Source organism: Radiomyces spectabilis, assembly GCF_025331425.1.
Source record: "Radiomyces spectabilis strain NRRL 2753 chromosome Unknown BYT42scaffold_15, whole genome shotgun sequence".
NCBI classification, from domain to species: Eukaryota; Fungi; Mucoromycota; class Mucoromycetes; order Mucorales; family Radiomycetaceae; genus Radiomyces; species Radiomyces spectabilis.
Window position 1 is genome coordinate 1 of NW_026251940.1, and position 63530 is coordinate 63530.

The 63530-nt window shown below is 42.6% G+C and overlaps 25 protein-coding genes across 25 annotated transcripts in view; 13 read left to right on the plus strand and 12 right to left on the minus strand.

Moving 5' to 3' along the window:
• Window positions 1–7660: 7660 nt before the first annotated feature.
• BYT42DRAFT_617882 (uncharacterized protein) lies at window positions 7661–7963 on the plus strand (the record flags this gene model as incomplete). Its single annotated transcript, XM_051572216.1, has 3 exons — window positions 7661–7703; window positions 7770–7832; window positions 7881–7963. The coding sequence occupies 3 exons, from the start codon at window positions 7661–7663 to the stop codon at window positions 7961–7963; spliced, it is 189 nt and encodes a 62-aa protein (XP_051418966.1).
• An 83-nt stretch (window positions 7964–8046) lies between these two features.
• On the plus strand, window positions 8047–9151 carry BYT42DRAFT_586277 (uncharacterized protein). The gene is made up of 4 exons (XM_051570052.1): window positions 8047–8210; window positions 8387–8689; window positions 8754–8986; window positions 9068–9151. The coding sequence occupies exons 2-4, from the start codon at window positions 8493–8495 to the stop codon at window positions 9094–9096; spliced, it is 459 nt and encodes a 152-aa protein (XP_051418967.1). The 5' UTR covers window positions 8047–8210; window positions 8387–8492; the 3' UTR covers window positions 9097–9151.
• A 1262-nt stretch (window positions 9152–10413) lies between these two features.
• On the plus strand, window positions 10414–11658 carry BYT42DRAFT_586281 (uncharacterized protein). Its single transcript, XM_051570053.1, has 3 exons — window positions 10414–10781; window positions 10836–11039; window positions 11096–11658. Exons 1-3 carry the CDS (start codon window positions 10532–10534, stop codon window positions 11437–11439), a joined length of 798 nt encoding a protein of 265 aa, XP_051418968.1. The 5' UTR covers window positions 10414–10531; the 3' UTR covers window positions 11440–11658.
• Window positions 11478–12635, minus strand: BYT42DRAFT_549505 (uncharacterized protein; the record flags this gene model as incomplete). Its single annotated transcript, XM_051566077.1, has 3 exons — window positions 11478–11573; window positions 11637–12015; window positions 12079–12635. The coding sequence occupies 3 exons, from the start codon at window positions 12633–12635 to the stop codon at window positions 11478–11480; spliced, it is 1032 nt and encodes a 343-aa protein (XP_051418969.1).
• A 312-nt stretch (window positions 12636–12947) lies between these two features.
• On the plus strand, window positions 12948–13612 carry BYT42DRAFT_504186 (uncharacterized protein; the record flags this gene model as incomplete). The annotated part of the gene is made up of 3 exons (XM_051564957.1): window positions 12948–13075; window positions 13159–13258; window positions 13325–13612. The coding sequence occupies 3 exons, from the start codon at window positions 12948–12950 to the stop codon at window positions 13610–13612; spliced, it is 516 nt and encodes a 171-aa protein (XP_051418970.1).
• Window positions 13613–13676: 64 nt separating this feature from the next.
• Window positions 13677–14427, minus strand: BYT42DRAFT_586283 (uncharacterized protein). Its single transcript, XM_051570054.1, has one exon. It carries the CDS (start codon window positions 14129–14131, stop codon window positions 13766–13768), a length of 366 nt encoding a protein of 121 aa, XP_051418971.1. The 5' UTR covers window positions 14132–14427; the 3' UTR covers window positions 13677–13765.
• Window positions 14428–15619: 1192 nt separating this feature from the next.
• On the minus strand, window positions 15620–16522 carry BYT42DRAFT_127059 (uncharacterized protein). Its single transcript, XM_051562173.1, has 2 exons — window positions 15826–16522; window positions 15620–15762 (listed from the first exon to the last, which is right to left on the minus strand). Exon 1 carries the CDS (start codon window positions 16414–16416, stop codon window positions 15958–15960), a length of 459 nt encoding a protein of 152 aa, XP_051418972.1. The 5' UTR covers window positions 16417–16522; the 3' UTR covers window positions 15620–15762; window positions 15826–15957.
• On the plus strand, window positions 16043–18496 carry BYT42DRAFT_126781 (UV excision repair protein Rad23). Its single transcript, XM_051562171.1, has 11 exons — window positions 16043–16436; window positions 16525–16587; window positions 16647–16719; window positions 16788–16867; window positions 16939–17146; window positions 17214–17341; window positions 17422–17530; window positions 17592–17899; window positions 17961–17993; window positions 18063–18129; window positions 18197–18496. Exons 1-11 carry the CDS (start codon window positions 16425–16427, stop codon window positions 18241–18243), a joined length of 1128 nt encoding a protein of 375 aa, XP_051418973.1. The 5' UTR covers window positions 16043–16424; the 3' UTR covers window positions 18244–18496.
• A 341-nt stretch (window positions 18497–18837) lies between these two features.
• Window positions 18838–20637, plus strand: BYT42DRAFT_625258 (uncharacterized protein). The gene is made up of 5 exons (XM_051572404.1): window positions 18838–19701; window positions 19773–19925; window positions 19984–20081; window positions 20145–20222; window positions 20295–20637. Exons 1-5 carry the CDS (start codon window positions 18990–18992, stop codon window positions 20337–20339), a joined length of 1086 nt encoding a protein of 361 aa, XP_051418974.1. The 5' UTR covers window positions 18838–18989; the 3' UTR covers window positions 20340–20637.
• An 833-nt stretch (window positions 20638–21470) lies between these two features.
• On the minus strand, window positions 21471–23250 carry BYT42DRAFT_549509 (uncharacterized protein; the record flags this gene model as incomplete). The annotated part of the gene is made up of 7 exons (XM_051566078.1): window positions 21471–21484; window positions 22015–22188; window positions 22242–22316; window positions 22378–22406; window positions 22546–22666; window positions 22861–22952; window positions 23231–23250. 7 exons carry the CDS (start codon window positions 23248–23250, stop codon window positions 21471–21473), a joined length of 525 nt encoding a protein of 174 aa, XP_051418975.1.
• Window positions 23103–23950, minus strand: BYT42DRAFT_127196 (uncharacterized protein). The gene is made up of 3 exons (XM_051562174.1): window positions 23713–23950; window positions 23374–23655; window positions 23103–23315 (listed from the first exon to the last, which is right to left on the minus strand). The coding sequence occupies exons 1-3, from the start codon at window positions 23858–23860 to the stop codon at window positions 23227–23229; spliced, it is 519 nt and encodes a 172-aa protein (XP_051418976.1). The 5' UTR covers window positions 23861–23950; the 3' UTR covers window positions 23103–23226.
• A 2319-nt stretch (window positions 23951–26269) lies between these two features.
• On the plus strand, window positions 26270–27698 carry BYT42DRAFT_586333 (telomere stability and silencing-domain-containing protein). The gene is made up of 2 exons (XM_051570055.1): window positions 26270–26726; window positions 26804–27698. Exons 1-2 carry the CDS (start codon window positions 26314–26316, stop codon window positions 27567–27569), a joined length of 1179 nt encoding a protein of 392 aa, XP_051418977.1. The 5' UTR covers window positions 26270–26313; the 3' UTR covers window positions 27570–27698.
• A 233-nt stretch (window positions 27699–27931) lies between these two features.
• On the minus strand, window positions 27932–28490 carry BYT42DRAFT_617890 (uncharacterized protein; the record flags this gene model as incomplete). Its single annotated transcript, XM_051572217.1, has 2 exons — window positions 27932–28153; window positions 28215–28490. 2 exons carry the CDS (start codon window positions 28488–28490, stop codon window positions 27932–27934), a joined length of 498 nt encoding a protein of 165 aa, XP_051418978.1.
• Window positions 28491–31150: 2660 nt separating this feature from the next.
• BYT42DRAFT_504329 (uncharacterized protein) lies at window positions 31151–32997 on the minus strand (the record flags this gene model as incomplete). The annotated part of the gene is made up of 4 exons (XM_051564964.1): window positions 31151–32209; window positions 32266–32487; window positions 32545–32623; window positions 32681–32997. The coding sequence occupies 4 exons, from the start codon at window positions 32995–32997 to the stop codon at window positions 31151–31153; spliced, it is 1677 nt and encodes a 558-aa protein (XP_051418979.1).
• Window positions 32998–34269: 1272 nt separating this feature from the next.
• BYT42DRAFT_586337 (uncharacterized protein) lies at window positions 34270–35925 on the plus strand. The gene has a single exon (XM_051570056.1). The coding sequence runs from the start codon at window positions 34477–34479 to the stop codon at window positions 35446–35448; it is 972 nt and encodes a 323-aa protein (XP_051418980.1). The 5' UTR covers window positions 34270–34476; the 3' UTR covers window positions 35449–35925.
• Window positions 35926–35998: 73 nt separating this feature from the next.
• Window positions 35999–39548, plus strand: BYT42DRAFT_586339 (uncharacterized protein). The gene is made up of 15 exons (XM_051570057.1): window positions 35999–36200; window positions 36299–36481; window positions 36536–36683; window positions 36741–36871; window positions 36935–37087; window positions 37142–37291; window positions 37370–37448; window positions 37502–38072; window positions 38139–38211; window positions 38273–38285; window positions 38344–38905; window positions 38970–39064; window positions 39132–39189; window positions 39245–39398; window positions 39457–39548. Exons 1-15 carry the CDS (start codon window positions 36193–36195, stop codon window positions 39491–39493), a joined length of 2415 nt encoding a protein of 804 aa, XP_051418981.1. The 5' UTR covers window positions 35999–36192; the 3' UTR covers window positions 39494–39548.
• Window positions 39549–41920: 2372 nt separating this feature from the next.
• BYT42DRAFT_586344 (uncharacterized protein) lies at window positions 41921–42833 on the plus strand. Its single transcript, XM_051570058.1, has one exon. It carries the CDS (start codon window positions 42178–42180, stop codon window positions 42709–42711), a length of 534 nt encoding a protein of 177 aa, XP_051418982.1. The 5' UTR covers window positions 41921–42177; the 3' UTR covers window positions 42712–42833.
• A 547-nt stretch (window positions 42834–43380) lies between these two features.
• BYT42DRAFT_617893 (uncharacterized protein) lies at window positions 43381–44534 on the plus strand (the record flags this gene model as incomplete). The annotated part of the gene is made up of 4 exons (XM_051572218.1): window positions 43381–43406; window positions 43472–43550; window positions 43621–43899; window positions 43983–44534. 4 exons carry the CDS (start codon window positions 43381–43383, stop codon window positions 44532–44534), a joined length of 936 nt encoding a protein of 311 aa, XP_051418983.1.
• A 532-nt stretch (window positions 44535–45066) lies between these two features.
• Window positions 45067–48642, minus strand: BYT42DRAFT_504356 (formate--tetrahydrofolate ligase-domain-containing protein; the record flags this gene model as incomplete). Its single annotated transcript, XM_051564966.1, has 13 exons — window positions 45067–45592; window positions 45663–46468; window positions 46528–46602; window positions 46658–46707; window positions 46767–47008; window positions 47079–47173; window positions 47237–47535; window positions 47591–47702; window positions 47765–47848; window positions 47909–48062; window positions 48146–48330; window positions 48386–48530; window positions 48605–48642. 13 exons carry the CDS (start codon window positions 48640–48642, stop codon window positions 45067–45069), a joined length of 2811 nt encoding a protein of 936 aa, XP_051418984.1.
• Window positions 48643–48874: 232 nt separating this feature from the next.
• On the minus strand, window positions 48875–49690 carry BYT42DRAFT_127390 (uncharacterized protein). The gene is made up of 2 exons (XM_051562175.1): window positions 49568–49690; window positions 48875–49505 (listed from the first exon to the last, which is right to left on the minus strand). Exons 1-2 carry the CDS (start codon window positions 49625–49627, stop codon window positions 48948–48950), a joined length of 618 nt encoding a protein of 205 aa, XP_051418985.1. The 5' UTR covers window positions 49628–49690; the 3' UTR covers window positions 48875–48947.
• Window positions 49676–51216, minus strand: BYT42DRAFT_127401 (FAD-binding monooxygenase). Its single transcript, XM_051562176.1, has 4 exons — window positions 50862–51216; window positions 50119–50800; window positions 49852–50061; window positions 49676–49785 (listed from the first exon to the last, which is right to left on the minus strand). Exons 1-3 carry the CDS (start codon window positions 51117–51119, stop codon window positions 49997–49999), a joined length of 1005 nt encoding a protein of 334 aa, XP_051418986.1. The 5' UTR covers window positions 51120–51216; the 3' UTR covers window positions 49676–49785; window positions 49852–49996.
• Window positions 51217–57601: 6385 nt separating this feature from the next.
• BYT42DRAFT_586354 (GNS1/SUR4 family-domain-containing protein) lies at window positions 57602–58979 on the plus strand. Its single transcript, XM_051570059.1, has 4 exons — window positions 57602–57805; window positions 57922–58233; window positions 58312–58385; window positions 58457–58979. Exons 1-4 carry the CDS (start codon window positions 57658–57660, stop codon window positions 58835–58837), a joined length of 915 nt encoding a protein of 304 aa, XP_051418987.1. The 5' UTR covers window positions 57602–57657; the 3' UTR covers window positions 58838–58979.
• A 493-nt stretch (window positions 58980–59472) lies between these two features.
• On the minus strand, window positions 59473–60962 carry BYT42DRAFT_127493 (Metallo-dependent phosphatase-like protein). The gene is made up of 5 exons (XM_051562177.1): window positions 60746–60962; window positions 60569–60650; window positions 60198–60421; window positions 59783–60060; window positions 59473–59716 (listed from the first exon to the last, which is right to left on the minus strand). Exons 1-4 carry the CDS (start codon window positions 60873–60875, stop codon window positions 59789–59791), a joined length of 708 nt encoding a protein of 235 aa, XP_051418988.1. The 5' UTR covers window positions 60876–60962; the 3' UTR covers window positions 59473–59716; window positions 59783–59788.
• Window positions 60963–61052: 90 nt separating this feature from the next.
• Window positions 61053–62099, plus strand: BYT42DRAFT_504322 (uncharacterized protein; the record flags this gene model as incomplete). Its single annotated transcript, XM_051564962.1, has 2 exons — window positions 61053–61350; window positions 61462–62099. 2 exons carry the CDS (start codon window positions 61053–61055, stop codon window positions 62097–62099), a joined length of 936 nt encoding a protein of 311 aa, XP_051418989.1.
• Window positions 62100–62257: 158 nt separating this feature from the next.
• The window catches only part of BYT42DRAFT_504155 (kinase-like domain-containing protein), a gene marked incomplete at both ends in the record, with an annotated part of 1303 nt that continues 30 nt past the window's right edge, over window positions 62258–63530 (minus strand). The window contains 3 exons of the mRNA XM_051564955.1: window positions 62258–62700; window positions 62784–62991; window positions 63066–63530. The exon at window positions 63066–63530 is cut by the window's right edge and continues 30 nt beyond it. Coding sequence (XP_051418990.1) covers window positions 62258–62700; window positions 62784–62991; window positions 63066–63530 — 1116 coding nt within the window. The remainder of the gene's footprint in view (window positions 62701–62783; window positions 62992–63065) is intronic.

The window sequence follows — 63530 nt, forward strand, 5'->3', positions numbered from 1 at the left end:
ATTTCGCATGCTTTTCGGCTGCTTTTTTTTCGCATCATTTGAGCACCTTTCTTAATAAAGATCACATGCGGAATTGGCAATGGCATTAGGATGAATTGAAGTAAAATGCTCAGGATTTCAGGACAGAGTAAAGAAAAGAATTCTCTTTTTTTATGAATAAAAAAAAAGGCGCGGTGCTATGAAAAATGTGTTAAAAAAACGATGCAACGTGATGGCAGTCTCCAGACCTGCCCATTATGTATCGGATGCAACATGGAGCAAATGGAGTTAATGCATTTCACGATTTTATGCGGAATGCTTCGTGTATATTTTTTAAAGGACGTTGCTATAAAGATACTTTTATTTCGCCAGCATTTATTATACAGTATCAGCAAGGAAGAAAAACGTGCTTTTTCTTATTTTCAGTTTTATTGGAAAAAATGGTCCAAACTGACCGCTTATCTTGAAATGGTGAATGCAATGGGATGAATTGCAATGCGATCACCGGGATTTCACAACAATGTAGAGAAGAGAATGTACTTTTTATAGAAAAAAAAATTCGGACGGTACATATAGTGAAAGCCGCCGTATGAATAAAAACGTAAAAAAAGGGCATAGGTTTGGACCATTTTTTCCCCCACTGTAGATGAGTAGAGACATTGAGTATGGTGAGACTGTTGTTTATTCTTAAAAGAGATAATCTCTTTAATATTTGGTATTCAAAGATAATAATTGGTATCAGGATTTAAATGTATAAATAGTGTGTAACTACTCTAGTGTCTCTTATTTGCTTAAACTGAGGTAATTCTTATATAGTGGTATATGAACTAGGGTTCCTTAACGGGTCGGCGGGTCAGTGACCCGAACCGAACCGAACTGGTTTTTTTTACGGTTCGGGTTGACCTTTTCTGACCCGCCCACCAGTTCGGGTCAAGGCTTGACCCGACCCGTTGACATTACGGGTCAATGACTGAACCGACCCGTTGACATCACGGTTCAACCGCTGACCCGACCCGTTGACATCACGGGTCAACCGCTGACCCGACCCGGTAACCCGTTAGTGACCCGTAAATCTGATTTAGAATGGTGATGACATGGCACAGATTCCAAATGAGGACGCAATTAAAGAAGCAGAATCAGAATCAGAATTTATTACGAATGAAAAGAAAATCTATGGCAAAGACAAAAAAAGAAAAACAGAGGATAAAAAATAAAGAGAACGGAAGATATAAAAAGGAAGAAAAAAAGGAAATAAAAAGAGAACGTAAGAGAAAAAAAAAGAAAGAGAATGGAAGAGCGGAAAAAAAAAAGAAAAGAGAAGAAAAGTGAACGGAAGAGGAAAAAGGAGAACAAAGGCGAAAAAAAAAAACCGAAGGGAATGGGAGGAGGAGCTTAAAGCCACGAGTTCAGAAGGATACTCTGCTTCAACGGCTCAGGTTGCAACCGATTGCGCACAGCAGGAATGAAATGCTTCGCACGAGAAAAAAACCGCTCGCATGGCGTCGATGTTGCTGGAATGGCAAAATACTTGCGTGCCATCTTCGCCAATTGAGGGTACTGGACTTGCCCCACAGTTCGCCAAAACAAAAGCTCACAGCTGTCTTCATCGTCATTGCTGGGTCCGGCCTCAATCAGCAAAGGTGCCTCCACATATGCTTGCAACGAGTCAAGCACCCGGCGTCTTTTCGGTCGGTACACATCGCGCACGTCGTCACTTCTGTCTTCCTCAACATGATCAGGGCCCTTCCATTCCGCCCAAGCTGACTGAACTTTGCACTTCGCATCGGCAATGAACTCTGGCTCCCAGTTCTGTTCCGTCCAGTACGCGTACTTTAATCGCGGATCCAATGCTGTTGCCGTCGCATACACAGGGCTTTGGTCTGTTTTAGCATAAAATTGCTGCAGCTTTTCCTGTGCTCTTCTTGCTGCTTCGGAGAGTTCAGGCGGATTTCTTTCATCGCGGAAATCCTCGATCTGATCGAGCAATACATTGTATGCAAAGACTACGATGTTGATCGAAGGATACCTATTTTCAAAACCATCAGAAAGTCGTGTAAAGTCAAAATTCAAGCTATATTTCATACCTTGACGAAGAAACCGCCTTTGTCATCCCCGAAAACATCGAAAAAAGGACAACAACTCGTTGCAAATAGGTCACATCCTCATCTGAGAGCGCAAATTCGGAAAGTTCAGAAAAATAACGGCACGTTTCATTGTATGCCTCTCGTACTTCCAGCGCTCGCTCCACCATCACCATGGTGGAATTCCACCGAGTCTTCACATCAAGGTTCAATTGCTTGACCTCATGGTACAAACTCTTGCATGAATCAATATAGAACTTTCGGTACTTCGAGGTCGATCGTCTACAAGTAAAATTAGTTCTCTGATAAAAGCCCATTTTCATTTTTTGTATTACTCCACATACCTAATCATCTTGATCCCGGTTCGCAATTTTGACACCACATTGCTGGATTGGCCATGCTCTTCCTCATTGTCAGCCAACGGTTCTGCATGCAACCCATCTTTCAAGGCACTTTGGACGGCAAGATTCAAAATATGGCCCAAGCAAGGTAAGTGATGGTGATCCTTGTTAAAAAAAAATCTGCCATCCTGCATCGATCGTTCCTCCAGCACCTTTGCCATCTTGGCAATGTTCGAGCCATTGTCGCTGGTTATGGTGAACAAGAGATGCACCACCCCAAAATCTTCGAGAACGCGCAAGAAGATATCAGCCAGATCTTCACCAGTATGACGATCTTCGGGGTGTTCAAACCCAATCAGAAGCTCCCGTTGCTGCCAGTTGTCGTCAATAAAATGGGCCGTGATTGCAAAGAAATCTTGCCCCCATTCTGATGTCCAAAGATCGAGGGTAAATGAGAGACTTACTTGCTGCTGCAAGAGCTCCATTACCTCGATCTTCTTCTCTTCGTAAAGCGCCGCAATGTCTCTCTTGGCGGTGTCGGCGCTGACTGGCTCAGTAATCATACCGTTGCGCACCGAAGAAGCAGTGGCAACCAGTTGACGGAACTCGGGCAATTCGACAAGCGTAAACGGAGACTGGCTCTTCACCAAAAAGCGCGAAACAAGACTGCGCCAGGTATCTCTCGTTATTTCAGTCGCAGGTTGGCCTAAAGATACAACAGGAACGTTTTCAGGTAAGCATACTAAATTGTCAAATGAAAAACACCTGAGAGAAACTTACTTTGAGCAACAAAATTGTCCAAAGGTCCACTGACAGCTGCGCTGGAGTGTCTGTCAGCATTACTTTCCGTGATGCCATGCTGGTTTTTTAAATGTCGGCGGATGTTGCTAGTTGAATAGTCTCTGTTGACGTAAACTTTTCGGCAGCCCCTCACCTTATAAAAAAAAAGGGTGAGCGACAGTTGTTGTCTGTAAGATCAAGTCAATTTACCTGGCAGACAATGTGCGGAATGCCTTCCTGGTTTTCACGGCGAGCAAGATCATTGGTGAAGATCCAACTACGCTTGGTTCGTTGGCTCTCCAAAACATCAACGGTAGTAAACTCTTCTTGAGAGCTGGCGAGCACGGAGACGTCGGTATCGAAAGAACTGGAAAAGCTGGACATGGTGATTGAATGGACAAGCGGTGAGATAGTTGTTATATGTAAAAAATACAGTAATACTTTCCTTTCACCATCGTATTTTCGTCCGTATATATATATCTTTTTTGTCTTTGCAAACGACAAAAAGCAGTTACAGAAATTGGATTAGTGAGAATTTTACCGCGCTACTGAATTTTGGAAAAAAAGTTCGGCCTTCCCTTTCTTGGTTCTAGCCACATTATTTTAGCTTCTTCATTCCCTACCGACCTGACGATGACGGCCATTTCTTGCACCCTTTGCCATTCTAATGCTTAGCTTCTTTTTTTTTGATTAACTACTACTTGCGTCATCACTCCATCTTAGTGCCTTACCTCTAAAAAAATACAGACCAGAGATGACGATCACTTTTTACGCTATTTTCACTATTGAACGCCTTCTTTTTTTTTCGATTAGCTTACTTGTAATATTTCACTCCGTCTTCATGCTTACCACTAAAGAAAAATATGGGCAGATATGACGACTACTTCTTGCGCTAATTCGTTATTGAAGCTTTCCTTTTTTTCAATTAACCACTTGCGTCATTCACTCCGTCTTCAATGCTTACCATAATTTTTTCCCAAGTATGATTCCTGGTGTGCCTAGATTTGCGTTGTAGTTCCACTTCCTAAGATATGCTGTTTACCCTAAGTCAGTATACTCTTCTTTATAGTTTTGCTGGCCCAGGAACTTACAGCGAACTCCGACTATTTCGGTATCGGCGCTACCGCATCTCGCTATAAAAAAAATGTTTTCGGTCAGTTGCCGTATCGCCGGCATCTCATCTCGCTATAATACTTTTCGCCCATTTCGCTACTGCCAATAACTTACTTGTGAATACACTCCGCCTTCGAGCTTGCCATTCAAAAAAAAAAAAATACAGACCAGTGATGACGGTCACTTCTTGCACTAGTTTACTATTGAATGCTTTCCCTTTTTTTGTCATTAGCTTACTTGCGACAATTCCCTCCATCTCCATGCTTACCAAATAAAAAAATTATGGACCAACGATGACGACCACTTCTTCCGCTAGTTCACTATTGAACGCTTTCCCTTTGTTTTTCGATGAACTTACTTGCGACATTCCCTCCATCTCCATGCTTACCAAATAAAAAAATTATGGACCAACGATGACGACCACTTCTTCCGCTAGTCTATTTAACGCGTTCGCTTCTTTTTATTTTCGTCAACTTACTTGCGACATTCAATCCATCTCCACGCTTACCAAATAAAAAAATACGGACCAACGATGACGACCATTTCTTTGCATCATTAAGCCATATAGTCCTTTCTGCAAACAAACTGACTAACAACGTTGGCTTGCGCGGCCGATTTATTTACTTAACTGCAAGGAAGATATTCTCGAAGGGCATGCAGTTAATTATGACATGGAATGGAAGTAATGAAGAGTTGAAAGAGATGTAAATAAACCTCTTGCCTTCCCACCAATTTTTTCCAAGGTCTTTTTTCACTGTCACTGACCCGTATGAACCGAACCGAACCGAACCGTACTTCTTTATAGGTCGGGTCGGTTCACTTCTCTCATTGACCCGTGATCGGGTCGGTTCACTTCTCTCATGACCTGTGATCGGGTCGGTTCACTTCTCTCATTGACCCGTGATCAGGTCGGTTCACTTTTCTCTCGACCTAGGGTCGGGTCGGTTCAGGTCTTGACCCGACCCGACCCGTACAGTTGCGGAACCCTAATATGAACCCTATCTACAGTATATGACAAGTATGCTACTTCTTCGAAGTGAAAACTCTCAGCATACTATATCAGTGTCATATCTTTGAGAAATCATTCTCAACCTTTGCAAGTAATACTGTAAGAATTGATTCGATATAAAGATTGTAAGAGAGAGAGACTACATACAAGACATAATTAAAGATGTCAACAAGGCATTTGAAACTTGCAAATTTCTACAGTACCTACAAGAAAATACATTCTGGACGTGGCTTAGAGGTGCATCATGCTGAAGTTGATGAAGCGACAGAAGACCAGCTGCACTGGCATGGATGGTGAAATAGAGCATGGAGCATTGCTATGGTATCTCACATATCTTCTATATACAGTATAGTAAATCAATCTGTATTATAAATGATTTCTCTGGTGAACCAGGGCATTTCTGACTTAAGTGTGGTTTGATCACCTCATCAGAAATTCTTCAAAAGCAAATTTTCCCACTGTTGTATAGATAGGGTTCATATATCACTACATAAGAATTACCTCAGTTTAAGCAGATAAGAGACACTAGAGTAGTTACATACTATTTGTACATTCAAATCCCGATACCAGTTATTATCTTTGAATACTAGATACTAAAGAGATCATCTCTTGAGAGAATAAACAACAGTCTCACCGTACTCAACGTCTCTATCCATCTATATCACACCCACAAGCTGACAGCTGGCTTGAAAAAATTGAGTGTGAAGATGACTGCTCTCAAATGATCTACATTAAGAATTTTTATGGTTGATCAAAATAATGCAGATACTGTAATTTTTCTCCAAGACTCGGTAATGATGAGATGACTTGAGCCCGACCATCCCATCTTTCAGCACGAAATTATCAGGAGCTCAGGATATCTGGCGTTTGAGCTAATCTCTACCAAGCATACATTATAGAGTGCACAGAGGAAATGCGCTTGTGTGAAGCGATTTCTGATGTGAGCAATAGACTCAATACCTTGCTTATAAAAGTTATCCAGGTGAAAGAAACGAACAAAAAGTTCAAGTAGATACTGTATATGCAAGATCCTTTTTACTGTAGGGGATTAGATTATGCAAGGTCATTTCCAGTTAGTTCCTGGTCCTTTGTTATTGGAGATGGCATTCAGTTTGTCTTCAGAGCAGTCAATGCCAAATGTGTCTTTAGCCACTAACTCTGTTGCTTCTAAGGAACGCCCCTTTATATACAGTATAGTATAAGCCAGTTTGTAATGACTGTAACAGACTTGTGGAGAGAATGATCAGTTGGTCTTGCTCCAGGTCTTCCAGTTATTTAACAAGTTGAGGAAAACTAAGAAGCCTAATAGTATTCAAGTGACAAGGGTATTTATTTAGATGAGGGTAGTACTACAGTATACTGTATACAGTATGCATGCTTAGATAAGTTATTGATATACAGTAGAACACCAGTTTTTCCATACTCACCTCTGGATTATTCATGCAGTCGAAGATGTGACATGTAAAAGAGAGATCAGTGAAGTCGACACTACTGATATCCTGAAAAATCAGCGATCAACAAATACAATAAGTGGTTATTAGATAAGCTGTCTAAAAGCATCAGAGCTCAACTCCATTGAGTATGGTGATTTTCTTCTTTTCAGAGTGCATTATGCTCATAGTTAGCTTAGTTTAGTTATATTACATAAAAGAATAATAAATATTTATCTTGCAGTGCTACACAATTTTTTTTACTTCACTACTGTAAGTGCTATGCCATTCAATACAGTACATCTACTGTATCTAATCCCATTTGATGCACTCAGCACCAACGCTTTATGAAACATTACTTGATAAAAGTTATGCTAGATGCTACAAATTACAGTATACTACATGGAGAATGTGCATGACAATAGTCATGCAGAAGCATTTTAGACATCATTACTGTATCTGTAATTCAGAGTTGATTTTGGTTTTAGGTACAGTAATATTTTCTAAGTAGTCTTTTAAAATTGTTACATTTACCATAGAAAATCCGTAATAATCGATGTGATTCAGAGTGTTGATACAGTTCAATATCTATCGGAAATTGGGAGGGTTGATTTAGAAAGTCCACCCATTCGCTCTCGATCAGATTTTCAGTGAGCTTGTGAAGATCAAAGCTTCTGCTGATGCTGAATCCCCCAAGAAGCATGCCTTTGTGCAGTAAGACTTCAATATAACATATCATACAAGCATATTTTAGTCCAACACAGTATGCAGTCGCTGTTATTTATTACACTAAGGAGATGGCATATCGATATCAATGAAGGATAATATGATAGTATATCTGCTAGAAAGTCTATACGGTAGAATGACTTCTCAGGAATATGATTGCTGGTTCTGTAGATAAGGGCAAATTTAGTTATGCAAGAACCTATGTCTTCCAAAACCGAGAACGTGATTGCCGAAACCAAGCATGGTAAGTTTCAAGAAACTAGCAAATGATACTATCTATCAGAATATTGACGGACTGGTAATACATAAGAAAACAACGAAACTTGCAAACGGTCTACAGAAAACGACGAGTCTATGGACCAGCAAACACTGAGTAATAATGACAAGCTCTCGAAGAATAATCACCTACTTATATTTGCAGAAACGGATGATGAAGAAGACCAGCATGGCGCAGGAAGTCTCGATGTGGGTGACATCTCTGAAGGTAGTGATCCGCTGTATTAATTTCCCTTTACCATAACCTTTCGAAAGCTAATAATAGATGACAAACTTATCACAGAGCCTCTCAATCTGGTTTCTGAAGAGCAATTTTCGCCTTCCTTGTGGCCTGCTCTTGATTTCATCAAGGAGGTTTCGATTCTCTTCAATCCGTGCAAGATAAAAAGAATCTAATTGACGAGATCATAAAGTTGTAAAGGCCAAGCAGGCCAGAAATCTCCAGAATGTTTGTCTCATCCTATCGGCCTCAAGATAAAGGACGGCCTAAAAGGAATACTACCAACATGAACCCCGCCAACGAGAATACGACAGAGATGCACGCATCCAAGGACGTGCCAATGACGGATGCATCGGATGCATCACCGACCAAAAGGCGCCAAATCTTGTACGAGATAATAGCCGAGAAAGAGGCCAAGAAGGCAAAGTTGGAGCAGAAGAGAAAAAAAGGAAAGGAAAAAGAACGGTATGATTACGAGCTAAACATGATATCTACGTTGTTAATAACTTCCGTCATAACCACAGAGATCTGGCAACCATGAAGATTGTCATCAAACCAATCAGTTACTTGAACATTCAAGATCCACAAAAGAAGAAAATGACGCTGATTTTGGATCCTGAAGCTGATGGTAACTGCGGATCCCCTTGCATTGCATCTGCTATCCATGGTGACCAGAATCGTGCACTGGGTGTCAAAGAGGATATGTTGGATTGGTTCAACGAAAACAAAAGACGGTATCTATGAAGGTGTGCGAGACTAGGCCTAAATTCAACTGACATACCAATGGACAAAAACTAGGATCGTGGAAAAGGATGTTGTTGCCAATACACTGAGCAACTTTGATCGGTATCCACCAGATGATTGCTGGTTCGACTCTTTGGATTGTCCAAAATTGTTGCCGACTCTACATCGGGCTGTTGCTGTGTATTCCGAAACAGATAGCAATGTCTTGTATCTCCTTCCCCGCTCTGAACCACCCGAAGCTTTCAAATTAAACATGCTATATATCGAGCAGATAAAAAAAAGCATTGGTATCTTATTGCCTTTGAAAACAAATACCGCAAACTGGATTGGCCATCACTTTCTCCCACCTACAAATCTGCATGCCGCAGATTGGGCACAGAAGACAACAGCGTTCTAGATAATAAAATACGGATAATACAGAAAGTGAAATATAGAAGATTCACACGAAAAGGTTGCAAGATGAAGGACGAAACCGAGTGCCTGAAGAGGTCATTAGTGGAAAACCGAGTGCCTGTAGTGTTGGCCGTATATGCTGATTCACATTGAGCCCAAATTACCATGACGTTACACTAATTGAATTTTCGGATTTTCGGGTGTATTTTCGCGTGCATGTAGTGTTGGCCCTAATATAATCGTCTCGACCAGTTCAGATATACGGGATAATCATAGTCTGGATGATGGATGCGGATGGGAACTTGATGCAATGATAGTGAGAGTTCTCGCAGGCATACAGAAGAGAGGAGAAAGCAAAGCAAAAAGAAACAAAATATGTGATTTCCTATATCCCCACTGATGCAGATGCATTAATGATGGGCTGCACAGATCGAAGCATGTCTGCTCATGTAATTGTTCGATCATTGAAAAATAAAGAGAAAACAATTAAAGCACATAAATAGTATTACTGAGGAATAACCAAATTAAATGATGCTACAAATAGCAAATGGCCGTATTCACCAACCACCTTCCTTCAAAAAGGGCTCTACCCACCTTGTATTCGAACGACGATGATGCCCTGTTAACCACAACTGGCGTAAACGGCACTTTGCTTCTGATTATTTCGCCTATTATTCGTGGAAGTGTTCGTGGAGAGAAATTGGGATAGACTTGTAGAGCGCTGATGATTGTTAGCGTTGCAAGATGGGCACCGAGGCAAGTTGAAAGGTAAACAGGTTCTGATAGCTTAGTGTAGCGCAAAGGATATTAAGATAGCCTAAGTGTAGAATTTACAAATCGCGAATACTGATATAACAAGTAAGACAAGCTTGGCGAAAGGTTATTACCGATTCGACTGCCCCCAATGCAAGTTGACGAATAACGATGCCAACGCACTGGTAAGCAAGAAGGTCCGGGTTACTTCGCCGATGTAATGACTATATCATTGGTGGTTCTGGATTTGGGACCGGGATATTAACGCTACGCATCCTCACGGCATATCAACTCTGGTTACCAGAACGGTTATCGACCTGCTGCTTTGTGTCGTCCATTAGCACTGAAGATGTGCTTGGCGGTCAAAGTGCCGCCAACCAGCTCCAGTGAGTTCAGCTCGCTGTTGAGTCTTCTGGATGCCTTTGGTAAGCTGTGCTTAGAAATTAAATTGTCCAGTGCGATTTTTTTCGCTGATGGCCTGATATGATGCTTAGGCGGGGGTAACACAAGGGCATTCAGAGCTGCAATGATCATAAAAATTCCTCTCCATACAAAAAGAGTCGAGTAAGAAAAATAAAAATCAACGGTGGAATAAGTTTAATCTCGGACAGCCCTTCGATGCAACAGTCACGTCTTTAAAAAAAAATCTTGCGCAGATCCGCGACCGATCCATTTGTGCCAAAAATATGCTGTTACAAAAGTTACCCAAAACTCGGTTGTTCTCGAGCTTTCAGTGGCAGGCTTGTACTTGTGTAATTCGCAATGCGTCACGGTTACAAATCCCACAAACAAGACAAAGGAAACGACGATGGACACCGGAGGAAAGTAATAAACTCATTCAGTTGGTGAATGAGAAAGGAAAGGCCTGGAGTCTGCTCAGTAAAGAATTTCCCGATCGATTACCGTCTTCGCTTTTAACGCATTATAGGCTACTAGGTAATATATAATACACACGAGTTAGTGGACTTCAGTATTAACTGTGCTACCTAGCTGAGCGAGGATTTGATGTCAATAAGAAGCCAGAGAGGAAGTTACCAGTAGGAAATTGGAGTGATGCAGATACGGAGAAGCTCAGACGCCTGATATTACTTCACGGTTGTGATTGGGATATTGTGGAAGAGAATTTTCCAAATCGGACGAGAAAGCAATGCCAAAGACGATGGCAGCAAATGAAATTGGAAGAGGCAGATCTTTGTAAGTATGAAAATTTCAGCTGTCCATATGCATTGTCTCATATCGCGTGAATATAGCGAGTTACACACCGGAAGAAAACCGAAGTATTATCGATGCGGTAGCAAAATATGGTACTCAGGATTTTGGCAAAATTCGTGAAGTCACCAATAATTGGCGAACGGCCTCTCAGCTGGAGCAGCACTATTTTAACGAGCTGGACCCCGCCCTGAATGACTCGCCGTGGACCGATGAGGAGGCTTGGAACGTGTATTATCTTTGCAATGAGCTAGATGGCGAAATGGTTCGGGTACAAAGTCGGCTACGCAAAAGGAGATCGCTAAGGGCCATGTGGGAGCAATTTGCGCGTATACAAGAACTGGTGACTGCAACGAATCAAGCGAAGAAGGAAGACAAGAAATAACGACAGAATATGTGTAAATATTATTCATTATTGTTACTTTATTTGGGTTGGAGTTCAAGGTATTCGGCCACAAAACTGCGGAAAATGATGGCAAGGTTATTGACGGTGGGTGCATCGATGCATTCGGCATTATCCTAGAGAAATACCATAGAATTGAGTTTAGAATTCTCTTAATACCATTATCTGTTGCATCTTACTTCCTGTTTATGCCACACATCAGGAAACGGCGAGGGAATGATGTGGAGGATATTGACACCACGTCTTAGAAAGGGAACGTGATCGTCGGACATGAGTTGCCCTTGATAGGTCATGAATGAGTCCGTAACAAACATAGGTTCCATCGGTTTCCCTTGGTTGGTGGACGTAGCCAATAATGAGGCATCACCTAAGCGTGTTTCCAAGTTGACCAGTTGACGGAATAACCAATCGGTGGATCGATAGTAATTTGGAAACTGCGGATTAGGCGTGCCTAACAGATCGAGAAGCACCAGTACTTCGATTTTATTCAGCGTGGTGTCACCTTTGTTTTGCATTTGTTGTTGCGAGTATTGCGTCTCCCACTCTTGTGCCAAATGACTATGATTTTTGTGTATTAGCAAGCAGAGCTAGCTGAAATTTGTCTCACAGCTGTGTATTTACCGCGCCCCATAAGTAGAGTCGCCGTCGCTCCAACTGACAAAGGCTTCTTCTCCGTCAAAGAATATCAGCTGCAGCGACATGTTACCCTTATGGCTATCTAAAAGCGGATTCATAGTTTCCGCCAAATCCATCAGGATGGCACATGGAACGGCAGAATCGGTGGCACCAATAAATTCGAAATCGGAGTAATATTTGGAATCAAAGTGAGCTGCCAGCACTAGCCTGCTAGCTGCGTCGGGATATTTGGTAGCAATAACATTGGTGAAGTTCTTTGCTCCAAAGGGTGTAGAATCCGTGAACTGATCCAGCTGGACTGACCAACCAAGCTGCTCAAAGTGATTTGCAATGAATTGTTGCACACGGACATTACCGGAAGTCCCCGAAACCCTGGGTACCAATAATGGCGCAAGCAAATCGCCATCGGCGTCCAAGCGATGCGGCACCGAAAGAGCAGACAAAGACTCGAGCTCTGGTCGCGACAGAGCTCTGTATGCCGAAACACAAAGAGACCAGTAGCTCAGAAAGTATATGGCTATCCCACAGAGGACCACAACCATGATGACTGCCGATAAAAACGGATTGGGAATTGCCCAGCAATTTAAGGCATGAGAGTCACACTCTGTCGTTGTTGCTGGATATAAATTGTTGTCCCGCCAATCCCCGACTCTGGGCACAAATTGCTCTTTGACAAGGTTTAGAAAGTCCTATGGCATATATAAAGCTTTCTCCCTGGACGACCTTGCGCTTGTTTTCATTCCTGCATTCTCTTCCTCCTTCATTGCCATCACTTAATTAATACACAGAGAATGATCGTCAATTCTGTTGTGATGTTGAGACCGTTAACCTCGCTTCCTGTTCGATCGCACGCCATGCGTATCGTGCCAGTGCGGTTATCTACTTCTTGTTGCCACAAAAAGAAGGAAGAGCCCAAATTTTTCAGCACTGAATTCTGGTCGGATAAAGTAGCATGGCAACGCACACGTGTCAATACTTTAAGGTAAGAGCCCTGCTCGGTCCCCACCGATCGCTGCCTGGGTTTTATCCTTACGATTCATTTTCTGATCCAAAATTGTGTTCTAGATGCCTGATAGGATGCACAAGTGGCGACTTTTCCACCATGTGGTACTTACAGCTATATCACCCTGATCTCTCTCCCATGACCAGCATGGGATTGGCAATGGTAAATCCTTTTGACGGACGTTGTGGCGTAGGACTTTTGTGAATAACCGAGAGCCTTTCTGAATAGATGGCGGGTCTATCAACATCGCTGATCCTGGAAACTGTGCTATTACGTCGTTCGATGAAGGTACCTTACCCAGCAGCATTCAAAACAGCAATGGGGATGAGTTTTGCTTCAATGATAGCCATGGAATTAGCCGAGAATGTAGTGGACTGGCATTTGACCGGAGGTCAAGTGCTATTCCAGGACCCCAAGTTTTGGATGGCAGCAGCGGCAAGCACTGTGGCAGGATACGTGGTGCCATTACCTTACAACTACTGGCGCTTGAAAGCTCTTGGTAAAGCTTGTCATTAATGCAGAACAATTATGCCAAGAGGAACAGGGTGATTTATTTAGATTGGTTTTACTAAGAAAAGCATAAAATATTGCAAGATGAAACTGACTATTTACAAGGGTGAGAGGCAATGCAGAGTATGATGTGATAGTTTTTCTGTTTCTTCTTTTCACTCAGTGAAGGTATAATTGCTGATGATTTGCCAAATTACCCAGAGAATGAAACCTCCTTTGGCAAGTATCGCAGCGCAGAACAGTGGAACGATACTGTTTTACAGATCGCCATCCAAGACCATGGGGAAGTTCTTCTGCGGCTTGAGAGTATATCGAAGTGGGGTTGGAACTGACAGAGTCGGCGCAAGATGACATGATACTGGTTGTAGATGAGGTGGAGGAAGAGGTGGAAATGGAAGGTCTGTGGATCGTCGCAGTTGTCATGCAGTTTTCTTCGTAATCATTGAGCGGCCACTGTGAGTGCAAGCATGACATTGATAGCATGTATTCAGAGGAAGGATCGATTTGATGATTCATATAATCCATGAATGACGGAGTATGCAACGATGCATATGATGATGTGATTCTATTGTGAAAGAGATGAGGGTACCAAATCACTATCGGAAAGAGAAATATAAAAAAATGTGGTAAAAAATACAAAATAAAAGGTAGGCCGGTCTATTTATGCTATTTTTTGTGTAATTTGACAAAAGCACAAAAACAGTGACTTGTGTGAGAAAAAGGCTAAACGAGAGAACGGCGGATATGCACGAAAACAGAAAAAGAGGTCAAAGATATGTCATTTGAGACATTTTACAGTTCAGGTTATCGCCGACATGAGGAGAATTGTATGGAAGCAAATTGCGTGATTTCGCTCTGTTGCATTTATGTGATTCTCTATCTTCTCTTTTCGTGCCACTCGTGATCCAAGTAAAGTCATCAGTTTATGTTTCACAACATTGACCCGTGTCAATATTATTCTAACGCTGCTTTTTTTCCAAGGAGCTCCAGCAACGGTGTACGCATATTGACTTCCTGAAAAGATTCAAATTGGACGGAGTTGACCCGTTTGATTGAAACGTCATATCCACCCCGCACGAATGATCGGGTATCAGTTTCACATTGACGACCACGATGCAGTGAATAATGAAAGCTCAATGACACCATGAGAAACCGGAATGGAGGCTCTTCAGAATTCGACTCTCCCCACATGACGAAATAAGCAAATGCGAAATCTCGGCAGGAAAAGCAAAACAAAATTTAGGAGCTCCTACCCTGATCATCCCGGTTTCGGATAAAATTTAAGGTTTGTGAGTACTCCATTATTGCATTCGTTGCAGTTTGACTTTTGTCTGGCAGAGATAACTTTTCCCAACTGCAGCTTCTTTTGATATCAAGTGTACGTAAATATTGAATATGTGCATACAACCTATGACTACAGACAATTATCTAAGCAGTCATGGCCAATACCATCACTCTCATCGTTCCATGACAACCCGATTTTTTTAGAGTTTCCCCACATTTCCCCACCCAATACAAATGGCCTGACATGGAGAAAATATGTTGGAGGGCAATTTGAATATCATAGTAACAGTTCTATATGCAACTCTCCTATCCAGAACACATATATTGCTACCAGCACACTCATAGCCAAAGAGATGGATCGCCTTTTCTCCAAACTAGACGGTTGCAAATTTTTTTGAGGTTTCTCAGACAGTGTAAATTGTATACATGCTTTAACGCATGGAAAAAGCAGCATTTATTAAAAGAATGAGCCATGGCATTTGTAAGTAATAAGGACGACTCTTGTCTGTTTGGAAGAGATTTCTTAGCTTCTTCACTCGGTAGGCAATGTGCACCATGTCGTGATAATGGCTGGGCAAAAAGAGGTGAGTTTCGCGGAAAAATGCCAACTCAACGGGGTTCAAAAGTAGTTAGGCTCCCAGCACTGCTGGACGCAAAATTGCGATTCTGGGCCTTTCGTCATGATGATTGTAAATTTAGTGTGGAGAAATTGCAAGACATTCTGCCAAAAAAAAGTTACAGGCGGGCAAGAGACATGGTGCCATCATGAAATATAGCAATGAAGGAACCTCTGCTGGTAAATATGCGAACAGAACTCTCTTGGATTTTCTGTAACCTTGGCAGTTAACGGTGCCGACGGTTTGCGTTGTGCCCTAGTTGGGGGTGCCTTTCAGTTAGAATATTGTCATTCATACTAACATGTAAGTTATACCTGCCATAACGCCATCATCAATAGCATTAGGCGCTACAGAAGGTTGTGATAAAACTCAGTGACGATAAATAAAACCAAAGCCATGATACTTGAGAAATCATGATGACAAAATGCATATACAATAGTTACTGCATATTTAGGACACTAAGCTTGAGTAAAGCGAGTGCAACACGTTTCTCCAATTAAAGGGATATGAGCCATGCTTTGTTGCGCACGGAACCTTCAAACTAAGCCGATTCATGCACGCGTATTTGAATGGAGTAACACATTCTGTAGCACCGTATGTGGCGAAACACATGACCCCAGGATATGTGTTTAGATACGTTGTCCAACACAGACATAAACCACTGAGAGAACTTTGTGCACAAAAATGAATGAAAGTGAGAATTATCTTATCTTTACTCAAGAAACGAAGGGCTGCATTCATAAGGCAACAATGAACAGGCGAAAGGTCTAAGCGGATTGGGAGAAAAAAAATATAGGGAAAAAAAGGCCCAAAAAAATTCCACGTAAGCAGCAAGTTCGCAGTCCCAATATTCACAGTGTCCAGGAAATCGTAATGGGAAAAAACAGTGAAACGTTCAGAGTCTTTCATTATAGATCATGGTCGCTGTGGTAAGAGACTGCCCACTTATAAATGAACACGAATATTTCTGCAAAGCCGAGTTCCTAATCAATCCGTTGTGGTTTCCTCCCGAATTAGCAACTTACTGTTAAAACCCTGCAACAAAAGCAGTTCAAGATTGACGTAGACACTACCGATTCTGTATGCACTGGACGCCAATTTTGTATTTTCGAGTGACAATATTAACATAAAAATGTTAGGTTCTCTCCGTTAAGCAGAAGATCGAACAGTCTGAAGGTCATCCCGTAGCTCAGCAAAAGCTGATCTTCTCTGGTACTTTTACGTTCTTCGCGTTTTCTCCACGCGCGGTGATTCTTATTCTTATCAATGTCAATAATTAGGCAAAATTCTTGCCGATGGTAAAACTGTGCAAGAATACAACATTACCGAGAAGGACTTTTTGGTGCTCATGGTTTCCAAGGTATGAATTATGCTAATTTGCAGCATGTCGAGCTTCAGGTTCCCTTGACTGATTCGTTGTTGTTTTTGTAGCCAAAGGTTACTCCCGCAGCCAGTGCTTCTGCTTCGCCTGCACCTGCAGCTACACCTGCGAAAGAAACCGCCAAAGAACCAGAAACCACCACCAAACCAGATGCTGCAACGCCCTCTGCTGCGCCAGCCACGCCTGCTGAGCCAACTCCGGCCGCTGCGGCTCCCACTCCCACCTCGCAGCCAAGAAGCGGTGAATCAAACAGTTTGGGTAAGAAGACCTTGTGCTGCTCACAGCAGTAAAATAATCATCCTCTGTTGCTAAACGTATGCTGTAGTCACTGGCCCTGAGTATGAAGGCGTTATTCAGAACATGATGGAAATGGGTTTTGAAAGAGAACAAATCATCCGTGCCCTCCGAGCAAGTTATAACAACCCTGATAGAGCTGTGGAGTATCTGTTCAACGTGAGTATAACATTGGTAGCGGCTATCCGTGGTTTTTTTCCTTGAGCTTATTGAGTTTGTCTGTTTCGCAACATTGTTAGGGTATACCCGATAACGTTCTCGACGAGATTCAACCCGCTCAGCAGCAGGAAGAGGACAATACACAGCTTAGAAGTGCTGAGAATGAAAACACGCAGGCAACACCCTCTTGTTAGTACCATGGCCTTCATATGACTTTTCTCAAAGCTTGTGGACTAAATAGTATGTCTAGTTGACACTCAGAATTTGTTTGCAGCGGCTCAAGCGCAACAACAACAACAACAGCAGCAGCAACAACAACAACAAAACACAGCTGGCAGTGTCGATTTCTCCGAACTGCGAAATACTCCTCACTTCCAGCAACTTCGACAACTCGTCCAGACAAATCCTGCCGTACTTCAGCCCTTATTGCAGCAGTTGGCGCAGTCTAACCCTGAGCTTCTTCGACTGGTGAATGCGGATCCTCAAGGTTTCCTCCAAATGCTTCTTGAAGGGGGTGACGAAGAAGGCAATATTCCACAGGGCTCGCAAGTCTTACAGGTAAACATCTGTTGGAAGCGCTCCCACAAAAAGGGTTACTTCTTATTCATCAATATTGTAGGTCACGCAAGAAGAAAAAGAATCTATTGACAGGGTGAGTTCAGCGAAAATGGTGTTTTTTTCGAGCGATTTTAGTGTAACCATGAATCAAATCCTTCTGTAGCTGGAAGCGATGGGTTTTGACCGAGCCTTGGCTATCGAAGCTTTCTTTGCTTGCGACAAGAACGAAGGTAAGTAATTTTTGGCTGGTCTTGGAAAGGTGACACAGATTAATTGTTTATGCTTTTCAACATTTAGAATTGGCAGCAAATTATTTGTTGGAGCACGGTGCCGACTTTGACTGATTGTTTTCTTGGGGGACCTCGTATCCCCAACTGTTGGATCGTCACAATGAATAATACGATTCTTCACCAGATAACTGCTTGAAATAATGAATAGTTTATCGGATTTTATTACCTGATAACGCTTCTAATTTTCAGAAACGGGCTTCTCTTGTGGAGGTCTTGCTTGTTGTATTACTTTTTGTATTTTGCCTTTTTTTGATGCATGTTGTCATTTGCCATACGGAAGTGCGGAAGAGAAAAGTTGGGGAGTTGAAAGTTTTAAAGTCACGGCGATTTTTGTGATGCTGCCTTCCACAAGCGGTGCTCAACTCTTCTTCCCCAAAGCCTCGTTGTCTTTAAGCAGTTACCGAACAGACTATATTTCATATTTCTTTATTCTCACAGGTCTTTTTTTCTTTTGATGGACACAACAACATCAGGTAAATTTTTCGGGCTCCCGAAATACTAGAATGTTCTTTGTGAAAAAGAAAACGGACGAACAAGGCATTTTTGTCCTGTGAGGCGGTGACAAAGAAAAAATTATGCCGTTCCAACCTTGCGCGTTATGAGCTATTGTTGGTTAATGTTGTTCACCGTGATCATGTAGCATCGATGATGAACATCAAAAACAGACAAGAGTCGTTCACCGCTCCGACTCCGCAGAATACGCCTATCGATTCTGCTCCTATTACTTCCAACTACCATCCCACCATTGATAGCATATCTGAAGGCATGGAAAATATGAACATACTAGGTAAGATGTCTATATGGATCCTTCTTTAATGGAGTGGGTAAAAATTATGGTACCTGATATGTATCTATACTTCGCTATCATTAATACAATTGAAGGCAGATTGCGCTCTGAAAATACCCATGCATTACCGCCGTCGGTCCAGCGACGTGTTAAAAGCTTGAAATATTTTCAGTCAAAGCACGCAGAGCTTGAAGCAAAGTTCCAGGAGGAAGTATTGGGGCTGGAGAAGAAATACCTGGATTTGTATCGCCCGCTTTATATTAAGCGACGTGAAGTGATCACCGGGCAATACGAACCCACTGATGAAGAAGTCTCCATTGGTGAGAAAGTGGATGCTGAGGAAGAGATCGCCCATATCAAAGCAGATGAAAAGAAGGATGAAGACGATAACACTAAAAGTATTCGAGGCATTCCCGAATTCTGGTTAACCGCCATGAAAAACAATCCACAGGTTGCTGAAAATGTGACACCAGAGGATGAGAATTTATTGAAGCACCTCGTTGATATTCGCATGTCTTATACGGATAAACCGGGTTTCCGAATCGAGTTTGAATTTGCCGACAACGAATACTTCACAGATAAGGTTTTAACCAAAGCCTACTATTATCAAGATCATGTTTACGGTGGAGAATTTATCTATGACCATGCGGAAGGTTGTGATATCCATTGGAAAGATGGTAAAGATCTCACAGTCACCATGAAAACGAAAAAGCAGCGACATAGAGGTATTGTAGCATCCTGTTTGGTTCATTCATGTGCGAATAGCTTGGTCAAAACGTTGTAATTTGTGGCACAGGTACCAACAAAGTACGCACGGTGAAGCAAACAGTACCCGCAGAGACGTTTTTCACATTCTTCCAACCACCTACTTTACCTGCCGAGGACGTGGAGCTGGACGAAGAGGAAGCCGAACGTTTGGACGCGAAATTAGAAGCGGATTATGAGATGGGTTAGTCTTCCTCAAGGGTCCTTGTTTTACCAATTAGTGACGCTTAGACATCGTATAGGTGAAGAATTCAAGGAAAAGATCATCCCTCGTGCGACCGATTATTTCACTGGCAAAGCCCTCGAATATGAAGATTATGCCGAAGATGAAGAGTTTGAGGTACTTTAAAATACCGGTCTCTTTTACTCCAGCCTTATTGACTTGCTTTACACGATATTTTAGGATGACTTTTACTCAGACGAAGAACAGGAGGAGGAGGACGACGACGACGACGAGGAAGATGAAGCCGACGAAAGTATGGTACGTTTACAGTTATGCCTGACTGACGCTTAGTATCCTTTAATAATGTACCCTTACTTTTCGGTTTTACAGCAACCTTCCAAACGAGAGAATGCACCTGAATGCAAGCAATCGTAATTATTGTTGTTGAGCCACTGATATCACAAAAAAAAGCATATAATATATCTTCTACTGGCTTGACCTCACGCTTTGGATTTCATTTCACTTCATAGCGTTGCCTAAAGCGTCTTTGCTGTGTTGTATTTTTCCCAAAAAAAGAGGTTAAATAAGGAAATTGGTTAGTGCCATGGCTACCCGCAGGATATGCCAGGATCACCGGTCGCATAGTTAAAACTTGTTGACACAAAGACTCAGTAAATGTGTTGAGGTTATCATTTTCTATCCTCAACACTGCCGGGATTCTCCCACGACAACTCTAAATGTTGCTTACCCGTGCCGCGATAATCGACGGAGATCGCGCGGCGGAGCAACAAGGTGGCCGTCTAATAGCAACTTATAAACCGTTAAATTGAAAGTGGAAGTACGGATACAAGCATACAAGCATAAGGATTAGAGACGACATCAGCATGTACATAATCGAAATGATTCAAAGTGAAACTTCCTTGTGTTCAGTAGAAGGAAAATATGGGGGCTTGTCTGACGAACAGTGCACCCGTGCAATCGGGATGTCGAGATTCGACTGACCGAGTGTTCTCGAACGTTGATCGACAGCATGCCTGACAGAAATAAGCCAGTGATAAAAAGCCAACAGTGGTTCAACTCTGTGGTAAATAAAAAGTACAGACATTATGATTGTGGAAACATGTGTATTTTTTTTGTTCTTATTCAAATTTTTAGGGAACGATCTGCTACTGAATATAGACAATACCTTTTTTCGTGTCATTTTGACCTAATGCTTTTCCACTGGTTGTCATTCATGCAGACACCCTATACGTTGCACAAATTGCTGATTTTTGAATTTGATGCATGTAGGATTGATTGTCAAGAAGGTGCTCCAAGGGTTGTAGAAGAAGCACAGAGGAAGTGAGAAAAAATGCTGAAATTGAAACTGTCCTATTGGTGCGGTACAGCACTGCGACAACAAGGATCCGATAACAGTTGACGCAATCTCTATTATGGGCATTTATAGGTTCCTGCTAGGAGACCAAATCATCAAAGCAGGGATAGTCGGGTTGCTCAAGGTTAAGGCGTACTGGCACCAGAAGCCATTACATTTTGTACTTTTGATATTGTTGATGGATGGACACGTTAGGAGAAATTACCTGTAAAAAGATTTGTAGGTCATGATTATGATAAAGCAACGTCGATGTGATCAACAGTGAAACACATTTTGCTTATGGATACTTTTTTCTGCAAAATGACAAGGATATCCACCATTCCGCATGAGATATTTCGATTGTTATGATAAGTCATCTTTAATTCTGACCGCCACTCCTCCCTTCTTTGCTTTTCACGGGAAGAAGAAAAAGTTTATAAAGAAAACAGGCTTGCAAAACAAAAGGACAAGAAACTAAGGAACAACCAAAGTAAGAAAGTAGGTCATTTAAGGGAAAAAAGAGAGAAGGAGATAAAGTCGAGATCGTTATTTTTTTACGAGGCAGACCGGCGTAAAAGTGTTGGGTGCAACCCGATTTTTGGTTGGTGGACACCGAAAAACGGAAGTTCAAAGGAATGTGCCCGCTGAGGTTTGCTGTATTTTGGTTGGTGCGCGCCCTTAATTTTCGAGTCACGTCATCAGAATTAAAAAAAATCTGACTTCTCTCATTCAAAAAAAATGGATTTTACGACTTACGAGCACGCGGACCTAACAAGAGGCTAGTTAGCGGGGCCTTCACCGCCGAGCGCAGTAAATGTGCGCTGAGGTCGTTGCAAGGCGACCGGTCGAGAATCGAGTCGATACCATGACTGGATGTACCGCTGTAAGATGCGTCGATATTGATACCAGCATTGATACCCGATTCCAGATCTGACAAGCAAAAAATATCGATGTTTCAGAAAGACTACAAATAAGTGACTTACCAGCGGATTGGAAATATCGTTTTCTGACACACACTGGGGACGAGCCGGGTAAACGATGCTTTGCCATCCGGCGACCTATACCAAGTTGTATTGATATGGTTTGAATAGTCAAAGAAACTTTGGTTAGTAAGCTTACCTGCAGGTCTTCTTGCTGGACATTCCGAACTGTAGCCGAGTATATTGCCTTCGTCGTCCAAGCGACGTTGTCTCAGCCTTCTGTCTACATCTCTCAATCTCTTCTTCTTCTTCATAATAATATTCTTAGTCAGTTTAAACGTAAGCATGATAAGTGACGTGAACTTACTTGCGATTACAGACGCGAAGCTGTTCATCTCCCACGTCGACTGTCGTGGAATCACATTGACTGCAAACTTTGCTAGTCAGGTATTCATCGACGCAAATCACGAGCGCTTTCTGTCCCAAGACTTGACGGAGCCGTTAAGTCAGTTAGTTTTTTGCTCAAATGATATATGCCGCGAGTTTATCACGACATGTCGGGCTTCCGTGGCAGCAATTGGAAATTCCTCTTTTGTCTGCGGGAAAGGCGCTAATGTCAGAAACAAAATCAATAACAACATCAATATCAATTGTCACAGTTATGTCACTGGTCGAAACCTACCTCGATCCCTACGTTTAATGAAATTAACAGATAACATCACCCCGTCGGTTTCAACGCTGTAGTAAAACTGCGTGTGTTTTTCATCAGAAAAGCTATAGTGATACGATTGATTAAATGTATGCTCGGGTAAAGAACTATGGAATCCTTACGTGTTCCCACGTCTGCCGCCCGCAGCCGGTTTGGACAGAGCTTATCCAGTGAGAAAATTTCTTCCCATAAGGTTTCTTTGAATAGATCATTCTTATTCAACCGCTTAAATTCCGTCAAAGTAATGAATGCTCCGGGAATTCATTCCCATATTGACTTCGTCTCATTCTCTGTGAAAGAAGCGATGTTGTTTAGTACATAACATCTTTTTTTTTTGGCTTACTTTGAGGATGTTCGGTACATTATGTCCGGAAGTCCATGCTTGATGTAGGAAATGTACACGCCAGTTCCATGGATAGGCACATAGCCTAAATATGCTGTGTAAGATGTTGTGTGTACCGTGTTTGTTTAAATGGAGAAGCATACCAATCTGATGAGATGCCAAAGGGAGAAGTGTCCATCTCCTTCCCTCATATAAGATTGCTCTCCGAAGGAGCCAAGCAGAAAAACGAAGAAGGCCTGAAATGTGCGTTGAACCAGTAACTTCTTCAATCGCATCGGCTGTGGTGGTGGTGCCAAACGACTGGTTGAATTCATGGAGCATATACCCATAAAATTGGCGAATCTGTTCAATTTCACCTGGGACACCTTCCCAATTGTCCATATTGAATTCTTTATGCTTAAGCAAATGAAGGACTGCGTCATTTCCTAAATTGTAACTGTAAGATGATATACGATCGAAAAATTGTAGGTTAACTAGCTAACGTTTTGCGCTTCGCGGTTGCTGGACTTCATTGCGCTTGGCGAAAGACCGCAAAAAGGCTTCCCAGACACGAAGCATGTATTTTTGATAATTCCCTCCCAAATGTAAGATGTCGTCTGTGAATCTTATGGTTAGATCGAAATAACCCATTAAAGTTTGTTTATTACTTGTATGAGCTTTGGAGGCGTAATCGTCTGCAAGATCCAAAAGGATTGGTGGCCACTAGGAAGCTGATAGCCTATAAACGAAGTATACGTTAACTTCCCCTGCAATGATGTTTTATGTATCTGGCGGCATAACGAACCTCGATTTACGGGAAGGAAAAAATACTCAAAGGTATGCCATAGGCCCAATTCCTATTGGATGTCTCTGATATTGGGCGCGTTGTTAAAAAAAATTGTCAGCGACTATGGAAACCGGAGGATGACTAATTCACATACCGGCGCCTCATCTTTGACAGCGTGCAGCTGCCAACATAAACATTTTTTATAGAAAAGCTTGTCATGGAGGGGTGGACAAGCAAAATGTAAGGGATTATTGGCCCATTGCAGAGCATGTAGTAGCGCAAATTGTTTGCGTCTCTTCGTAGTAGGGAATATTCCTCGGCTAGCGTCCTTAATAGTTGCTAGATTGAAAGATATTGAGCCTGCATTTTCCAAGTGACGTGTATGTAAAAGTCATCAGAGCTTACCCGCAGTGACTTGTATTCGGGATTCAGGAAAATGTAGACAGCTTTCGTGTATGGACTGTCAAGTACCTGATGTCGCGGATCGACGCTGGTGTATATTGTCTGCTCATGTGATCATAGGATGTATATCAGTATATGTAAAACAAATAGTAGTGTTGTTGTAAAGAAGTTAAGACTATATAAAGCAGTAAAATTAGATCGGTAGTATGGATAAACACAGGTAAGTGCAAAAAGAAAGATAAATGACGAAAAAACGTTAAAAAGAGAGAGGGAAAAAAAAAGAAAGACAATCTTTTTTAGAGGATCGAGCAGCTCTGTCTCGTTCACGTGACCCTTGTTTCTATCTACCGCAACTCTGCTCATGCTCTATCATCGGCTGATGGAAAATTTAAAATACAGAAGATAAAAGAAGCGAGAAGTTAGTGAGCACCAAATATACTTGACAGCTATATGAAATCAATGTGAACTCGGTCGAGAAGAGTGGTAAGAATTGATAAGAACAAAGAAACCCAAAAAGAAGGAATGACAGCAAGGGATACTTCTGTTAGGTGTGCACGGATTGGGTGAGAAATAAACCTCGCAAAAAGACGAGTGTGAGTTTATAACACAGATTTTCTTAGTAGACTGTATCCAGCTAATGATCAAAGAAAATAATCCACACGAAAATCGCAAAGGGCGGGAGATGAACTAATAGACAGGAACAGCGCAAACGGCAAATCAGGACAGAACTGGAGGACCCTAAAAAGAGAATGGAGTATGTTGATATCGGTGTGTTCATTCTCAATCATGACTGCTTGGAGGCCTCATGTATGACATCCATACACACAATAAACAAGTTGGACTTAAGCTGTATTGGTAATTGCCGATTTATTTAATTTGGAATAAACCGAAGACCTTGCCACTATAAATATATAACCCCACCTATTTACTTACCTCCAACTGCCATCGACTCATCAAAGCAGTTATTGACCATCCATCATCAGCGTTGTCAAACTGCATATAATACCCATTTTCGTTAACCTTCTGTCCCCCTCAACGCCAAACATTCATGAATATTTTCATGAAGTTGGAATCTCTTCTTCAAGATTCGTTGGATGACCTTGTACATATGCATGTAACCGATGGAAAAAGCTTTCCGGTTCGAGGGCCTCACCATCCCAGATCTACACGACAGGTTCAACGTATAACACTGAAGCAGAAGAAAAATTATTTACTTTGTCAATGTGTCGCTGTTCATACGAGGCATCCGATTGATCTGCGCCCAGGTAAAATTGCATTAGTACCTGCCCTTCAATCCATCTGAAAAGAGTGGAGTGGAGCGGGCCAGAAGTCCTCCAAGTACCTGGGACGTGACTCATGCTTCCAATGGTAAGTCACCTTGAATGGCCAGCGTCGGCGTCGAACGATGAGGCGGCGATTCTAGCCGTGCATCCACACCGGATGGAGGGACGAGTGCAGCACCTTTTTGCCTGAGGCACATATTTCCTTCCCCGCATGGCATTGGTATACAACGGAAAACTGGACTAGGCTCGAGGGACCCTTTCTGAGGAACTTACAACAATACTTGGCTTCTTGTTTCTCGATTTAATTTGAGCAAGCACATCCTGCGGAAATATCGAGACGGCAGGACATTCAGATGCAAAAGTCTTCAACAGGACGGATAACCGAGTTGGTAGTAGCTTTGATCACGTGATGAAACGGACATGCTATTGATAAGGTAAGACACACGCGCCAGCAATAGTGTTGACCTAGAAAAAATAGACACAACATATACCTTATGAAGAAGAGCGGAAAGAGAGGGAAAATAGACATTCAGCGGTGTTTATTTGTATTTTGTGACGCGCAGAAATGATGACATGCACTCGATGGTTGGTCCTCATAAACAGTCACAGTACAACGAATCACTGTGTGAGTGATGCTTTGCAGAGTGGCCAGCCAACATCTTTCCCTAGTCATGCATCACAATTACCAAGCCATTGTCAACACTTTCGGTGGTTTAGGAACGTTTTGTTTTTCCTTCACCGATGACGATGATCACACGGTCTTGGCTTTGAAAAAGCGTTTAGAAGCCAGTACCAGCATTACTACAGAAGAGCAACGCATTACTAGCTTGGGAGGCCGCCCATTGATTGATAGCGATGATATCTTTTGCGATTCCAGCGAACCTCGTTTTCTCAATCTTTCTTTGAGATTACGAGGAGGCAAAGGCGGTTTTGGATCCATGCTTCGTGCTCAAGGTGGTCGAATGAATGCTCAAAAAACTACCAATTTCGAGGCCTGCAGAGACTTGCAAGGCCGACGCATTCGCACAGTCAATGACGCAAAAAGGTAATATACTCATTAATATGCTCTGCATTCTATATGAGCGGCTGACACTGACATACGCTTTTCTCATTATTATGCAGACTACAAGCAGAATTGGATGCAATTCCTGAACGCGAGAAAGAGAAACGTGAAAAACTCCAGAAAAAAATCGAAAAAGCACTCAAAGAATATGAACCCAGGAAACACCTATTTGACGACAATCAGTTCTTGGAAGACCGTGAACAGATGGTGGAGAACGTTAAAAACGCAGTGGGTGGATTATTGAAGAAACAAAAAGTTGACCACAAGCCTGTCAAAGCTGCAGCCATTATCTTTGACGATGAAATGGATAGCGAAGACGAGGACGATGAAGAGGAAGACGACGACGACGAATTGAAATATGACAACGAGCAAACAGAAGTAACGGAATCAGAATCTTCTGCTAAGAGAACAAAAACTGAACCGAGTAATATCACCACAAGTGACGGGCAATTTAGCACAGGTGGCAGTTCGAAAGATAAAGGAAAAGGCAAAGCATTTGCTTCAAGTAGCAACAGCAACGGAGACGACAACGATGACGATAACGGAGATGATAAAGACTCCAAGAAGGTTTTAAGCGATTTCCTTTCTACCAACTACGACGAGGAATATGATAGCGAAGAAGATGACGATTTTGAAATTAATGAGGATGACGACGATGACGAAGAAGAGGAGGAGGAAGGAGAGGAAGCGCTAAGTGACGAAGATATTTTAGCTGAACAGGTACAAGCAGACGACAAGCAGGACACACAAAATGTTTCCGCTTCATCCTCCAAGGCCAAGGGCGAAGCCATGCAGTCCAGGAAGCGCAAAGATAGAGAAGAATAATGTTCCAACACCCTCACACTGATAGCGTAACGTTACATATCATATGTTGCCCTATTTCCATGCTCATCAATAAATATCCATTCGCAAATCGAGCAATTGCCGTCTCGTAGACCGTGCGTTGATTTGTTGATCAACCGTAGAGGAAGAATAGACTCGATTTTGTTTCCTCTTTTTTTGTTTCTATTATAAAATAGAGTGCTATACTGTTTCGTCATATAACGAAGACGCAAGTGGAGAGAAGCAGAATTATATACAAATTTACAATGAACCGAACATCAGTTATAATCGACACATATTCCATAAAAAGGCCCAAATCTTATGTATACAGTATTCTGAAACTCGTACCGTACTGCGCAAGATTATTATGAGCCGTTGTCGTCGGGTTTCGGCAACGCGTCGTATCGATTTTGAAGCTCAGTCATCTTATGAGCAATCGTAGCTCGCACGCTAGCTTGTAAAGACGGGTCAGTTGTTTCCTGAATAAGTTCCATAAATGCATTGATGCAGTCATCGATGGCTTCGCGCGCGGAGATAAGATCTCCTTGATAGTAAGCTGACCCTCGCGAATCCTCGGCGTAATTAACCTAAACAGCATTGTCAGTGATAATAAACAAATAAAGGCTTCAATTTCATTTTGATTTCTACCTCATCTACAGCCAAAGTGTACAATCTTTTGATTTTTTCAAGGTCTATGGCATGGTTTGATGACGACGACAATGACGATGTGTGGGAACACCTGCGACGAAATATCCCGGGCAGCGTCAAGTGAAGTTTCTCAGTTGTCGTATTGGCAGATTCTGATGTGGCAACGGATATTGCATCACTTGGCTTTGACTTCGATGGGTGGTCATCTTCAACTGCAGCTGATAACGTCGAACATGTGCTGCTCTGTGATGGTTGCCCTGTTTCTGATTCCGACATAGATAGAAACCTATTCATGAAACTCGACCATTTTGATTTCACAGATAAAGCGTGCATATGTGGCAACTGCAAGGTCCAAGAAACGAGTCAATAAAAAGAAAAAGAGTCAAGCTTGTCATGCAATAAAAGGAGGATTTATTTATAAAATGGTAGCAAAATGTGCAGGGGCCAACTTTGGCTAAAGGAGACCCATCATTGGGCAATAAGAGTTGATATTCGCTGACCGCCACCAATCAGTATTCTGCTTATGCGTCGTGAAGGAGAAATGAGGACAAAAGTAAACTACATCTCTACATACGTTTTACAATGAGCTCTACGATATTTGCTGAAATTGAATCTAGCAATAAAATACTGCTAGATAAGAGCAAGGCTTTGGTCATTGTGAGTTTCATATCCAGTATATTACCTATGATCGAGACATTTCTGACAGGTCTGCTTTGTGGATTTTTTGCTGACGAAAGTCTAAGAACATGATGGTGGTATACGTGGGGGAAAGATTCAAGGAGTCTTGGAGAAAGCTCTCTCCTTTCAGTGAATTGTAGGCTATTGGATCATTTAAAGCAAAGGATAGGGTATCCAGAGGAACGAACTGAGGCAAGTTACGCTGTAGTGATCTATCTGAATTACTGCTGCGCAAGTTATATTTGCTTGATATTCAATTTATTGCGATAGGGTGGTGACCAAGCTTTTAGCACAAAGAGTAACTAGGACGATTTTCATTTCTGCTTCTTAAGTTTCAATGTTCCCATGCATTCTTGCCACTGAGATGCAAACACTATTGGTTTTCAGGATCCTTTTCTTTTTGCCTCTGCCATCTGTCGCTGCATAATACAACGTCGCATTGGGGAAAAGAAACTAAGTAAATCTCCTACTTACCTAACCGAAGTTTTTATGCAAGAAGTCTGCCTGTAATCATATGTATCTGTCGCACTATTTGTGTCAAGGCGTGTTGAATCCGTGAGTAATACGATATTGTATGAGCAAAGAGTCCTAACACTTCGATTTCATATAAATGAAAGAAAGCAGGCTATCCAAAACAACATTCTCCAATTGGGTGGCCGCTGTTCGCGATCCATACGAAGTAGATCGATTCTCTTTCCTGCTTTCTTCGAGCATTCAACTCTATCCAATACGTCCTTCTTGTCAGAATTTGATCCAGCTCATTGATGATATTCATACTACTTCTCTGCGAGTCTAAACGCTTCGAATACGTAGATCCCAAAGGCGCTAGAAGATTCACCTTGACCTGTATGCTCCTTTCGAAGAGCCACATCACTCTACATTATTTTCAAAAATATGTGCCCCAGGAGAACCCCATGATTGACCGTGTACAACGAAGGGGATTGCGAGGCAAGAATACTTCCACTTGTTTGAGATGAAAAGGATTTTTCCATTATCAGAAGTCTAGAATCATAGTGATGCACATTGATCGAAAATATTTATTTACTTGAAATATTCCACCAGATCTATGTTCTTTATTTGACTTAAAGATCCAATAAACACAGACCACACGGGTGTCCTGTTTATGCAAGGCGTCCAAACGCCTGAAACGGAAGATCCTTTGACGTCTCACAATCTCCGAGCAAATTTAGTCGATGTCATTATTAGGAGAGCTGCTCTTGGGGTTATTGATATGCTGCAGTCAGATGATGAATCCGACAGTGATACAAGTGCATCCGAAGGCTCTCAGCGACTACGCTGTATGTGGATACAGAAGAGCCACACAGAAGAATGTCACTGATCGAATTCCTTCAGAAAGGCGGTCGACCTTCTGCTTTCATTACTGCGGTTTGATGTCGTTTGGAGGCCTTATTGTAACCAGGATAATTGGTAAAATTGCTGTGTAACCTATATTTATCATGCTGTTCGTATATTTTTGCTGGTATATCAAGTTTAAACTGAGATATTGTATAAGCAGAAAAGGATGGGTACTCAAATACTGTACTACCTAGCGGCAATCAAAGGCTTCGTCCTTGAGCAGTGGAAACAATTGCAACCCAGAAGAAATATCATCCATCCCTCCACATGATCGCCCTGACGATAGAAGAAATACTCTCGTTGTCTTTGGTAACGGATCCTTTTTCCCAACCTATTAAAAAGTAAGCTCCCTGCCCTTACCAGATCTGTCCTAAAACAATCACGACAAAATCATGGGCAGAAAAGTAACCAATAGAGTAATACCTGAAGATTACACTTACATTCAACAGCGACGCGTCCGAGTTGTTATGGTCCAAAACTTTTGACCTCTCAAACGGGACCCAAGTTCCAAAAGGGGCTTGAAGAGACAAGATGGAGCGTTCAGCCAGCAAAGGAGAAGGAGTTAAGTTCCATTCTGTATTTGTGATGCGAAACCGAAACACGGTGTGGAACAGATAATGATATGTCGCCGAAAAGCATCTGATCCAGTCTTTTTTACGTATGGCCAACAGTCAACGACGACCGGTCAGCCCATTCATGCAGAGTGAAGAGTAGTTTTCATGTTAACTTATGAATGCTGTCCAAAGCAGGAGGACGGCACAAAAAAAACGAGTAGTTTGTGCTCATTAGTTTAATGATCATATAGTATGGTAATGACGAATATGTTGTAATGGATTATAATGAGTAAGAAGGGAAGGGAATGAAGTTAAATGTGCATGATGTACTCAGAAATTCAGGCTAGCTTAAAACAGAGGTAGCGTGATCACCAAGAGCAAACCCAGCCAATACCACAGGATTTTCAAAGGACAATAACAATATAAGAGACTATACAATGATGCCGCGTCTGATGATGCGGAAGGCGCCACTTTGTTCAATCCATGATTGCTGTTGCTGTCATCACAGACTGATCGAGGTTTCGGCGATTTTACGTTGCCTTCCGTTGTATAGTTGGTCTTTGTTAAAACCGTAGAATATCCCATTGAGTCAAGGATACGAAGGATTCCAGGACCAACAGCGGATTTGTAGGTATGCTCTGTAATAGAACCGTTGGCAAGTGAGCTGTTATATCGTATGACAGGTATATCACTGTAGGTATCTTCGACAAGGTCTTCAAGCGTCTGCCCAGTAATGTAAGTGGCCGTCATCAGAAAATCAGGTTTCGTAGCATAACTGTCATCGACATGAGAGATGGACATGCCGGGACGGTTACTGGTGCGGTCCAGCTGTTCTAGCTGCGAATTGAGGACATCTTCTCCAGTTAACAGCGTCATGCTGTGGTAGGTTTGGTTCAAATAAGGATTGAGATTATAGGAACTGTTGGCGACAGTCGTTGGCGGGAATTTAAACTTGAGCGTTTCTTTCTGCGTCATTGATATCCAAAGTCGATTAGCGTCTATGGATTGAGGGGATGCGTTGAATTCTTTGACAAAGTTGATAATAAACGCCGCACTATCCTGAACGCAGAAATTTTGCATGTCGAATCCAAGATCTGATAAATTGACCGGTTTGGTGACGTTATCCTCATCTGTTTCCAAGCTAACCAGGTACTTGTCGAATATCATTGTTGGTTGAAAGCCGGTAATAAAAGTTGGGCCTGTGTTATCATTCACAAACCAATACGGTCCAGGCGTCACCAACTGAAGATCACGAGGGTCGATGATGCCATCAACAAGTAAACGGAAGGGTGATGCATCCGTCCAAAAATAAGCTGCCCATGCACTTATAAACCCTAGTCCATGCAACAATTCGTGTAAAACAATATAGCGAAGATCTACTTGATCAGGACCAATCGCCGTATCATTCTATCATATCGTCATTAAACATCTGTCATTGACTTCCATCCTTCTTTCATATATACCTGGAACCAAAATTTGCCTGGACCTGGGACGCCCGTGCCATTCCAACCGTGGCTCCGAGCTTTATCATAGTCAACGGCGTTCAAGTAGATATCATGGTTGATTTCGATATCCACATCATAGTCGGCCCATACCGATGTATTACTGTAGGGAGCCAACTGCTTCGCCAGGGCTTGCGGATAGACGTAGTTAAGATCGGCTCCCTCTTCAAAGGGGAGAGTGAACTATAAGTCAGAAGTTAGCATTCATGCGCTCCGCAACAATGATCTATCAGAATGTACCTGGGAAGTTGGTGCACCCCATGCCAAAGTACTGTTTGTGCAGCGTTTATCACAAAAATTGTAGTAAGTTACTCTAATACTGAGGGACGAGAAGGTTAGGAAATTACAACGCTGACATCCAGGTTGTATAACGTACATGAGGTCATTCTTGATGTCTACAACTCGGGTGAATTCGTCGATTGCAGATCGTACTGCGGTTGATACTTTGTTGCAAAAAGTCGTTGTGAAATTGCATGCAAGCTGGTACCGCACTCGTTTGTCGGATGTATCATAGACGGGTATCGTATTATTGGGACCAGAAGATGGAGAAGAGGGTGTTGCGATAGCTGTGGATATAGTAGAAGCCAATGCGGTGGAGATGGTTGAAGGGGTGGTTTGGGAAGTAAAGACAGTAGTAGAAGGTCGTTCATGATGAGTAGGATCGATCTCGGGAAGGTTGTCTACATAGTTCATCGCAAATGAAACGGATAAATCTTTGACGGAAGCAGCATCGTCTCCATATATTGGCTCTGTAGCTCCATATTTTATGGTAATATGTAGTAGAAAAGCATATAACAGCAGAATTCTGATGCTTATATAGCGTAATGTGAGTCCCATAGCCGGATAAGCCGCTTCTAGGGGAAGATTCCAAACATGCGGCAATGTTCCCCAAATCGTTTGAAACCCTCACATTGAGATTGGATTGGACGTCACACACCCAGCCAGAGAAATTACCATTTGGGGTTTTTTGGTCTCACCTTACAAGCTGAAAAAGAAAAGGTTCAGAGACAAAGTTTGGAACATCTTTTCACGTAGTTTTACCAAGTCAAAACGAAACCTTGATTTTAATAAAGTAAATTAGTAGTGTAGGATTGCCCCGCATTCATCTACAACATATCGAGTCCGCTTTTTTTTGTAGAAAAAAGGTGGTCTGCATAAGAGGAAATGGCAAAACGGCGACAGTCATGCTAAGCATTTCCTGCAATTTGGGGTAAATTTACATTGGAGGCGACATTAGCATCATTGAATAACGACTTTATTTTCTGGTAATGCTGTGTAAGGCTCTCTCATCGACTCGACAAAGGTTGGACTGTTGGTCCCCTACAACAACAACAACAACAACAAAAACAAAAACCAAAAAGACTCCAAAGGTGTTGTTGATTTTATCTGCAGCTTTCAATGTTCTGATTTAGTAATTATTATTAGCCGTTTGAACTATAGTACCAACACAAAACAGCTACACGCATACCATCTGCTTATATCTGCGGTACACAATGTGGACGATAAGAGCATACAGTAAACCTATGCGATTCTAGCAGCAACATCACGCATCCACAAGAATACCATTACTTTGAAGTTCTTGACTCTATCCGAGTATTGTGGGATTCAAACATATCTTATCGTTAGGATATCATGAAGTCTGGTAGACTATTCCAAAGGAAGAAGTGCCGTACACCTCATGTTAAACAAGTTTTTGTAGTATGTGATATATTTGTGAATATTACGGAGATATGTTATTTGGTTAAATGGAAAACAAACATAAACTTTAAGGTAAGCAAAGAAAACTGCATGCGTATGTAAGTTTGCAGGGTCCTTCTGTGATGATGAAAAGCCGCAATCAGCATTTGGCTTTATCTGCTCACCGTGGTTTGACGGCCGACGGTCAATGCTTCAGCAAAGAGTTCGTGGTGATCGACCTCGACAACGTTTAGAGATGCTAAACTTCATCTTACCATGGGAGCTGATCATCGTTTATTGTACATTGTGGAGAAACATCCTCGTGATTACAAAAATCAAATAACTCCTTCTCACCCCTGACCGGGCAAGCTTTCCTTTTTCTCTATCTGTACTTGCAAAATGACGGGTTATCTCCTTAAGCAAAAAAGAAGAAAGCGTTAAATAGCGATCATCCTGTATTTACAACGTTTCGCCTCTTATTATACCGAGGTACGAATGGCATGTATAATAGATAATAGCGTTTCAAGTGATAATTATTCTACATCCGCTGTCATGACAGTCGAACACACATCGAAATATCCGCGGTACGACTTACCCATTCATGCTCTCTTTTCCAAGCTTACACCTGACGAATGGTCCACGATCAAACATCAACTACACCAATACTGGCTTCATGTGTACGCTTCGATCTTTTGGATTCTATCTGTAGCGCTGAGTGTATGGAGAACACATTTTTCGCAAGCACATCAGCAGTCAACTATTGATACGCTGGTCTTCACGGAAAGCGATCTCTTCGAATGTTTTCCTCCATGGTGCACTGTGTTGGACGATGTTGATAATCAAGACAAGGCAACTTATAAAGACTCTCATGCACTATCCTATTCCCATACCGCGGCCATTACCTCCACCATGACGAACGAACCTTTGGAAATGAAAGACAGTGACTCCTTAATTCCGGAACAGCAGAAAATGTCATCCTTCAAACGCGTTATTAAAGGCCGTTTGAACCTCATCAAGCAGAAGCAACATTCGTTGAACGAATCTATGAAACGCTCCATATTCACACGTAAACAGTCTAATACAAAATTATTTGTGCAAGCCTCCTCTCCGACGTCCTCAATAGCGAGTAAATCGAGCGACTCCAAATATCTTCAGAGTGAACGACCGACAGAAATGAAACGACGCATGTCAGATTCTCTACTCAAATCGCTATCACTGAACAAATCTAAAGAAAATCAACAAGAGCAGCGCCAGGTGCGCCGACGCCAACCGTTGGATACGCGATCTCTTTCATCTGCATCCAGTGATTCGTTACTGTATGACACCATGCAACATCCTTTGGACATCTCGACTGTAAAATGCAGCAGCAATATATCAATATTTAGCGAATCGCGTCTCGGTTCCGAGAATTCCTTTGTCCAACTTCGACGTAAAACATCTCCTAATTTCAAAGGAAATACTCTGTAATACTTTTTTTTCCTTTGCTCTTTGATCTCGCGGAACCACCAATTTATCTCCAACGACAGTCTCTTGCCCTTGTTTAGTTATTCTCCATTCTTTATCAGGAGTAGCTTGTTTCGAAAATGACGCTTATGAACTTTTCCCAAAGATATAGAATTTTATGACATAGTATGAATAGCTTTTCATCGATAAGATTTCAAGTAAATAACAGCCTGTCATTGCTCTGAGAAGCCGAAAAGGTTTGGCATCAAGATAACCGGAATTGGAAAGGGAGAATAGGCTTGCTTTCATCAATGGTGAGGAGTAGTTCTTTTTACACTCTGGAGTTCCCTTTCCCCAACTCTCCTAAAGTGCCATATTTTCACATGCGGCAATGAAATATTTCACGTTCAGTGACACCGTCGCAGGCAACACTTGCAAGCGTTCTTCGATATGCTTCGTGTCTTCTTTTCCTTTTTTGGTATGCACGTGTTACATTAAAATACAATAGTGATTAGTTCCAGAACGGAGCAAAACCGTTGACTCAGAAGAAAAGAGGCGGCTTAAGAAGTTGGGAATTCGTTGGCTCCACACAGCTGAGAAATCATAATTGGAGGGGAGAAACGTTAATTAATGTTGAGTCGATCTTCAAATTGTCCTGAATTCAGACTGTATTTCTTTTTGTCTTTCACCTTCAGTGATTAATTTTTTTTCATCAAAGATTCTGTAATACCAAGGTCTTGTTTGCCTTTTCTGTTTATTTTGCTCTCAATGCATCTGTAAGTCATCTCCGATGAGAAGCGTGCCATTACAACTTCACTGCCGTTACAGAACGAAGTTCTCATTTCGCGTTTTGCTTTTGTTTTGTCGGCTTTAGTTATGTAAAACACGCCGCCCTTATCAATAGCTGTTATCCCGAAAAGGAGGGCGAGAAAGGACCACGATCGTCCGAATTGAGCTACCTCAACTTTTATGCTAGCTCTCGACCGGTGAAGTTAACAAAAGTGGGCAGCTTCCTGGAGAAGAAAGTCGAGCGTGATATCGCAAAGAATCGAAAGCAGTAAGTCATTCGCAGCTAGTTGGAGATTACTCAGGCTCGCTCATCAGTTTTCAGAAACAACCATGTTTCCCTTCACATTGTAAAATCCCTTATCCAGTCTTGCCACCGAGATCTCAATCTGTTTTCAAAATATGTTGTCCGAATTCTTAACATGATGCTCGATACCCGTGACATTGATCTGATTGATCTCACCTGTGATATTGTAACGTTTCATGCCATAGTGTATGCTCTGTATTTTATCTGACTGTATTTGCTTTAGTTCGTGGTTTTCGGTAGTTACCATGATGGATCGAATTTGGGTATGGATGCCGAATTCACTGCGGATTTTGAAACTTTGCTGAAGAAGTTTGCGGGATTTTGCGACGAGAAAGACGGCCGTGTGGGTATCCAGTACGTGATAACAAGAGGAAATTCACTATTGTCGCGGGCCTTATATTGTTGCCAAATTATTAGGATGCAATATACGGGTCATAGAGCTCTTCAAGCTGCGGTTACCTCGTCAGCTTTACAAGCATCCAATTTCAAGGTACAACTAAACACCATTTTACCGTCGCTTATGGTTACTTTGGCTGCTTCAAAAAAGATGAGCAACTTGCTTGCGCAAAGGTACGCAAGACTGTTCTGCAGAGTGATCTTTCAGAGACTAATAGCTTAAAGTAGCAAAGAACATGTTGATATCCGAGCTTCTGCCCTCGATAACGAAAGCGTAGATGAGCATACTGTCGATTTGTTAGCAGCTCAGACGATGACGATTCTTTTCAACAAGTTGAACGGTGCAGCTGTGCGATTAGCATTAGCTCCTCTGTTTAGGTACGCGAATATGTCTATTTCATGGTCAATCCACTGTCCGTCGTCCTAACGGAGCTTATCATTGATGGTTGAACGTAGTTTTTTGGATGCTAAAGACAAGTGGTGGCCGCCAAACTTTGCAGTGTCAGTTATGGAGCTCGTTTTGGAATCGTTACAGGTAAATCATCTATATAATCCGCCGTTTTAGCTATTTACTAAGCACATCAGTAGCCACAATATCGATATCTCCTGGTGTCAGAAATCTTACAACAGGTGGATAATGCCAACTCTGTGCATCATACCTATTTGACTCCAAAGCATGCTTCACTGGTATCCATCCTGAATACAATATTAAATGCGAATATACCATTGGTGGGTATTTCAGTTCTTGAAGTATTGAATTCTCTTTTTACCCACTTGATCAAATCGCTTCAACATTGCGATTTCCGAGAAACATGCGATTCAAGCGACACCCTTACAGCTACATATGAATATGCTATTCACCAAGGCCTCACTCACAGCATTGGAGGACTGGCAACACAAACGTATTATCAAAATCAACCGAATGATATCTCTGGATATATCATTGCGAAGTTGCGTGCAGGCACAACACTAAAAGATGTCGATGGTTTACCAATCGCAGAATATCGAAGAGTGGCATTGAAGTGCCTGGGATTACTGGCTCAACCTAGAAAGGAAACGAACATCGAGGAAAATACGGATGAGACACATACTGCACAGGGTACCATTAGTCTTGAAGCGTGGGTTCCAGCGCTCGGCCTGTTACTTGATAACCATCCTGGTAATGCAAATTTATGACGCCCATAGTTACGTATCTCGAGCATGAACAACTCATTACCTATTGAAGAAACGCGAATTGAGTTTGCTGTTATTTTGACGAATTATTTGGAATCAACAACGGAAGCAGAGTCTGCCATGGAGTAAGTCTTCAGATTTGGGTATAAGGTAATAGAGACTTATAATAATCATTGGTGCTCATAGGCCATTTCCTAAGGTATGAGTTATCAGTCACATCAGCGAAATCACGAAGTATTGATGACTTGGTGTATCAGCATCACTTGAACCAGCACGGCGATATCCTGTTTGTGAACTCACTACATACCGTCATTGTCCAATGGATCCAACTTGCGGATTTGAAAGTGGGTGACGCAAAAGCCGTTTACGAGTTGTTGTGTGCTTTGACGAGACGATTCGGAGCTGACGGCACTATCAAGAGCTTCCCCGTCATTTTCAAGCTCCAAGGCCTTGTAAAAGACGGAACCATCAATCAAACAGCAAGACAACGTACCGTGGCTGCTATCACGACTGAATGGATGCTTATGATGGCCGAACACTATGCTGTTGATCGACTTTACCGATACATCGAATCATTGAAGGAACAACGCATTAACGGCAAAGAGTATTCGTCTCTATTTTTGAAGGATATCAACACGGACAATGTCGGTGATTTTGAACAGTTAGAGCCCGATAATACTACCCCCGTCGACAAGTTTATGGATCGTCATGTTGTTGTGGAGATCATTTCTAAGGATAGTCCACTACGGGATGAAGAGGATACACATGGGCTGGACCTTGAGAGCAAACTATATATTGAATGGGGATTTGAGCCTCTTGGTAAGCATCTTTGATGCGCATTTGATGAGATTACTATAGATAGTGATGTTTTCTGTTCATGTAGTACATCAGGAACGTACATTCCGAATCCGCACCTCACGTAATCTTGATGATTTGAAGCCAAAGCTGGCGACGCCCTGGACTGGTACAGACTTCAAGGTAAAGATGCAGACTGAAGCCACTGAATTTCATAAATTCGACGCATAATTGCCTAATGATCCCATAGCACACTCAGCAACATAAGAAACAAACGATCAATGTGGAAAATTTGAAAGAAGCATTATGTTGGTATTATACAGGGAGAGCAACTGCAACGCGGGTAACTAACTTTCACATTAGCCATACAACCGTTGATGAATGACGTCGAGGAACCAGAAGCCGATTCCTTGGAGATCCTGAAAAAGAATGATAGCTTGGAGAAAAGCAACAAAGGAACGCGTGCGGATATGTCCACTTTGCTGTCATCTCTAAACCTTGGATCCAGTAGCGAAAGGTATATAAATTTTTTATGATAGTCTAAATTTTCATAATCATTAACGTTAATTTCATAGTGCCTCCTCGCTCGTCAACCCGCCCTATAAGAGCTGATAATTGTAAAGTGCATTTAGCATCATTGCAATAAAAAGCTTCTTTTCGATCGTAAGATGTCCCTTGAATTATCATTATTTGAAACCTTCAGAATATTCACTCTTTGTTGCTGGCAATCTCGCTTGTCCTAACCAATTGCCGGGTTCCAAAGGGTTTGATGTAAACCGGTAGATGGCTGCCTCGGCTAAACCAAAAATGGTGGTGGTGGTGGTGTTTTTTTTTTTATTGGCATCTTGCTACACTTTTATCTTCAGAATTTGGATACCTACAAACTAGACCCGATTAAGCCTTTGTTTTTTTTAAGTGCAGATGCTTAGTGTTGTCAGCTGGGCATGCAAAAATCAACTCTCGCAATTTCGAGGCAGAAGTTATTGGGAATGATGCCTATACTTGTTTCTCTATCCATTTGACTGATATTCGTAGATTCTTCAACGGCCCATCGCTCTTCGTGCTTCTAGCAACTCATAACTTCCGCATCGAATTCAGTTTGTCACCATGGGCACAGTTCATCAAAAATTGCTCATTCAAAGAGGGGTTGCCCAGTGAAATATCACCGAAACACTACCTGCATGTCCGAGGCAACGTCACTGAGGCACCTGGCTATCACTGAGTAGACCAAATTAACTTTTGTGGCAGCGTTTGACCCCGGGATTTGTTTGAGGCGTCTGAGCACTTACGAAGCAATAAACAGTACTTCTCGTCTGCAGAGAGAGAGATATGGAAAGGTTTGGTTGCTCATTCGGATTCAAATTCTCTACCCATTTCATCGAGAAAATGAAAGACGCAGAAATCAGGAGAGCTTGCGATGTTGTACTTGATGAACGGATGACTTCTGGCTACAACCAAGCAGTATTGCAACTTACAAACATGCTCAATCAATCCATCACGGGGAGGGGGATTGACATCATGTTTTTTTATACCTTTTTATTGATAGGCGGTCCTTCATCTCGTTAAAAGGCATGTGTACGTGCATTATCTCTAGCTTCCGTCTTGTATTCGAATTTGAAGAACGTATGTCAGTGAAGAGATTCGAGTATTGTCGGCGATTGTGCTTGAAACCTTCGAGCATGAGCAGTAACGTAAAAAAAAGGATCATAACATTGAGTCATAGGGAGAACAACGGCAAGAGAGTTAAGTATACAGTAGAAAAGAGAGTGAGGATTCAGAAAAAGAGCCTTTAATGAGACGCGGGTGAACCAATTTTCAGCTAACAGGCCGTCAGTCAACCAGCATAAAAAGAGGATAAATCTACTATATCAAATTCAAAACGTTGGCCCGAACCTTGCAATGCCACTTTCGGCCTTTTATCTCGTGGTGGTTCAATGACTCGTTGTTGGAATGCTCTACTTGAAAGGTGCCACGAAGGGCCTCGACCAGATTTCCTTGTGTAGTTGATTGCTTTACCAATTGCATTATCCAACGCTTTACCACCAGTGAGCCACCTTGAAAATTGTATGATAGATCCGATGCGGGAACTCAATTTCAACTGTCAAATATCTATACGAGTACTGGTTTTGACTGGATGCTTTTTCATTATCGACTTTGATTTGCCAGACCGATCACGGTGTTGATGTTATTTGCTCGTGGCCTATACTCAATAATGCAGAGTCTCTATTCGCCATAACACTACGATGTCGTAGATCAATCGGGCCAGTGCCAATGTTTTTCTGTTAAATTAATTAAAAAGTAAGTTGACGTTCTCAAGAATCGCTTCCAGTGAATTTTGTTGAGCTAGGCAAAGAGCAAGAAGTTCCTCCACTAACAGAGCATTCAGACGTGATAAAGGCAATGGAATGATATAAATATTTTTATTAAATCGATGGTAGCGGCAGGGAGGCACAACTCGGAACCACCATCATTTGTTGCTTCTGCATCCATCATATGAAAAAACTTGGAATGAAAGCATTGGATCATAATATCGTCAAGTCAAATCATACCTGTAAATAACAAAAAGGCCCCCCACTCAATCGACTTTTATCAAAAAAGTAAGCGAACCAGTTCATTTTCACCAAGAGCCATTCATACGACCTACTACAATTTAGTTTTATCAGAGTAGATCAATATTTGTATAGATAACAGAAAGATAACGCTTCAGCTGGAGGAGTTCAGCTCATCAATACTGTCCAGGGGGGAAACCAATGAAAAACAGCCGACCCAATCAGTGGGTCGAACGCCCAACTTTAGCACTTGGCTAGGGATCAACAAAGAATAACATACTGTACTGACAGCGTCCTATTCGAGGATACCGCAGTTACTGTGGATAGAGAACAGCTAAACTATCTATGACTAAGAACTAAAACAAAGAGTTAACTGGTGCAATTTTGAACGGCGATCATCATAAATGCACAGGATAATCGTGCAATGTGGTACGCATGATTCTCTACTCGAAGGATTTCATAGCCCAATCGTGTTGTTGTTTATCCTTGTGCGACATTGTTCATTGAAATTCTTTTCGATGCACAACGGTGGCTATACTTTTATTGGTCCGTAACACGAAAACTATCCCAACAAGGCAACAGGACGAAAAATGGAAAAAATATCTTAATCGAGGCATATGAGTAGTGGCATGGAGGCCTTAATAGCTAATCTTGAATGTAATATCCGGAGCTCGTCATACACATGTTTGCTTTAAATAATGTTTGGCAAACATCTCTTGAAGTTTTCTTGAAAGCTGTATTTTTGCAATGATGTTGACTTCACGTTCTCTTATATTCGCCCTATCCTTTATTCTCTACGGTTTTTGGCCGTTGGTGATCGCCATAGAGACCACCAGTTTACCTGCGCCTCCAAAACCAGTGCCAACAGGCGGCGAGTTCTGTCCGCAAAAAGTCTGTGTTGCACCTGGTTCTGGTGGTAGAATGGACCCTCAGTGTCCCGATCGTTGCAAAGATGATTGCACGTTCATTGCTGATCCATGTTGCCCACAGCAGCGAGCACCAGTATGTAACGACGCAATTTCCTCCAGCAGTATCTCTTCGGCAACTGCTTCTGGAGCTAATACTTCCCCAACTGCAGAAAGTTCAAGCGCTGTTTCCACTGTCAGCAGTTTTGTTAGTAGCTCGGCATCTACGGTGACCCCGGCTTCAACTTCTGTCACGAGTACTACGCCATCAAGCGAGCCAACATCGCCTAAATCAGCAGGCAGCCCGATTGAATCTAACTTGTCAATCATTGCTCTTGCATGTATACTTGTTTTAGCTGCTGATTATTGTAGTTAAGTGCCATCGTTGAACAACTTTAAGCAGGATATTGCCTTTTAGTTGTTTGCAGAATAAATAACGCTGTTTGCGAATTTTATGAATCCTCTGTCCAATCACAGATATTCTTATGAGTGTTCCGATGAGTGTTCTGGCCAATCACACGTCGAGTTTATGTGCGTTCTGGCTAATCACTTGTGTTCTGGCCAACCACGCACCGGTTTTCGTGTCCTTTTGGTCATGGTTTGTTGAAAGGATCATGTTGTCTCTTCATTATCCCCATGTGTATGTACTGAATTTTTTATATTCCCTTATTTGTATATGTTATAACTATATTTACTTTTGTATTGATCAATCCAGTTTTGTTCATGATAACTTTGTGCTGCCGACTCCTTAATTCATGAAAATAATTTTTTGTGTGATGCCAGGGCAGCTGAAGTTTTTGAGTGCACTTCGATTTCATTGTGTTCAGCCTCTCAAAAGAAAAAAAAACATCTTTTCTTTCTCTTCTCGAGTTATTCCAACTTTTACTACTTTCTTCAATTTCATAAATGAATACCTATCACATATATATTTCCGCTATTGCCAGCAATGATTGCATGGAAACTTTCATTGAAGAGACCAAGAATGGCATTCCGTATGACAGAATTTATGCGACGAAGGAGCGGATTCGTAATGTAGCCAACTTAAATGGCACGCAAGCTTCGAGCTCTACGGTACTTGCAGGATTGTCGGTTAAGCAGCCGACAAAAAGAGCTTACTTCGAAGGGTGGCGTTGAAGCGACTGGAAGAAGATCAAAGCACTTTTTGAAGCTGGTTTGAACCCTCAGGCTATGCTAGGTGCTCTTCAAGTCGAAGGAGTAGATAATATCATTAAGAAGGATCTGGAAACAGATAACATCTTGCTCAGACACTTTTGCAACGCTCAAGCCATCATTAACATCACGCGAACCTTCCCATAGGACGTATGATGAAACTGTTCTTTACTCTCGTCAACAACAGAACACCAGCGACGAAGAAAAGATGAGGACGCTGTGCCTGGTGGATGCTCTTGCGTTGCAGCCAATTGCGTTCACTGGTGGACAAGGCATCGAGCAGAACGTCCTAATTCATCCAGCCGTCACGGAAAAACTTGTAAACACAAGCGAGTTCATAAAACCGATCCTGCCTAGCAACCGACGGTTTTCAGATATAAACGATTACGGTGCGGTATGCGTTCAATGCCAGCCTGAAGTGCCTGATGCTTAGGAGTACTTGCTATCATGTCGCCATAACCGCATTGTTGTCCCAAGAAACTTCTGAATTCAGACTGGGAGTTTTCCCTCAATTCAGATGCATTTCGGCAATGGCTTCGGCAGGAGCGATATTCATCGGTACGACGAAAAATCAAGCAGTTATCCTCAACACCATTGAAGTATGGCCGAACCAAATCTGTCGATGTTTCCTGTGAGCCATTTGGTAAACTTGAAGGCTCTGTTCAACCAGCATCCGTACCTCCCCCTGCTATCCATACAAGGTACCCTGGGGTGTGTCCAACGACTCTTATGTCGTCTGAAGGATCAAAGCTCGTTGTTGGAACCAAAGTGTCAAACGCTTTGATCACCTCCTCCATGTGTGTGGACAAGATCGTCTCCTCCGCCAATTCCTGGATCGACGGTTCCTCCAGGGTGGTTAACATTAATCTTGCTCCGCCCAACCTGCAGCCGCACATTGGTACCGAGTCCGTCGCCTTTCTATCCGTTTTTGACCGCTTTTTATGGCGTCATACGGCTCATACGCACCCATCCGTTGATGACATTACTACCGACTTCACGTCACCCACCAACGGAAGTTCACAAAGTTGAAGATATTCCTGGACCCCGCGCGATGCTCGATCAAGCACTGGGGGTTACAAACAAGCCATATCCGTTGATTGTCGGATGCAATGATCGTCAGTCAAATCAGAGCCATCCGTAGAAAATAGCACACAGTCGATGCCTACATCTTGTGCCGAGCCACTGGTCCCCTGACGATGTCTCATTTACATCAACCATGCTCGCTTTTTCACACTCTCCGAGTCCAAACGCATTAACGTTAGATCAGGAAAAACTAATAATAAAAGAAGGCGATTAACTACATTGTACATTTTGTTTTTTCATTGATGATGGTTTAAATTATCCATGCAATATTCAAAGACTATGCTCTGCTTCCTTTGTCAATACCTATAACCTAGGTCGTCTGCTTGCCTGGGGGCCACTGTCTAGTGGTACAAAACATAATCAACCCTGCTGATCCACCGGTTAAAAGTCGCAAACATCATGGTCATGGTATTTCGTTTTATTTTTTTTTCTTCAGTACTAAATCAATATGTTACAATCGGCAAAACATGTCTGCCGCTTAAAAAAGGCCGGTTACTTGGCCCGATTCATCAAGATCCACATCGTAGAAACAGGGACGCGTAGGCAATCCAGGCATAGTTTGCATGGATCCCACCAAAGGATACAAGAATCCAGCGCCTACGGATGCGCGAATATCACGGATCGGCACAGTAAAACCAGTGGGCACGTTCTTCAAGTTAGGATCATGGCTGAAGCTGTATTGCGTCTTCGCCATACATATGGGCAAATCACCAAAACCTTGTTGGGTGTAGGTGGCGATCTTTTCCTTGGCAAGATCTGATAATTCCACACCATCAGCTCCATAAATTTCCTTGCAAATAACATTGATCTTGTCTTCAATGGACGAGTCCAAATCATACAGGAACTTGAAGTGCTTGTCTTTGGCACAGGCGTTGATAACGGCTTTGCCAAGGTCCACCGCACCAAGTCCACCGCGAGCCCAGTGATCGCACGCTACAGCATCATCAGCACCAGCTGCCAAAGATAGCTTGCGAATCATGGCCATTTCGGCATCCGTGTCCGACCTGTTACAAATAAGGCTCAATTTAGAAACCGATTTTTCATAATGGTAAAGAAGTAGAATACGACACTTACGTGAAACGATTGATAGCGACCAGAACTGACACACCAAACTTTTTCGCGTTCTCGATATGTTTGGCGAGATTAGAACAGCCCTTCTCCAAAAATTCAAGATTCTCCTCGGTATATGCATCCGGCAATGGCTTTCCGGCCACGACCTCTGGCGCACCACCATGCATCTTCAGCGCTCGGACAGTAGCAACGATGACCACAGCGTCGGGAATAAGGCCGGACACACGGCATTTGATATCAAAGAATTTCTCCATACCCATATCGGCACCGAATCCAGCTTCAGTGACAACGTAACCAGGTTCCATGCCTTCAACGCCGTCGGTACCGGCAAGCTTAAGAGCGATCTTGTCGGCCAAAACGGATGAATTGCCGTGAGCAATATTCGCGAAAGGACCAGCGTGAACCAAAACAGGGGTGCCTTCGAGCGTTTGCATCAAATTAGGCTTGATGGCATCCTTCATGAGAACCGTCAAGGCACCGCCAATGCCAATATCGTCTGCAGTGATAGGTTCTCCTTGCTTTGAACTAGCAATCACCATTTTTCCAAGACGTTGTCTCATATCCTGCAAATCTGTGGCCAAAGCGAGGACAGCCATCACTTCGCTTGCAACAGTGATATCAAATCCAGTCTGACGTTCTTGTCCCTTTTCAGTAGTAGCTTGGCCGACTGTAATACTACGCAAGAATCGGTCATTGGTATCAAGAACGCGTTGCCATGTAATAGTGGTGGGATCAATATCTAAGCGGGCAAAACGTCGCACTTCTTCTTCGGTAAGATCGTTTGGGTTCGTCTTGCTGATGCCCAGTTTCTAAGGAGATTATTGTAAGTATCACAGTACAAAAACATAGCGTATGGTAAGAAATGAACCTCGAGTCTCTTCAGCATCACCGGAGCAAAGGAGCGCTGGCCCTTACGTACTGGGCATAGTCGGTTGAACAAAGCCTATAATGCAATGTGAATCTCATTTTCTCACAGATATCGCGAAAGATACACAAACCTTATCCGATTGCGTGTTCTCATGGAACATACGTGCGTCAATTGCAGCGGCTATCAGATGATGTTAAATAAAAGAACATTGCATGGAGCAAAACAAAAAAGTGAATTACCCAGCAAGTTGTTGGCTGCAGTCACAGCATGCAAATCGCCAGTCAAATGGAGATTGAAATCGTCCATGGGAATGACCTGAGAGTAACCGCCACCGGCAGCACCACCTTTGATGCCAAATGTAGGACCTTGAGACGGCTGGCGGACACATGCAAAGGCCGACTTGTTCAGATGAGATGCCAAAGCCTGGACAAGACCGATAGTCGTGGTGGATTTGCCTTCACCAAGAGGTGTGGGTGTAATTCTGCATCAAGCAAACGACAATTATTATAATGAGTAAAAACAGAGTTTCCAAACGACCGAATTCAACATACCCTGTGACCACCACATAACGACCGTCTTTACGATGCTGCAATCTTTCCAGAACACTGAGATCGATTTTTGCTTTCGAAGTACCATACAGTTCATACTAAACACTTGCGATTCAGGATTTCCGACACATACACTGCAGGTCACCGCAAGGTCAATTTACCTCTGTAGGCATTAAGCCAAGTTCCTTGCACAATAAATCAATCATTTTAGGTGTTTGTGCTCTAGCAATGTCAATATCACTAGGCACGGGTGTTTTCAGGTGAAGGGGTAAAGGAGTAATGGATCGCTGGCGACTTAAAGCAAGCCAGCGTTTGGCGCTGTTGTTGGTATTCTCCATCAACATGGCAACTGTCATTGGACCAACCCCACCGGGAACAGGGGTGATGGCACCAGCTACTTCCTTGGCCTTTTCAAATTCAACATCACCGACCCATCGTGTACCCGATTTTTTGGTAGCGTCTAAATTTCATGGAATATAAACATGCATGTTTTAACTCTTCAAACAGTTTCTTACCGGGCACAGCGTTGGTACCGACATCAATAATGACAGCACCTGGTTTGACCCAGTCGCCCTTGACAAGCTCAGTTTTGCCGACCGCAGCAACGATGATATCGGCATCTCTTACCTATATATACAGTCAGTTTCACGATGCCATTGAGTAGTCATTGAAATACAGGGACAACTTACGATACTCTCGAGATTTTCTGTCTTTGAATGGCACAATGTGACAGTAGCGTCTTCGCTAGTCAACAAACTGGCAACAGGAGCACCCTAAGATGGACCAAAGTGAGTTCATATCCAATTTGCGAAGCACAGCAGCACGTTACTTACGACAATGTCACTTCGACCAATAACAACAGCACGCTTGCCGCACATATCAATACCGGTCGATTTGAGCAACTCGATGATGCCCTTGGGTGTGCACGGCAAGAACAAAGGTTCAGCTGTTCTTTTGGACATGTTGCCGATATTGATTGCATGAAAACTTGAGTGTGCGAAACAAAACAAAAAACAAAAAAGAGTCAAAAAAAAAAAGCTATAACATGATCCGCTATACGCGAAAATTACCCATCGACATCTTTCTCGTAGCTGATGGTTTCCACAACGGTTGTCTCGTCAATATGGTCGGGCAGGGGCATTTGCACGAGAATACCATGAATACGATAATCATCGTTCAATTGTTTAACCTTTTGGAGCAGCTCGCTCTGTGAAACGCTTTCAGGTAATTTTTCCATAGTGATCTGAATTCCGACCTGTTGCAAATCGGTTAAGTTGACCCGTTGTATAACTATCATCAAGTCATATTACCTCTTGTGCGGCTTTATCTTTCATTTTGACATAAATAGAAGAGTCTTGTCTGTTGCCAACTTGAACAATAGCCAAGTGAGGATTATAGAATGGAAAATTGGCCTTTGTAGCGGCAATATCTTCTTTCACGCGGTTTCGCACAGACCTATGGCAGCGTTAAAGACTAGCCGATTGGTAATCGCAGCTGCCATTGCTGAAAAGGAGCAGCAATATACATACTGTGCGATGGCCTTTCCATCAATAATCTTGGCAGACATTGTCGAGTGGTGGCGCAAGGGATACGGTTTCAAGAAAGAACAATGGCGTAAAGAGCGAGAAAAAGCTGACAGCATCAAAGGCAGGGTTGTCCAACCCTGTCATTCCATTTTTGAACAGGTTTAGTGACTGTCAATTTCCCGAGAAATTCATGTGACATTTCCAGCGCCGTAAGGTTGAATTGATGATTCCCGCAGCTCAGAGCAAATTGCAGATCAAAAAAAAAAAAAATGAATACTGGGAATTTATACATGGCTATTTATTCGGAATATTACATACGATATGGACAGAAAGGTGCTTGTTAGTTTCAATTTTGCTTCAAATAGGTGGATAAGAAAGATAATGCTTCATCGATATCTTCAGGCGTATTCACTAAGCAACTGTGGGCTACGTAAAGATCTGGACGTAGAATAATCAATGCAGTGGGTGGATTTTCATGATTAGACAGATACTGATCCAGACCAATCCGCTTGCTGAGGACAGAGCTGTGGTAATCAACCCAGAGGTTCTCTTCTGAACCATCGTCAACGTAATCGGGATTACCATATTTTCCAACGTGACTAGAAGTCTCCACAATGATCGGTCGAACAGCCTCTCGATAGTTGGAGACCTTTCTCCAGAATACACTAGCCAAAGTGTCAGAATTTTGCCACATATGACGAGCCGAGATCCAAAGAGCCGTATGACGTGGAGATTTGTGAAGGATTTGTCTCAAGGTCTTTTGCACAAACTGAGAAGAGTCCGAAAGAGTGCGGCGCCGCCATGGATTGGTATCAGGCATGAATTGCCCAGGGCTGATGAGGTACGACGATGACGAGGGAGACGGACGGAGTAAAGGAGAATTCGATTCGATACTTAGACGCACCTAAGCCAGTTATTCATGGTGAATATCTTATGCAACTGCTGTTGTGTAAATGTCTGAATTACCTGTAATACGGTAGCGATCGCATTTCTCCTCACCATGGGCAAAGCAAACGCCATATACATGGCGAAATTTCGCAATTTGCCTATGAAAACATTAATTTGATGATTGCGTATTGGTTATTGAAGCACTGTCATTACTTACTTAAAGCAGCAGAATTTAGCAAGCCTAGACGGGTAACATTTCCGGTTTCTTTTATTGTCCGCTCGGCAACGGGTTCACGCTAAACATTCAACAATAAGCCAACAATGTCTCGATACTGTTTGATTATCTTGGTCAAGATAAATACCTCTAAACTGTAGGAATCGAGTAACATTTCGGGGTCATTTGACAAACCCTTGAGGACAAGCGATAATTTCCATGCAAGATTGTTGGCTAAAAAGGCCGCATAAAAGGGTACATTAAGTTCGAGGATAATCAGCCACGTTTTTTCACTAACCATCCTGCAACCCGAGATTCATGCCTTGACCACCCGCGGGTGAATGACAATGTGCAGCATCTGTGAAAATATATTAATATGCGGAGAACAGAGTCTGCCAGCTGCAGCTTTCATTACCTCCCATGACAAAAGCCCTCGTTCTGCGGAATCCGTTGGCTTTTCTTTCATTGACGCGAAAATAAGTCATCCATATCGGATCGGCAGCTGTAATTTGTAGGGGCTTCATCCGTTCATCAATTATTTTTTGAATGGTTTCCAGCTCGATAAGTGTATTTGACTGGGCCTGTGAGGCGATCCCGTGCGTTACAGATGAATCGGTATGAGTGGTTGTGCTTGGTTGGCCCATGCTGCCAATAACGCGGAAAAGTGCTTTATCTTCTGGATTTGGAATGGGCACCACCAGCGTTAAGCCATCAGGATGGAAAAACCCGTTGACATGGTTAGCAAGCATATCCACACCGGAGCCTGACAATGTGACGTCCGCCAAGGCAAATTTGTTCTCGATGACAACCCCTTCGTAAGTCCATCCTTTGCCTCGTTTTCGTACCACAGAGTGGCAACCGTCGGCACCGATAATATACTTTGCTTCGATTTTCTTTTCTTGTCTATCTTTTGACAGTACGGTGGCTACCACACCTTCTTCGTTTTGCTGATAGGAGATTAACTCTGTGTTCCATAAGATATCTGTATTCGTGTTCGCCAAAGCATTCACAAACGCCGTTTCGGTCTTGGATTGTGGTACAATCGTGATTTGGGGAAATAGAGTTTCAATAGTATCATCTGGTGTTGCACGTCCAGCCTACATTTCAGAGATAAATGATGTGCCTTATTGATGAAACGTACAAACGGTTTATATTTACCAGGCTACCCTCGACGAAGAGCTGTGTACCACGCATAATGTTGGCCTCTTTCAGCAATTGCTGTGCAAGACCGTGGTGGTCCAGAAGTTCAAGTGTTCTCGAAGTGACAAAGAATGCACGGCTTTCGGCCGTTGGTCCGGATTTCTTGTCAATGATGATTACCGAATGACCGTACTCGGCCATTTGGTATGCGAAGAATAGGCCTACGGGACCTGCGCCCGATACAAGAACCTCAGCTTGCATAGGAGAAGTAGACATGATCAAATTATGAATATATGAATGAGGAACGGGGTGACGCTGTGAATAATATATAAGTTACAGACGCACGCACGGAAATGCAGGATTGTCAGTTGAGTCATCTGTTCCCGCTCTTGATTCCGATCGATTGGCGCGACCGCAGCGGAGCGGTTAAACAATTGCCGAATGTCTGGCTAAACCACTTTTCCTGCCACTGGCAAGAGGATAACCATCACCTTTGATATTATACGCCCGGCCGCTGCGAAAATAGTTTGCATGCAATACCCTTCGATAACGATGCAGCAATATCTTAATTAGTCGGCTGAGCTTTGGAGTTTCCGCAACCCTGTAAGCAAACCATAATGAGACTGATCGGAGAGAAAAAGGCAAACGATATATCAGATGGAAAATTGACAGAAATAATGAACTTCTTTTATTCCAAAAACCATAGCAGCGTGTTACTTCTGTATTACATATATCTCATCGCGAATAAAGGGAAACCGCTCGGCTGGACAAAAATGATTTCGATAATTCCGCCACTGCAAAATCAGCTGAGAATATGGCAAACCTGACTTGCTACGAAAAACCCCATATCCGCGGAATACGCAGAGGGACAATGGCTGCGGCAGAAATCGCATTGAAACTGGGATGTTCCCGCTTCGTTATTACAATGTTTAACGTGACAAGAACAAATGAACAACTGACTGAAATTCGAAAACTGGTTGAATGTCCAGGTAGACTTACAGTAGAGTTAATAGATGGCTCATAAGATGTACAAAAGGACAGACGAGCAAAATTCAGAAGCTGTCGAGTCAACAATTCGACGTGCGTTACATAGTGCTGAGATACAACGCAGAATGGCAGGATTTCAGGTCTTACTGCCATGCGCTCAAACATTCCAATGGATGTTTTGGAAAAAAACTATATGGACCGATGCAGCTTCGTTTGAGTTGGACAAGAACCAGCGAGATCAGTTACATATAAAGACGTGGTGTTTGTGGAAATATCAAAAATACCAAACATTTGCTCGTATTTGATTCGATACAATGCTTGGCAAATCAACCTTCCAGCCCTGTCTATCCGAGCACCTTCTTTTAGCGCGTTGTTCTTCGTCGCAAACAGTAGCAACACCGCCAGATAACCTAACAAAGAGGCTTCCACCACATTATCCAACATTTGCTTCGATTCGTCTGCGAGAAAGTCGCTATGCAAGAAAACACGATTTCCTGAGGACGATGTTTAAGCCCCTTCTATAGAATGGCCAAGGAAAATCGATTGTCAAACGATATCCTCCCCCACTTGATCAAGATCACAGGCAAATGTCGGCCAGAGGTTCACTTGCCCGTTACAGGGTGGATTCCATCGCGTGATTGAAGAAAAGCTTTGGAGCACCCCGCGCACATAATATGGATTGTATAGGATAACTGTGGCAAACATAGCCCGACAGCCCATTTACACCAGTGATATGGTCTACCAGCACAACGACGATAAGCAGCGTGAACCAGCCTGAATTGGTCAATCATATTTGCTGAGACCCATCACAACCGAAACAATTTCCGGTTGCTTTTGCTGAATATCGCAAAGGCGCCCCGTAGAGCGATGAGGAATTGATGCACCGAGTCGTCATCGAGTTATTCCTGAGAGGAAGCCGAGGACGACACAGAAACGAGTGCGAGCTGGCCGAGTTAAATTGAAATGCTGTGCTGGTGACGAGCCCATCCAGAGGGCCACCAAATGGTACCGATATCCGTTGATGGCGTATTAAACAATAGATAGCTTCTAACAGAAAGCGGACAATATTCTCCAACAACGTCAAGTTCACGGTATCCGTGTATTCGGTAAGGTATCTCTGGTCACGAATCAAAGTATTCGCATACGGTATAATCAGCCCAAAATAAACACGACTCTTGCCGTCGCACACATCTTGAGAAGGCAATTCAGTTTTCACTTTTTTCTGGAATAGGAAGTTCTGTGTAGATCATATGAATCACGTTGACGACCAAAACGTGACGACCAGTTCATGAACTGAGGAACGAATCAGGGTAGGTTAAGTAGCAACAATAAATGAAACAGTATCAACATGAAGCGTAGCAAAACCGCAATCTCAGGTCAGCCGACATGCTCTGTTGGCGTCCGACAAGGTTTGGATGGAACTGTGTTGTTTCACCTTGATAGAGTTTCACGTGGCGTTTTCAACAATCACTAACAAGACACAGTTCAACGCTTACTCTTCGCCTGCGGTTGATGAAGTTACGGCGTACGGCGACACTTGACATGGTAACGAATGTATCTGCCGTGGCTTCCGCCTTGCGGTGACCGACGCCATATTCAATGGAACACTGAATAAAAGCATTGACGATATGATCCACACGAGCCAAGATTTTCCATACACGTGTTCGCATATGTTTTTAAGTAGGCCTGGTGTATTAATAACGTCAGCGAAACAAAGCAGTCTCAAATACATCGAGAAATTCCTTAATCGGGTTGGCTGACAGTGAGATCAATCAGCAATTGCAGCCCTTGGTTGTTTTAGCCAGGCTTCAGTTGGGGTCATCATTGATATTGCGAGTGAAGGCCGCAGCTTTGGCCTTTTTCAGGCACTCCTTTAGGATACCGAAACTGATACAGAGGTCTAGGCAGGAAGGCCCATCTTACAGAAAATAACAAGGAGTGCGTTGATTCTTGGAGAAAATGCAGAGAAAGATTTTTAAACACGAAAGAAGAAAAGTGAATTGGCATATAGCAATGGCTTGTGGCATCAGGCAAATCTCAATAAAATGATACAGCCAGAAACCATATGGCGAAGTTTTGAGAAGGTGTGCCCTGACGGAGCACCTGTTAGCCTCAGATCAGTCAGCGACGATTGTGGAAAAAAAAATCGTTTAGACCGCAAAGGCTTATTTTCTTGGCTTAACAGACCGCTTTTCAAGCCGCCTGGAAATCAAGTAAAAAGGACCGTAGTGCGAATGAGGCAAAGTGTTTTTCATTTATTTTCTTTTTATATGAAGTGGCGTGCAATCGTCCAAAGACATTAAGCCCACTTTTTATTTATTATTTATTCAACCGATAAAAAGGTTGGGAAAAGAATATTAAGGCAAAAGCCTTTTTTATTTTTCATTTACATTTGTTGCGATTAAAAAGCAAACCCACCGACATACCTTCCACAATGACCGCGCTGATGACTAGTCAGGCGCCCAAAGGGAAGAGCCGACGGGAACGAAAACAATCTTCTTCAGAGGATGGCCAATCCTATCATTAGAGGATGGTTTTCGGATTTTTCGCCATACCCCGAATGCTTTACCAAAAACCGGAGCGTTCATCATTACCAGTAACCACCAGCCTAGCAGCCCCTGATTCCGAACTGGCGCACAAAAGAAAAAAAAAGATGAGAAGAAACGTCCTCTTTTTATATCTTTCGGCGGACCTTCGATTTGTCACCCTGTTTTATGACCGCGAATGCACTTCATTGGCTCGATTCTCGCAACAAAACTCGCGAAATTCAGCGCCTCACACTTCTTTCGCGTAAGCGATGCAAAGAGGAATTGCGCTATGTCACTCATGCTGCCACCAGCATCCAATGTCCACTACAAAAAATCTCTTAACATTCAGTATAGCCTATGGTTAACTGCTGATATGACATGCGACGTGCTTCAGGCTTTACGCACATTCTTTTTATCTTGTTGTATGTTAGAAAGTATGCCCATTTTGCCGTGCCCATTTGTATCAGTTTTATTTTTGGAACCGTGTATTTAATATTGCTGTGAAAATAAACTCTCACATGTTTCTCCACGAAACCAGAGTGGCAGGTCCCAGTGTGCCATGTTGCAATGGCGATGGACACCGGCAAGTCATTTTGAGAACATGCTCAAGAGATTTCTAGGCTGCGCCACCGGTCCTCACGTAGACATATCAGTACCAGTGAATTAGATCAGACACGCCAACGCCTCTGAGATTGCATGTTTGAGTTGGTTTCCTGTTGTGAGTAGTACTGAAGTTTCGCATAAATTGATATCCAGATCTGTGCAATCATCTCCACCTAAAACGGAGTTTCTACCATATCTCTGCGATTGCTTTTTTCCAACCAAACATACAAGGTTTTTGGATGTTGCAAAAACGTTGGCCCCATGTACTCTTCATGAGTTACTGCCTCTTTTACTACAGCGCTTCTCATTCCGTTGTGAGATATCCAAAGTTCCAAAGGAGTCTTAATATTGGCAATGGGCCGTTGACGATCGATCATCTTGTCCATGAAAAAATGATTTCAATTATAATTCACTACCAAGATTTTAAAAATAGAAGAAACAAGGTGAAGGGAAAAGGATAAGTCTCTATTGTGGGTGTAAGAGAGGCGATGGTTGGTTTTTTAACGCCATTTGATGGGTAATCACAAGATACTACATATCAATCGGTGGTTCTATCCAAAAATTTACTGCCAGCTCGGCATTGACCGTCATTGTTTTTAGCCCCAAATTCGGCTCACTCAAGGCGGAGAAGCCCAACTCGTCCAAGGATGATTGCTGTGGCGTAAGGGAATATGAAGTTGATCACCTTGCGCCGACATTTAAAACCGGCGGAACCCAGTTACGATTTGAGACGCCGAAAGCTTGGGATAAGAAGTCACTATTGATTGCCCTGGAGCAAAGAGCAGGAGCTACCCGAATTTTCATGGATCAAACCTATAGAGACCCAGTGCTTCGGTTGCCTTAACTTTAAATGATGCAACCCTCATGGAAAATGGAACATTACTGTGGATCGTGGAGGTGGTACGGATGGTAACAAGATCACGTAAAAGAAATGTCGCCACTCGGTTGCCGATCTTAATACGATTGACCGTATCGTATCTGACACCCCTTTCATGCGACGCACCGCAAATTTTTTTGATTTTTGGTCTAAGCGAGCGGCACTGAATAATATGTCATTATGCGGTATCAAGCTGGCATTTTCCTACTTTTACGATTGGATAAATCTTTATATACAGGAACAGTTTCGCGCAACATTATCCGACATGCTTATAAAACACGATGCATCTTCCAAATCTATCCATAGCATCGTCTATTTCAATGACATTGCTCCAAGGATCTGTACACATACTCTCGATAATCCCAATGATCAACGAGTTAAATCTTCATATACAGCTTTTGGGCCAAAAAGTAGTTTTTTTGGTTTTTTGGCTTTGTTTTTTGGTCAGCCCTGCTCACTTTTTTTTGAAGGTACTCAAGTGCCTTAGCCTTTATATCTTATACCGCCTCAAAGCCATAGATCCGATCCACAGTTTAAATATGTACAAATATCACACCTCCTGCTTGGTGTGCGGAAACAGCTGCCGCAGTGCGGTAGTCAGTCCTTTTTTTTCTGGTGTAAGTGAAAACCAAGGAGAGAAAGTCTCGTTTGCTTTGAATGAATCCTTTCTTTTTTATGTCTTCGTTGTTTGGCTTTGTCTCTCGTCCTCTTCGCTTGAACACTTTCCGAACCACTTAATTCTTTAATTTTACTTGCTCTTGTAATTGTCATTACTTGTACTCAACATTCTTCCATGAAGCTGTGCAACGTTAATCTGGAAGACTTCGCTCGCTGCATCTGTGACCTCCTCCGATATACGAGTTTGAAGTCCTTTATATTCGTTCTCCGAAAGCTTAAACAAGTGGTTGTTCATTCTGAAAAATTTCTCAAACAGATTAGGCATGTTACTGAATTTTCAGATAGGCCCAACACATATGACTATATCGGTGGCACTGCGATGCCGCCCTTTTGCTCAGGGTCGGCGATCATTCATGGTGGGTTATTTTTGGATTTTTTTTTTTTTTAGATTCCGGAAATTGCATCCGGTGACCGAGTCCCGTCTATTCATTTTCAGCTCAAATGAATTCGGAACTTGGGCACTTCTCCAACATCCATTGAAACATAATTCAGATGAGTAAGGATGAAGGAAAGTGCCCACTGCTGACATGTGATTTTTACGCACTTCGGAGTGTCAAGACTTGATTTGACATGACTGCAGAAGGAAACTTGGTAATCCATTTCATGTTACGCAAGCACAAGACAGTATCAAAAGATGGAACTATGAACGTGTGTGAGACTTGGCATTTGCGGGCAACGTTCTCAGTAGAGGACCGTTGCAAATCGGATCAATGGAACCATTTCTGCAGGATGATGGAGAGACAGTGATGAAAAGATACAGCTGTTGCAGCAATGTACCTCGATTCGCTGTCAATGAAAGCAAGTCCTCAACACGTTCCCATGGTACGTATGGAGGGCAAAAATCACCGAGGTTGGATTGAAAAAAGGAGGAAGAGATCACAAATGATAAATTACCAACTCATGAATTCAAGTGATGATCGTATCAGTAAAGAATGCTGCTTGACACTGAGAAGAAATGAAAACAAAAATAAAAAAGAAAAAAGGGGAAACCAGGATGTTTTTCTTTTCGGTTTCTGTGGCGGAGCTGTTTCAAGATAAGAGCTCCGCCACCAGAAATCAAACAAGAAATAAAATTTTCCCTGTCCCTTTTTCCTTCTGATTTTTTTTCTTCCGCCTCGAACTTCATCATTGCCCATCCCTGATGGATAAGTTACATTTCTCTCCCGAGACACCGTTCGGTATCGCTCTCTACCCTTATTTTGAAAAGGTTTATGAGGCAGTGGTTGGCAAACCTGCTTCTTCCTTCAGCTTTACTCCTGGTGTGACACCTCTGTCAACCGTCAATGAAGGTATGTTCCTATTTTTTTCATCGTTTGACCGCTACTTTTGTGGATCGGACGATCGAACGTGTCTGTAAAGGCATCACGGTACACGATGAGCTTATTGTGTGCCTCTGTCTTTCTAGTCGTGGCCAGTTGCATTACCTACTTCGTTGTCATCTTTGGTGGTCGGTACCTGATGACCCAGTTTCCACCTTTCCGTCTTCAGGCACTCTTCCAACTTCATAACTTTTTACTTACTATCGTGTCTGGTATCCTTCTGGTGTTGATGGTCGAACAAATTTTCCCCAAAATTTACCATCACGGCTTTTTATACGCTGTCTGCTCCAACGATGCTTGGACCCAACCTTTGGAATTGTTGTATTATTTGAATTATCTCGTTAAATACTGGGAATTGATTGATACTGTGTTCTTGGTGGCTAAGAAGAAGAAACTCGGTAAGTGATGGATGATCTAAACGTTGGCCTAAAGTGGGGAATCTGCGCCAAAGCATGCTTAACATTAGTATGGTTTAGAATTCTTGCATTACTATCATCACAGCTTGACCATGGTTCTCTGCTTCTCGCAATTGGGTGGCAAGACTGCAGTGGTAAGTTTTTTCAAAAGATGCTGTATGTTTGGGATGACGCGAATACTTATCGCATGATGGACGCTTGTTAGTCTTGGGTCCCCATTACTCTCAATTTGACTGTGCATGTGTTGATGTACTACTACTACTTCCGCACTGCCGCTGGACACAAGATCTGGTGGAAGAAGTACTTGACTACCATGCAAATTACTCAGTTCATCATCGATCTGTTCGTGATCTATTTCTGCACCTACACCTACTTTGCCTACACTTACTGGCCTCATTTGCCCAATATGGGCAGCTGTGCTGGTACCGAAGCCTCTGCTCTTTTCGGTTGTGCTCTGCTTAGTTCGTATCTTTTCCTTTTCATCAACTTTTACCGTTTGACCTACCAGAAGAGCAAGGCTATTCTCAAGCAGCGCGCTCAAGAGGCCAAGTCTTCTGCACCCGTGAAGAAGAGCAAGAAGATCTAGAAATCTGGAAAGAATACTTTACATACCAGAAACCACAAACTTGCAAAAGCATTAGGAAAAAAAATTACAGTTTACTCTACAGTAACTACTTGTATCTTCGTTTCATCTTATAATTAAAGACGTGTGTTTTACATTATTTCAATCCACGGAAGCTTAAAAATAACCTCAATTGTGGGATGGAGGCCAAATGGACGGAAAAAACTTGAATGGGATCGGAATGCCAAACCTCTCAACGATCTGTGCAAATAATAACCCAATTCACATTCGGGTCTCATTCAAGTGCCTTTCATCGCATGCAACCATCGGATAGTCCAGCTTTTTTTACCAGACCAAAAAACAAGACGCATATGCCACGTCAGCAGTGCGATGATGAATCAATTATATGATATGCGTGCTACCTCGAGTATCATGCATACCTGCTGCCCAAACATATAAGACCTATGATCTGCAATACAATTAACCAATGGGATATTGGTGATACTTGCTGTATAATATGTGAAAGGCACTCAACGACCAAGTTGCTTGAAGAAGCAAAATGATTCCAAACCTTTTATGGTTGAGCATGTCAATTTGTCATAGCCTTGATGTAAAAGAAGCATCATTTTACTCCAACTATGACATGCAATTTGAAAGGTCATTGTCGCGGTTTATTACGAGCCGTGTATTGTTCTCTGTTTAAACAAGTGAGTGCAAATATATAGACAGTTTTCCTTCGTTGTATGTAATTCATTTCCATTGATTGATGCAACTGCCAAAGAGATGGCAGTTTTTTCAGTGCCATATGCAGTCAGCTGAAACGCTGATCTTTTTGTTTGAGAAAACGGGAATAAAAAGAGGACGTTGGGGACATTTTTCGTATACAAGTTGCGAAAAGGATTGCTAGGAGAACATAAATTGAATGACTGAATGTGATGGGGGTGTCTTTTTGCAAAAACATCAACTTACGGGCATTCAGAGATCGAATACTATAGGTGGTTGATTGGCACGATATCGAGCATTGCACGCCGAAGCATTTACGAACAATGTGTGTTCTGAAAAAGCGACTCCGTGAGACTCATGAATATGTCCAAAAATAGACACTTTAGGACGAATTTGATCGATCTTGGCGCGTAAATGAGGACAACCAACATGCCGATTACCCCGTATTATTCTGTCTTGATAACCGTAGGGTGGTGTGTGCGTGACAAGCACTTGTGTATCTGATGGGATTTTTTCCCAGTAAGCTGATGAAAATGGAGAGATAGCAAAAAAAAGGCACATCATCAATACAAATAGGAAAAAAAGGGAGTATTATCAATTCTCGATACGGTTGATGATGTAGGGTTTGGGGGCCTTCTTGTAAAGAGGTGAAATCACTTACGCTGTAGATTCCGCGGCATGAAAGCACCACCCAAGTGGATAGGAGCATATGGACTGACAAACATCTTATACCCACCCAGGTCAGGTGGAAGAAGGTATGATTCGTGCTCGAGATAAGTGATATTGGCTTGCTGCATCCGGCTGAGCACGTATTGTTTTTCCTCGATGTATCCGAAACGTTCATCCAGAATATGATCATGATTACCTCCAGTCACGATCTTCAAACTACGAGATTTTTTAATGTGAGCCCTGCATTACGCTCTCAAATTTTCTGTTTCTAGTGCATCCCAACTTTTTCTTTTCTCTCTCCATCTCTTTTTTTTTCCTCTCTTTCTTTTTCTCCTTGTTCCTTCTTTTCCTAGTGTGACGCACCGATGTGGTAAAGCACCAAGCCATGCTATTGTTTCTTTGAATTCTTGGATGGAGCTACGGCGTGTTAAATCACCGGCGTGGACTGATATTGATAACATCAGGATGGATAAGATGAAATTTGAATGAGAAAAAGGGTGGGTTTCTACTCCTTTAGTGTTCTAGTACTATAGTGCTTACCAAACACATCACCGTCCGGTATAACAAATTGAAAGTCGATTTTCGAGTGAGTGTCAGACATACAGACGAACCGGGTGGTTCCAGGTTTTTTTGGTTGCAGGTCTTCATCGGGTCTCGCAGCGACATACATATCGGCAAGGAGAAGCAATTAATGGGAAAGCAAAAAAAAATTTCAATAAAATAAATAAATACACGAAAAAGGATTAAACTCTGTGGCACCACTTCCTATTATTATCTTTTTTTTTTTTGTTTTTTATTTTTGCTTCTCTCTCACCTGTTTCTCATTGTCTATTTGAATTCTCGCTTCATGTCATCCGCAGCTGAAACGCTGCCTACTCTCGAAGAGGTACTGTCGCGCAAGACAGCACCGCCTTTGTGCCTTTATAATTTCTATATTATTATGCGCGACCGACTCCAAATGGAAGAAGTGTTGGACTTTTACCTCGATGTTCAGCATCACGAACAACTGTGGCGCCGCTATATTCGGTCTTTACGGAAATCAGGCTTCTTAACCGAACAGGATTTAGCCGACGGATACCAATCGCCTCGATTACTGAGCCGCCTTTCAAATACCTACTCTTACGATGACGAAAAGCTCACTCTCGGTGAGAAACAACCACTCGCCACTTCCCTCATGCCGCCTTCTTCTCCCATGTCTCCGCCCCCCACTATGGAAACCAGTCCTGTCCGACCACCGCTTCAAGCTACACCGGCAGATACCCAGCGCACTTCGTCTATGCCACCACCGAGTCGTCAGGATCTTGCAGAATCAGCGCAGCGTATTTTGCTTCGATATCTCGTTCCTTCAGCCTCCAAAGAACTGACTCAGTTACCCCAAGAACTTAAAAACGCGATCCGACGAGAACTCGATCGTTCCGACCCACGAGATGACCCTTTGGTGTTTTCGGATGCCAAGGAATATCTTTTCGAATACATGCAGCGATATGCGTACCCTAAATTCCTGCGACTGAAAGTTTGGGGAAATGTCACTTTGTGGCAGCAGATGGGTCGTCTTGTCTTGGGTCTCGTAGCATTACTAACTGGATTTGCCACAGCACTCAGTCTCATCTTTTTGGGTTACCCGCAATGGGGTGTTCGTTTCTGGGTCTTACTGCCAATGTGGTTCAGCATTCTGAATCTTTTAGTATTTCTTACGGGTCTAGATCCCTTTTGGGTTCTGCTTTTCAACATCAGGTATGGAAATACGATTTCAGCAGGTGGCGATATTTGTTTCCCTCATTATCCGATTTCTCTATTTTATTTCTTTCTAGCGAAACCACGACATTTCATTTCAATAAGATCATCCAACCACAAGCTAAACGAATTCTCTGGTCTCGAGCCATTTGGCTTCTGACTGCCAGCATCCTCATCTCCGTGATTATCACCATTATTTTCTGTGCCATACCCCCGCGAAGATTGTAATTTGTACCTTTAAACAAAAGCAAAGAAAAAAAATACACATACAAGTTGTGCTATTTAACTAAAATAGGCAAGTCAGTTGCTGATATTCATTCAAAAATCAGGGAATCTATCTCTATAGATATCAGGCGCTGGTGCTCCATACTGTTCAGTCGTCTCGTCATATACATCAAAGTTACTCGCGTCACCGTCATGGCTTACAGGAGGAATAAAAGGCATCGCCATACCACATCGTGCCACCACAGCAAAATCAATGCCTTCAAACCATCGATGTCGTTTGATATCTTCAGCCCCATCTTTGAGATTACCAAATCGGCGAGATAAATCCGGTGTCAACAGTCGTTTCAGTAAATCTTTGGCATGCGGATCAAAATAGGCGGGCCATCGAATTTTTCCGCCCAAAATCTTTTCATACAGTTTCAAGTGATCGTCGTCATAGAAGGGAGGATATCCAGCCAACATTTCAAAAATAAGAATACCCAAACTCCACCAATCCACGGCCTTGCCGTAACCCTTTGATTGAATCACTTCCGGCGCTATTTGATTTAGGGTGTAAGCATCATGTTCCTGCTCACCAAAAAGAAAAAGGGGCTGTTTATCGTCGCCATGCTCTGCTTACCTAGATAATCTGGCGTGCCACACAACGTCCAGGTGACATCAGGGACATATTTAGCAAATCCAAAATCTGTGATTTTGATATGACCATGTCGATCCAATAAAAGATTTTCCGGCTTCAGATCACGATATACCACGTTTTTGCTGTGAAGATATTCAATGGCCAGCACCACTTCAGCGGCATACATTTTGGCAATTTGATCTGGGAATCGCTGCACAGAGGGTAAAAAAAATATTCAGATTTTTTTTGTTGGTCCGTCATATGTTACCAGAAGCTGTTGTGTACCTTTTTTCGTCGCAAGATGCTGAATAATTCACCCCCGGGTACGTAATCCATCACCATGTACAAATTGGTGTCATCCTGAAACGTTCCCCATAAGTTTACCAGAAATGGAAAACCCACGGCTTCGAGAATATGCTTTTCGTTGTTTGTGTGCTCCACTTGTTTCAGTCTTACAACCTCCGATTTTTTAAGTACTTTGATAGCGTAATGCCGTCCATTATGTCGCGATTGAGCCAAATGCACTCGACCAAACGATCCTGTTCCCAATGTGCGTAACAGTTGGAAATCGTCCAGTTTAAGCTTCGGTCCTTTCGCATAATGTTGTTGTTGGGCATTGTGGTAGTAGTTGTGCTGATGTTGCGGTTGGCCTACAATACCACAAGAGCATTTTTTCGTTAAGCAGGATAGCTTGGGGACTGGCTGGCTTACTGCTATGTTTCTCGACTTACTTTGGGGAGTGCTTACACC

Coding starts and splice junctions, on each gene's coding strand:
- BYT42DRAFT_127196 (XM_051562174.1), bottom strand. CDS start 23,860: ATGGGTTATTTCGATCTAACCATAAGATTCACAGACGACATCTTACAT. Junction 23,656..23,712: donor GCAACCGCGAAGCGCAAAAC/GTTAGCTAGTTA, acceptor GTTACAATTTAG/GAAATGACGCAGTCCTTCAT. Junction 23,316..23,373: donor TTTGGCATCTCATCAGATTG/GTATGCTTCTCC, acceptor CAGCATATTTAG/GCTATGTGCCTATCCATGGA.
- BYT42DRAFT_126781 (XM_051562171.1), top strand. Junction 17,147..17,213: donor CGGTGAATCAAACAGTTTGG/GTAAGAAGACCT, acceptor CGTATGCTGTAG/TCACTGGCCCTGAGTATGAA. Junction 17,342..17,421: donor CTGTGGAGTATCTGTTCAAC/GTGAGTATAACA, acceptor CAACATTGTTAG/GGTATACCCGATAACGTTCT.
- BYT42DRAFT_586333 (XM_051570055.1), top strand. CDS start 26,314: ATGCTTTGCAGAGTGGCCAGCCAACATCTTTCCCTAGTCATGCATCAC. Junction 26,727..26,803: donor ACAGTCAATGACGCAAAAAG/GTAATATACTCA, acceptor ATTATTATGCAG/ACTACAAGCAGAATTGGATG.
- BYT42DRAFT_127059 (XM_051562173.1), bottom strand. CDS start 16,416: ATGAAAGACTCTGAACGTTTCACTGTTTTTTCCCATTACGATTTCCTG.
- BYT42DRAFT_127493 (XM_051562177.1), bottom strand. CDS start 60,875: ATGTATGTCGCTGCGAGACCCGATGAAGACCTGCAACCAAAAAAACCT. Junction 60,651..60,745: donor ACCGGACGGTGATGTGTTTG/GTAAGCACTATA, acceptor TATCAATATCAG/TCCACGCCGGTGATTTAACA. Junction 60,422..60,568: donor CTTGGTGCTTTACCACATCG/GTGCGTCACACT, acceptor AAAATCTCGTAG/TTTGAAGATCGTGACTGGAG.
- BYT42DRAFT_586277 (XM_051570052.1), top strand. CDS start 8,493: ATGAAGATTGTCATCAAACCAATCAGTTACTTGAACATTCAAGATCCA. Junction 8,690..8,753: donor TTCAACGAAAACAAAAGACG/GTATCTATGAAG, acceptor GACAAAAACTAG/GATCGTGGAAAAGGATGTTG. Junction 8,987..9,067: donor GCAGATAAAAAAAAGCATTG/GTATCTTATTGC, acceptor TGCATGCCGCAG/ATTGGGCACAGAAGACAACA.
- BYT42DRAFT_586337 (XM_051570056.1), top strand. CDS start 34,477: ATGGCATGTATAATAGATAATAGCGTTTCAAGTGATAATTATTCTACA.
- BYT42DRAFT_127401 (XM_051562176.1), bottom strand. CDS start 51,119: ATGTCTACTTCTCCTATGCAAGCTGAGGTTCTTGTATCGGGCGCAGGT. Junction 50,801..50,861: donor TCTTCGTCGAGGGTAGCCTG/GTAAATATAAAC, acceptor TCTGAAATGTAG/GCTGGACGTGCAACACCAGA. Junction 50,062..50,118: donor GAGGGCTTTTGTCATGGGAG/GTAATGAAAGCT, acceptor ATATTTTCACAG/ATGCTGCACATTGTCATTCA.
- BYT42DRAFT_586354 (XM_051570059.1), top strand. CDS start 57,658: ATGGATAAGTTACATTTCTCTCCCGAGACACCGTTCGGTATCGCTCTC. Junction 57,806..57,921: donor TCTGTCAACCGTCAATGAAG/GTATGTTCCTAT, acceptor CTGTCTTTCTAG/TCGTGGCCAGTTGCATTACC. Junction 58,234..58,311: donor GGCTAAGAAGAAGAAACTCG/GTAAGTGATGGA, acceptor AGTATGGTTTAG/AATTCTTGCATTACTATCAT.
- BYT42DRAFT_586339 (XM_051570057.1), top strand. Junction 38,906..38,969: donor ATGGGGATTTGAGCCTCTTG/GTAAGCATCTTT, acceptor CTGTTCATGTAG/TACATCAGGAACGTACATTC. Junction 39,065..39,131: donor GGACTGGTACAGACTTCAAG/GTAAAGATGCAG, acceptor ATGATCCCATAG/CACACTCAGCAACATAAGAA.
- BYT42DRAFT_586344 (XM_051570058.1), top strand. CDS start 42,178: ATGATGTTGACTTCACGTTCTCTTATATTCGCCCTATCCTTTATTCTC.
- BYT42DRAFT_586283 (XM_051570054.1), bottom strand. CDS start 14,131: ATGGATTATATGAATCATCAAATCGATCCTTCCTCTGAATACATGCTA.
- BYT42DRAFT_625258 (XM_051572404.1), top strand. CDS start 18,990: ATGGATCCTTCTTTAATGGAGTGGGTAAAAATTATGGTACCTGATATG. Junction 19,702..19,772: donor GAAAAAGCAGCGACATAGAG/GTATTGTAGCAT, acceptor TTTGTGGCACAG/GTACCAACAAAGTACGCACG. Junction 20,082..20,144: donor CCGAAGATGAAGAGTTTGAG/GTACTTTAAAAT, acceptor ACGATATTTTAG/GATGACTTTTACTCAGACGA.
- BYT42DRAFT_586281 (XM_051570053.1), top strand. CDS start 10,532: ATGCTGTTACAAAAGTTACCCAAAACTCGGTTGTTCTCGAGCTTTCAG. Junction 10,782..10,835: donor AACGCATTATAGGCTACTAG/GTAATATATAAT, acceptor TGTGCTACCTAG/CTGAGCGAGGATTTGATGTC. Junction 11,040..11,095: donor ATTGGAAGAGGCAGATCTTT/GTAAGTATGAAA, acceptor GCGTGAATATAG/CGAGTTACACACCGGAAGAA.
- BYT42DRAFT_127390 (XM_051562175.1), bottom strand. CDS start 49,627: ATGTATATGGCGTTTGCTTTGCCCATGGTGAGGAGAAATGCGATCGCT. Junction 49,506..49,567: donor CGATCGCTACCGTATTACAG/GTAATTCAGACA, acceptor TAACTGGCTTAG/GTGCGTCTAAGTATCGAATC.